The 64530-nt window shown below is 40.1% G+C and overlaps 1 protein-coding gene across 5 annotated transcripts; it reads right to left on the reverse strand.

The window, feature by feature from the left end:
* Nucleotides 1-13159: 13159 nt before the first annotated feature.
* Nucleotides 13160-60338, reverse strand: CYLD (CYLD lysine 63 deubiquitinase). Of its 5 annotated transcripts, none has more exons than XM_077830676.1 (17): nucleotides 60186-60338; nucleotides 51343-51995; nucleotides 50713-50880; nucleotides 49174-49279; nucleotides 45388-45486; nucleotides 44150-44266; nucleotides 40378-40757; nucleotides 38183-38348; nucleotides 36760-36901; nucleotides 36117-36239; nucleotides 34432-34523; nucleotides 33147-33213; nucleotides 29080-29212; nucleotides 28270-28378; nucleotides 21030-21148; nucleotides 19593-19809; nucleotides 13160-18415 (listed from the first exon to the last, which is right to left on the reverse strand). In XM_077830676.1, the coding sequence occupies exons 2-17, from the start codon at nucleotides 51847-51849 to the stop codon at nucleotides 18231-18233; spliced, it is 2730 nt and encodes a 909-aa protein (XP_077686802.1). In that variant the 5' UTR covers nucleotides 51850-51995; nucleotides 60186-60338; the 3' UTR covers nucleotides 13160-18230. The 5 variants fall into 5 exon arrangements, with proteins under 5 accessions (XP_077686802.1, XP_077686801.1, XP_077686800.1 ...); XM_077830675.1 differs by having other exon boundaries at nucleotides 45406-45486; nucleotides 50578-50880; XM_077830674.1 differs by having other exon boundaries at nucleotides 50578-50880.
* Nucleotides 60339-64530: the final 4192 nt, after the last annotated feature.

Below are 64530 nucleotides of genomic sequence, written 5' to 3' on the forward strand. Positions count from 1 at the left end.
CTGCACATGTCCTGGGAAAATGCAAATTCCTTCCATATAGTTTAACCTCCATAACATCATATTAGCCAAATTAATTTTACACAAGGTATAACTGCCTCCCCCATGCCTACAGAGTTTTCATGCACACCCACCAAAGCAACAATCTAATCCCCCAGAGCCATCCCAAGGCTCAGTGTTCCCATCATTCCTCCCCTTTTCCTTTTCTTTTACCTGTGCACACACACACAAAATTCTGTTTTGCCTAACATCCCTTGCACTGTGATTACTCTTTTTTACACAACTGTACCCTGATTACACTTCCATCTTGTACAACTAGACACAACTAGGGGCAGCCAAGTTAAGTTCCAAAAGAAACCTCTTCCATCCTTTAGTGATTTTGATTACATTACCCAATAGTCAAATAATTTTGCTCAGATTCTCTCTCTGCCTGCTGCCTGCAGCAGTCCCCTATAGACCATTTCTGTGGGAAAAGGGCCCATTTTCCCTCAGAATAGCTATAAAGGCTTCTGGGGACAGAAGCGTAGTGATGGTAGTAGCCACTCTACCTGACCCCCTTGGAAAATTTAATGACCAAGCTTCCATCCAATGTGACTGCACAGAGTTGCACATACAGTTACATTTATATAACTGGGTTTTATCAAGTTCAGCCTACATTTAATTTTATAAAAAATAAATTTAATATCAGACACAGGCATTAAATGAGGGTTATAAACCTCAGTGATTTCTAACAGTGAAAACTACTATACAGGCTTACTTAAAATCTTACATCTGTAGCCATTTAAAACTGAGACAGAGCATAAGTGGTGTGTATTTGTGTGTTTTTGTTAAAGCACAAGATTATTATGAGCACCTTGGATAACTAAACAGTACTTTTAACAGACATCAAAGCAACAAGGCATGCATTCCCCCATTGCTTCAGGACATTGGGACTTCAATCACAGGGGTAGGGGGCCAAAATATGTTCTGGTTTTGACCTCTTCAAATATCATTGTCTGGCTCAACTCCTGATGTTTGGTTGTATTTTCCAAGTCAAACTGTGCCTTCTCTTTGTGGTTATTTTTCCCACCCCCGCTCCCTCTTTTTAAATTCCCCAGCTGGATGTAGTGACCATTTAGAAAGAGCAGTTCCCTTTGCTTTTGAACAGTCTGATTGTTTAAATAGGCTTGTTTTAAAAATGCGTTTGATGTCTTGTGAGTCAGCCTTGAACCCTGAGTCCAGGATCATTCTTCGTGAATATCTTTTTAAACGTTTTGTATTTTTCACTAAGATGTGAAGAATTATAATGTAACATTACTTTCCTGCTTTCAGGAAACTCTAGCATAGATTGTATTAAGCATTCAAAGTGAGAGGTCCTCAAATTAAACAATTTGTTGATGTCTAGGGTTTGGTTTTTCAATAACTAATTTTTGGGAGTACTTTACTTCACATGCAGCCCTTGAAAAGACATCTCTCTACTCATCTCCTGCTGCTCACTTCTTAGGTAATTTCTGTGGCAGGAAGCCATCAAATGAGGACTCCATAATAGAGCTGGTCAGAAAGAAAAACCAAACAAAAACAAAAACCCTTTTTTCCTTGTGGAAAAAATAAATCTTTTGAAAGATGTTTGGTTTTTCAGAGGAAATTTTGAAATAAAATAAATCAATAAATTTCACAGAGAATTAAAAAAGTTTGTTTTGATTAGGTTTTTCAATGAAGCCCCATTTTTCTGAGAGAAAATGTTTTGGCTGAAAAAATGTTGACTAGCTCTACTTCTAGACTTTTTCTAAAGCGAAGAACAGAGCATTTAGAATGGAAACTATTTGTAATCACCTTCCCAGGTTTCTCAAACCAATTCCGTCTGCTTCATCCTTCAAGAAACCACCAAAATTCCCTTTCAACCAGACATTTCTCATCATTAATCTTAGAAAAAAGGAGAATCTCCATTGGAAAGTGTGAAGTTTTGAATGATGGGACTTTAACACATTAGAGGAGCACCTTTACTTTATTAGAGGTCTATAACAAGCACTTTGACTAAGTAACCCTTCTGGGGCTGGATTCAGTATCTGGGGTTCAACTTAACAATACAAAACGGAACCAGGTTGAGCCCCCACCCACTAAACTGAGGAAAATAAACACCACCCCTGGTCACCTCTAAGAGGCAGTACTTCCCCACCTGCTAGCACTGAATCTGTGTATAACAGAAGAAGACTTAAGAAAAGAGACCCCAGCATTAATTTGGGAAAACACCACAACTATGATTGAAAAGCATGTGACCGTAAACCCACACCACAGTATGTGGGCAGTGACTTTTGCCTCAGTTTCCTACTTTGGAGTGTGAAAGGTCAACAAACAAATGTCCCTTTAATTTGCCACACCCCTTTCCTTCAGCTGCACCTCACTCACAGTTAGTTGTCCTTGGTCAGCAAAGACCCAGAGTTCAGAAGCACATTTACATGGGTTCACCACCCACCCTTAATAGGAGTGGGGGGGTGCTTGAGCAGTGCCGTCCCTCCTGCCACTTACCGCTGTGCTCTGTTGCTGGCCACTCATTGCCACTTCTATGATGCCCCCTCCGAGGTTTCACCTTAACCCAGCTGTTGGTGCCTCTTCATTTTCTTTCACTGCAACCCTGTCCTCAGACCAGGTCTAAGGGTTAGTCCCTAGACCTGTCCATCAGTGATTTCAGCTCTAGTAATCAGGGAACAGAAACAAAGACTCTCAATAGAATCCAGCCGGCTGGTCTTTAAACACTGGAGATGGGAAGGATGAAATGGTGTCAGGCAGAGTCTACACCATCAGACCGGTACCCCCGTTTCCACACTCTCCCATTTTCAGTGGGTGTTGGCCTCCCTACCCTCCAAGTGCTCTCCAGTTGAGGACCGCTCCCCACTCCCCCATCAGAGCAGTTACGTATAGTTCTGCTGCCGGTTACTCATGCAATCAGGATAACAGTGAATTTGTGTGGGGGGGTGGAGGGTGAGAAAACCTGGATTTGTGCTGGAAATGGCCTAACCTGACGATTACTTTAGATAAGCTATTACCAGCAGGACAGTGGGGTGGGAGGAGGTATTGTTTCATATTCTCTGTGTATATATAAAGTCTGCTGCAGTTTCCACGGTATGTATCTGATGAAGTGAGCTGTAGCTCACGAAAGCTCATGCTAAAATAAATTGGTTAGTCTCTAAGGTGCCACAAGTACTCCTTTTCTTTTTGCGAATACAGACTAACACGGCTGTTACTCTGAAACCTGTCATTACCACTGCATTCAATTTTAAAATGAATTGTAACCCCAAACCAGGCAAACCTGATCACTTTGACAACACAGCTCTGCCGGCTGAATACGTAGGCAGAGTAAGTGTGTCCACGCAAATATGGCTGCTCCTGAAGTCTTTTCCCACAGTTCATCACTAGATGTCAGACCCTGCTCACATTACAGCCATATAAAAATGCAGTGTCTAAGTGATAATCACTTCTTCTGTTCATAGTCACCAGGCGCTAATTGATATTGGCACCGTAAAATGCAAATATGACAGTCTACACCATTGCCAAGGAGGGGGTTTTATAAACTACCACTGTTTAATTTTTTCTTCCTTTTAAAGCAAGCACAACAGAGAGTCACTACCCTGACCCTCAGACAAAGCTAAATGATGCTTGGTTTGAATTCACAAGAAAGCGTTGCGGTGGGGACTGCCCAGTTAGCTGTGCGCCTCTGTCGGCCAATTTTTAAAGAGGTACAGGTATCTGAAGTAATCAAAAAGTTAGAAACCTATTATAAAGGCCTACAAAGCTGCGCTTTGTTATTTTACATTCTTGACCAACTTGGTTCATCTTAATGGTGGCTTTGTTTTTGTTTTTAAACCCGACCTGTTTTCCTTATTCACGCTTAGATAGCATTTAACTTCATTTAAGCACGCACACAGCAGCTACAGCTCTAGAACGCAAAAATAGTACGTAAATATACAGGCCACATCCACAAAAGATAGGGAAGGAGAAAAGATGTTTTAAAAAAAACAACAAAAAAACAGGGAGAGAGAGATTTTTTGCTCTTCTGTAGAGGGTCAGTTGTGAGACTCTAGTAAATACGGGTTTAAAAAAAGAGAGGGGGAGTGTGTTTATTTTACAATAGCCATCAAACTTTCAGCTCTAGCATCTATTTCCCTGCCCGCCACCTCCCACCCCCGGCTTCCTCCCCACAGTCTCAGCGTTGCAACAACAACAACAAAGTCATGCTTGCATGAGGATTTAGCTGTGTGATGTAAATCTTCCAAACTGCTGGCTGAAATCTTTAGTATAATTTTTTTTTTAAAACTTATGCATACACACAGTAATGCTCCCACCGCTTTGCTTGCTTCTGTCCTCTCAAACTACTACTATTCAAACGTGAAAACTGGGGCTGGCAATTAATTGCAGTTAACTCATGCGATTAACACACAAAAAATCGTGATAAAAAATTAATTGCGATTAATTGCAGTTTTAATCGCACTGTTAAACAATAATAGAATAACAACTGAAATGTATTACTTTTTTGGGGGGATGTTTTTCTGCATTTTCAAATACATTGATTTCGGTTACAACACAGAATACAAAATGCACACTGCTAACAAATATAAAGCGAGCACTGTGCACTTTGTATTCTGTGTTGTAATTGAAATCAATATATTTGAAAATGTGGGAAACATCCAAAAATGTTTAAATGAATGGTATTCTATTAGTATTAATCACATGATTAAGCACAATTAATTTTTTTAATCTCACGATTAATCGCAATTAATTTTTTTGATCGCTTGATAGCCCTAGTGAATACTAAAGCAGCCGCAGAAACTAGCTTCCCCTGCTTAGAATAACAACTATTTTTAAAATCTCAGGAAAAAAAATCATTTCCACATGTATTTCAAAATAAAACAATCCAATGACAAATTTATATATCTGAGGTTAAGGCCCTGCTGCTAAGTGTAAAGTATATGAATAACTGTGCTTTCTACATCAATACCTTGTGCTGAGATTCTGATATTATCAAAATCTATTTGAAGAGGGGGAAAAGATTAGCCAGGCTCTGGTGAATGCAGCAGTGCCCTTTTGCCACAAGATGGCACTTTATGCATTCAGTCACAGGAATGCTAACTTCCTCAAACTAATGATGAGTGACAGTTTGTTTTAATACAGCAAGAGGTGTAATTAAAATACATTTGTGTTTGGCCTTTCAGTGAGACGTGTGGAAGAGAGCAGTTGGGGATTGCTGTCTGCATCACAGGGAAATATTTAATCAAATTTTGCAGAGGTTTCCTTTCAAATTCTGTGAGTAAGACAGGCAAAAAGACACAGGGCCAGAAACTTATACCTGACTTTTATTTATGTAACCCACACATCTCCTGGGTGTGGTGCTCTGTCCCATCTACTGGCACCAAGACCACTTAGGGAGAGATTAATGATTAATGACCCTTCGCTACAGCCTTAGCTAACAGCCATAAAAGGCTAAGGCTAAAAGGCAGTAAAGGAACATTAGCAATTGTAGAGCAGCCAGCTCAGGGAGGGCTCCCTGAAGGAGTGCTGGTTCTCAATGGGGTCATAACCCTACCTGCTGAAGCCCAGGAAAAGGTGAGTATACTGATTGCTAATGAAACAAGCCGTGATGTGGTTATGAAACAAGAACAGAAGATAGAAGACCTCTTTGAGCCTGAAACCATCGTGAGACCCCCCAGTGTGAAGCTGAAGTTCCGGCGATAGATCTTGCAAAGTTTGACTTTGGAGACTCACCGCTGTCTGAGGAGTGGAAGGATCCCCTGAGGAAGAAGCTTTGCAAAAGATCCAAGGCATTCTCACTGCATGAGTGGGACATGGAATGTGCAAAAGGAGTGGAACACCACATCCAGATACAAGACTCCTGACCTTTCAGGGAGAGATCTAGGAAGATGGCTCTCTCTGAGATGGAAGACGTGTGGCATTGTCTTCAAGAGCTGATCGCAAATGGCATCATTACAGGATCCCACAGCCCATATGCCTCTCCCATCGTGGTGGTCTGTAAGAAGAGCGGGAAAATCCAGATGCACCCTAAACAGCTGCACTGTGGTTGACCAATACACCATGCCTCAGGTACAAGATGCCTTGGACTGCTTGTTGAAGAGCCAGTGGTTCTCAGTGTTGGATCTTCGAAGTGGATACTACCAGATCCCTCTGGGAGAAAAAGATAAAGAGAAGACAGCCTTGATTTGTCCGTTAGAGTTTTATCAATTTGAGCACATGCTGCAAGGGATTTCTGGAGCACCTGCTACATTTCAGAGTCTTATGGAGAAAGTTGTGGGAGACATGAATTTACCGCAAGCGTTAGTTTATTCGGATGACCAGATTGTGTTTGGAAGAAGCTTGGAGGGGCACGAAGAAAGACTTAAAGTTCGAGATCAGTTGGAAGCCTATGGGTTGAAGTTTTCAGTTGACAAATGCGAGTTCTGCAGAACCTCTGTGAAGTATGTGGATCACATTGTGTCTCAAGAGGGTGTGAGTACTGATCCTGATGAAATAGGTGCCCTCACTACATGGCCACGGCCAAGTAATTGCAGAGCACTCAAGACCTTTAGTGGCTACTACCGCAGATTTGTAAAGAGCTATGCTACCATTGTAAAACCCCTGAAAGATCTTACCCGGGGCTACCAGTCCAGCAAGAACAAATCTAAGACCAAGAATAAGGGGAAGTCCCCAAACATCCCAAGCAGAGACACTATGGCCCCTTAGAACCATTTGGACCACGGTGGGATGAGAGATGTGAAAGGGCTTTTTTGGGAAATCATTAATTGCCTATCTCATGCTCCAGTCCTAGTCTTTGCTGACCCAAGCAAGCCGTTTATCCTGCATACTGATGCCAGTTTGGGAGCAGTCCTGTACCAGAAAGTAGAAGGCAACTGTAAACCTGTAGCCCTTGCCAACCACGGGCTGTCTGATAGCGAAACTCACTATCCCAAACACAAGCTGGAGTTCTTGGCCTTGAAATTGGCCATCACTGAGAAATTTAGAGACTACTTGTATAGTGCTCAGTTTCAAGTGTGGACAGACAACAATCCACTGATTTTTGTGTTAACAAGTGCTAGGCTGGATGCTACAGGGCAGAGATGAGTGGCTGCCTTGACGAGCTATGAGTTCAGCATTCAGTACTGATCAGGGAGAAGCAATGTAGATGCGGATACATTGTCCCGGCATCTGTTGCTGTGATACCTATGGACAGAGTAAGAGTTATTTGCAGTGTGAGTTGTTGAGAGTCAGAGGCCCATGAGAGCCTTCATGGGTGTGTTGCAGAAGCTCTGGGTCTGCCCCCTGAAAGCATGCCATCTGCCTCAGTGAATTATATTGTGTAGGACTAATCTCCGTGCCCATGCTCAATGCGTCTGTTTGGCAAGAAGCCCAGCTGCAAGATATTGAAATTTGTGATACACTACTTGCCAAAAGGGACGGGAAAAGCCCCAGTGCGATTATCCCACCTAACCCACCTAATAGTAAACTATTGAGAGAATGGAACAAACTAAAACTGATTCAGAGAGTGCTGCACCGAATTACCACTGACCCTTCATAGAAGCAACGAATGCAACTAGTGGTACCAAAGGAGTACAGAACCCTGGCCATGAGGGCCCTGCATAATGACTTTGGACATTTAGGAATGGAGGACCCTGGAACTTATTCATAGTAGGTTCTTTTGGCTCCACCTGGCAGAAGGGTTACATTTACTATCAGTCTAGTTCCCTTAAGGGCAGTAGTCTTTCATCATTTTACATGAGTGAGAATCTTGACTATTACAAAGCAGCTGTTTAGAGACCTAGACATATATTCAGATGGTCATGCAAATAAGCGGTGGCTGGCCTTTTCCAGAATCGGTGAAACAGGCACACTGAACAGCTCCTTGTGTAAACACTGGACAACATTACCGCAGTGGAATAGTACATTACAAAGCAAAGGTTGTACTGGGTGAGCCACTTCAACCAGTGCAATCTAAGCAGGTTAGAGTTGTGTGTGTGAACAAGAGCCAAATTCATTTGAAAATCGTTTTATTTATTTTCTTTTCAGAGGGGAAGGAGGATGACTCTGGATGGTGGTGTTCGTGCTGGGATCCCTTGCACATATCAACTCAGGAAAAGAAGTTTACAAACGCAACCATGGAAAGAGCAAAAGCCTGGGACTGAGGAATACTAATGAGTTATTCAGGGTGAATTAACAATTTTTAGATACATTTGAAAGAATTCAAGGAGAAATCTGACCTCCACCTCTGCAACCAAATGGGAGGGGAGGAGAGAAATAGGTAGAAGTGCAGAATCCAAATCTACTTCTGAATTTCACAGGTGGTCCATCTCCCATTTAGATGCGCACACCTCTTAAGACTGAGAGAATTCAAAACCCAGATACTAAGGTAGACACTCAAATATTAGTCGAGTTTTGGCTTGTAGGTAAGAGGACAGGCAGGTGCAGTTAAGGCTCTGGACTAAGACTTGCATTCAATTCCTGGTAGGCCTCTCGATTAATCGCAGTTAACTCATGCGATTAACTCAAAAAAATTAATCATGATTAATCACAGTTTTAATCGCATTGTTAAACAATAGAATACCAATTGAAATGTATTAAATAATTGGGATGTTTTTCTACATTTTCAAATATATTGATTTCAGTTACAACACAGAATGCAAAGTGTACAGTACTCACTTTATATTACTTTTGATTACAAATATTTGCACTGTAAAAATTATAAAGAAATAGTATTTTTCAATTTACCTTGTACAAGTACTGTAGTGCAGTCACTTTATCGTGACAGTGCAACTTACAAATGTAGTTTTTTTGTTATATAACTGCACTCAATAACAAAACAAACTTTAGAGCCTACAAGTCCACTCAGTCCTAATTCTTGTTCAGCCAATTGCTGAGACAAACAAGTTTGTTTACATATACGGGAGATAATGTTTCCCGCTTCCTATTTGCAGTATCACCAGAGAGTGAGAACAGGAAGTTACATGGCACTTTTGTAGCCGGCATTGCAAGGTATTTACATGCCAGATATGCTAAACATTCATATGCCTCTTCATGCTTCGACCACCATTCCAGAGGGCATGCTTCCATGCTGATGATGCTTGTTTAAAAAAAAAAAAGTGTTAATTAAATTTACGACTGAACTCCTTAGTGGAGAATTGTATGTTTCCTGCTCCATGCTTTTACCTGCATTCTGTCATATATTAGGTGTTATGGTAGTCTAGGATGACAACCCAGCATACGTTGTTTGATTTAGGAACATTTTCACTGCAGATTTGACAAAACACTAAGAAGATTCCAATATCAGATTTCTCAAGATAGCTACAGCATTCTCCCAAGGTTTAAGAATCTGAAGTGCCTTCCAAAATCTGAGAGGGACGAAGCATGGAGCATGCTTTCAGAAGTCTTAAAAGAGCAACACACTGATGCAAACTACAGAACCAGAACCACCGAAAAAGAAAGTCAACCTTTCTGCTGGTGGCATCTGACTCAGGTGATGAAAATGAACATGCGCCTGTCCACTCTGCTTTAGATCGTTATCGAGCAGAATCCGTCATCAGCATAGACGCACGTCCTCTGGAATGCTGAAGCATGAAGGGACATACGAATCTTTAGCCCACTGGCACATAAATATCTTCCAATGCTGGCTACAACAGTGTCATCCAAATGCCTGTTCTCACTTTCAGGTGATATTGTAAACAAGAAGCGGGCAGCATTATCTCCTGCAAATGTAAACAATCTTGTTTGTCCGAGCGATTGGCTGAACAAGAAGTCGGACTGAGTGGACTTGTAGGCTCTAAAGTTTTACATTGTTTTATTTTTGAATGCAGTTTTTTTTTTTACATAATGTACATTTGTAAGTTCAACTTTCATGATAAAAAGATTGCACAACAGTACTTGAATTGAAAAATACTATTTTTTTTGTTTTTTATAGTGTAAATATGTGTAATCAAAAATATAAAGGAAGCTCTGTACACTTTGTATTCTGTGTTGTTAGTGAAATCAATATATTTGAAAATGTAGAAAACATCCAAAAATATTTAAATAAATTGTATTCTATTATTAACAGCATAATTAATCATGATTAATTTTTATAATTGCTTGACAGCCCTAGTTCCTAGTTATGCCAGCAGACTTCCTGTATGACTTTGAGCAAATTACCCAATTGCTTTGTGCCTCTCCTCCCACCCCCACCAGTGTGGTGGGAGGTAAACACCTACAGAATCAATCCACTTAAAGACAGTGCTGATTTCTATAAAGGGATGAATTGGGGAGGGACACTTAGGCTTCACCTACACTGGCAAGTTTTACAGCATAACTGTCAGCTAGGAGCGTGGGAGGAGAAGGGATCACACCTCTTGGCTGACATATCTATGCCTGCAAAACTATACTACCACCAGAGTGTTTTTTGGCAACCTAGCTAATGTTGTTCAGGGAGTTGGTTTCGCTATGCCAGCACAATTCCTTCCGTCAGCTTATGCTCTGCCAGCAGCTCGGTTGTGTAGACAAGCCATTAGAAAACCATTGTTCCAAACGCCATAGAGTTAGCGCTAGATAGATATAGAATAAGGAATTACCTTCTTTTTCTTGTTTACAAGTAGTTTACTGTAATTTTTATGCAGTAAGTTCTACCACTCATTTTTAGACAGTAACTTGCAATTAGTTTGTTATAACTCAAAGTATGTTTATTGTTCTACTGAATGTATTCATCCTATTTATATGCATGTATCATTTTTATATCTGAAGTTATAAATGTTGGCTCTGTGCTTGTATTTAAAGCGTTTGCAGTAGAAAGCACCCAGAGCAGATTCAATCAACATAGGGGTTAGTCAAGTAAATGGGAGTACTTGGCTAACAATAGACCTTGATAGATGCCAATCCACATCTGAGCATTCCTGGGAACATTCCTGTAGAGAATTGAGTCATGCATGGACATGTGACTCCAAAACCCCATCTTGTAGCTGTGATTCTACACAGGGGGAGAGAGGGGTTTCCAGCCACAAGACAGAAACTATATACGCCCATGGGATACCCCTTCATTTTGTCTTCTGCTGGCTCAAGAGACAGCCTCTCCACCCCAAACAGATGCCTGAAAGAAACTAGAACAAAGGACAGTAAGTACAGGGGTGTGAGTGATTGCTGGACCCAGACTAGGAGGAAGTCCAGTCTGTAAAAGAAGCTTATTGGAACATCTCTGAGGGTGAACTGGATAGCTGGGTGTTGGAGACAGGAACACATCTTAAGTGGTTTTCAGTTAAGCCTGCAGCTTTTGGGGGTTGTGGTTCAGTTAGGTCTGTGGTTGTAGCAGGCCTGGCACAACCAGGCAAGGCCCTGAAGTCCCAAGCTGCCAGGAAAAACAGGCTCAGAGGTAGACCCAACACATCAGGTGGCAGTTCCCAAGGGGGATTTCTGTGATCTAACCCATTACAATTCTCATCAGCAAGCCAGCCCTTTGTGCTTCTGGCATGGATGACTAGGGCACAGATGATGGAGAGGATGACAGGTTTCACGGGTTACTATCGGACAATTGGGGTTTTCTGGGGCAAGTCTTGATTTCAGGTCTACAGCTAGAGATTAAACCGATACTATGAACAAGAGGTTAAGTGCTTAAACCAGGACACTGCTGTGAAGGTGACAGCAGCTCTAGCTTGTCTATTAAGAGTCATAGGGGAATTTAAATCTTTCCTCCTCTCTGACAAGTGTGAATTTACTACTGCAAATTAAGCAAATTCAGTGTTTTCCTGCAGCAAATACTTGCAGACAGAACTCCCTAGAGTACAAATTTTCGAGACTAAGAAAAATAAGGAAAGGCTTCTTAAATACAAGCGTTTTGTAAATGAGTTAAAACTAGTAACCCTGCTCTCCTGCTGGTAATAGTTCACCTTTCCTGATCACTCTTGTTACAGTCTGTATGGTAACACCCATTGTTTCATGTTCTCTGTGTATATAAAATCTCCCCCCTGTATGTTCCACTGAATGCATCCGATGAAGCAAGCTGTAGCTCACAAAAGCTTATGCTCAAATAAATTTGTTAGTCTCTAAGGTACCACAAGTACTCCTTTTCTTTTAAGTTAAAACTAGTAATCTTTCAGTAAACTGAAAATTATAAAACCAAGTGCAGTTTTAAACACCCAAAAGCACTTCAGAGTTAATCTCCTTTTGCCAAACACCACCGAGGACAATACTTCCAAATCAGGTTTTTCAGCTGTTACAAGTCAGTGTCCTCCTATGATGAGATATTGGAAATATGCAGCCCAGTTTCCAGTAGTCAGTCATTTTTTATGTCTCAACTTTTGGCAAACTACTTGGTTCAATGTAGGCAGAGGCTTCCTGGTACTAGGGGTGGGGATTGTTTTGAATACATTTTCAGTGATGATTGCGAAGTCCTAGACTATAAATTTATTTTAAAGAAAAGTTACGTTACGCAAATGAGAGTGGCTCTCTCAGCTAACAGGCATTAAACAAAATTGACATTATAGCAATATTACACTTATATGGAAAGGTTACTCACCTTGTATTAACTATTTTTTTTTTTTGAGATGTGTTATCCCTAATGTGTCCCAATGTCAAGTTTCACATACATTCACCCACCTACTGCCAGATAATTTCTGCCTAGTCGCATCCTTGTGCTCTGCCACCCCCTGTCCCCCGCCAGACATAAGGGGTAGTTTCGGAAGGGATATTAAACCTCATGCTTAAGGACAAGCCAATCTGTAACTAATAGAAGTTAAGAAGTTTTCTCGAGGGGAACCTAATTCCACAATTGTCTACTGTAGGATTTCTTGCACTTTCTATTGTCACATCAGGTACTAGGTACTGCCCAAGACAGAACGTAGTCCTAGATAGGACCCCTGATGTGATCAGATATAGCAATTCCTCTGTATCCTGTACAGGAAGACTGTAGAAAGTTCATAAAAAAAAAAAAAAAAAACTAGTTCACAGGGTGAAGTCAATATTTCTATTTCCAATACATGCAGATGACCTCTAAGCCCCTGAAGAAATGAGAGCCAGAAGAATGTTAAGTTTAATAACATATCAATACAGAAATAGTACAGGCCTTTCCAGTAGCAATTCATTCTTCTCTGAAGTTACCGAAAACTATAAAGGCTAAATAAGGGCAACCTCATTTTTTCCTCTCTAACCACCCTTGGAAAGGGTCTTTTTAAATTTAAAGAACTACGTATGCACAAAAACTTGGTATGTTTATTTAACAAAATACCAAAAATAGAGCAGACAAATGCAAAACATGCTTCATTACAATGGCAGAACAATTAACTCAGACCTTAAAACAGGCAGCCTTAATAAAGGTAAAGCTTAATTTAACCTTCATGCCAACTCAATCTGAACTGTAGGAGTCAAACAGAAAACATTTTGTGGTTTAATACTACAAAGCAGACTATCAAGGACTGAGGTGACAAGCTCATCCATTCCAAAGGAGTGTAAAGTGCACAATAAAAAATTTGTTTTTTAAAAATGTACTGAACTGAAGTAACTGACTGCTTATGACCATGAGTAATAATTGTTACAGCTACAGTTCCTTAAAAGGAAAATTCTCACCCCATATAATAAAAACACAATTACATTTCTAAGAGCAGAATATCAGAACAAACATCAAATACATTAGAAATTCATTGCACAGAAAACGACAAGACAGTCACTGAAAAGACCTCAACTGAACATAGGTCTTCATACGTTTTTCTTCCATCACCTCCAAACCGAAAAACCAGAAGCAGCTGTGTGTAATGCACGAATCTATGATGCTTGTGCATTGATGTATCTGCAAGGAATTGCTTTAGTGACCTTTCTCTGACCTCATAACCCCAGCCTAAGTATATGACCATTGGTGTGACTTGCTCATGTTTCCATTGACTCCAAGTTTGTTCACTGAACTAAAACTTAATACATAGGTGTGTTATGTGCTGTTCCTGGGGCCATCTATCCAATTTAAAAGGTATTTAGAAATAAAAATTCATGATGGTGAACCATGTTATTTTCACATCAATTTTAGTGGTTTAAAGTTTTCCTCAGGCACACTTGCAGAAGGGAAATCTTAGTTTAAATAATAAAATCCTATCCTCTGAACATCATTACTTCAGGAGAAGATAGGCACTTTATTACGATAGTGTAAGAACTGAAAAGGGAGATTTTCAAAATAATAGAAAGTATGCTAAACGTCCAATTCCCACTGAACGTCAGGGAGTTGGCAACTAATTGCCTTTGGTGACCTGGAAAAAAAAAAGTCTCCCCCAAATGCATGTTGGCATTGTATAAAACAGTGGTAACTGCTTAAAAAATGCTGACTTTCTGTGAGCTCCCTTTCCAGGAAATAATGGACTGTAAAGAAAGCATCTTTTCTTCCCTACAGAATCTCAAATTCCTTTTCATTTTTTTGTTGCCTCATAAATAAGATGAGGTAACTGCCTTGGATTTACATCACTCTGGTAAATTTGTACATTATTTACAAGTTATTCTTCATAGTTTAAACTTCTCTTCTTATTTAAGTCAGTTTTATATATTTGCATAATGCTTTCAGTAAAGAGAACCAGAATGGTCAACTTCCATACTCTTTAAAACATACTATACTGTGTCAGAGTATGTATCTGTTTCTCTAATCTGATGCAAAACTATGCCATAGAGTAATACGAAGATTGGGATTAGAAAAATAGTTCCTTTTTTCCTCAAAAGTGTTTCCAAACTACTACAAGCATCTCTCCCACCTATTTTAACTCAAGACTAGACTACAAGCTATATAGCAAACCACCGTATTAACATACGATCCCCAAAGTGGTGAGTGGTTCATAATTAAACAAATGCATACTGCACAACCCGATTATTAAAACGATATTAGACAATCACCAAAAATGTATAAAGCAACATACAGACATTCCCTCAATTCTTTATACAAATTTTCCAAGTATAACAGTGAAAAAAGTATTTATGTAAGAAATCACTCTCTTTGGAAAGAAGTCCAATGATTTGAGAGGGAGAAGCCAAGAGGCCATTTATATTGGCCCTTATTCACATTGGTCAGTAGTCATTTCTATTCTCTCTGAAACATTAGGGTCAGTGGAACTACTCAGCTCTGATTGATTTTTCTAAGTTCTCTCTCAGTTTATTTGAATACTTTCAGCTAAAATGACTGCACAAGCCTGCCACTGTTTTTTTCAGTTTGCTCCCCCCCCCAAACAAAAATATTTCCTTTGAGTTAAATTTTGTTTTGAAAAAAAGTACTTTTCTTAAAAAGTCAATTTGAATAGAAAAAAAACCAAGTTTTGTTTTGAAAATCTTGAAACCGATTTTTTTCTGACTGACAATTCCACACATTCAACACATTTGCAAAATATTTTGGTCAACGCCAATCTGCATTTTTCCATTAAAAATTTTCCCCCAGCTCTTCCCGCCACTGATGGTCATTTGAAGAGCTAGAGATAGCCTTTTCAGTGTCTTGCCTGTGGACATGGTAGGAACAGAAGTTTTTCCTACAATTTTTCATGGCAGCACATGGTATTCTATCGGTATATTTAAAAAAAACAAACCCACAAATAGATATTGGGACCGGAAGAGTGAGAGGTGTCCAGTGAAAAGGAGATGCTGAAGGTTTCATTCTTCTCACCAAAATTGTGTGTGGAAACTATAGAAACTAACTCTGGCTGGATATGTACCACACACCCAACTGCCTCTTCCTTACAGAAGTAAAGTAACCTCAAAGCAGGATCATCATCCACCTCTTCACCCAAACCTTCTTTTCATAGAAACTGATAAAGCCACCTAAAATCCCTAAGGCTGTTTCTTGTTGGAAAGGAAAAACAAATGTGTGCATCACCATAATCTTAAAATTTGTGAGATGCACTCAGATACGAGGCTGATGAGGACCACAGAAATCAAGGACAATATTTAAAAAAAAAAAAAAACAAAAAGAACCCCACACAACACCTTTACAGTTAGTGGACTTGGCTATTTCTAAGCAGAAGCTTCTTCCCTTTTTGTTCTTCAAATGTTCCTGCCTTTCCCCTATATGCACTTCAAATAAGTCTGAGATTCTCAGGTGTTAGGAGGCAGTATGCTGCTCATGTTTTCCCTGGAGCTGGCTAAATATAAGACTTATTAACAGAACAAATGAAAGAAATGCATATGAGTCGAGCACATGCCTTGAAAAATCCACTTATCACTGCTGAGCCAAAAGCCATTGCTAGCCTGAGGGCCTAAACAATTTGTTAAATTTAATTTTTTGTTTAAAGTAAATTGTCACTAGCCTTTGTGCTTAAGATAACGTAGTAATGGAACTGAATGTGTCGACTTTTAGTCTAGAAAGACAACTTGTGTGCACGCTTTCTCCAGTAGTTGTGCGGCCCCCACAAATGAACAGTTTCATAGTTGTTACTCAGTTTCACTGCCACCCAGAGTTCTGGACCAGGAGGCAGGCCCTGGAGTTGCACAAAGAACCAACCACCTACCTGAGGAAGCAAAGACTATGAAACACAGACCTGTTTCCTCCTCACATCTCACAGAAGCCAGGAGGCTCTTTGTTGAGGAGGGGAAGAGACTGACACTCAATCAGGCAGCTCCAGAGAATGAGGAGATTAAGTTCTCTCCCTATGTTCCCATTAGCTATGATCTGGACTTAATACCAATTTTTCCCTGCATCTCACTAACTCCAACCATTTCCTTACCCAACCCCTAACTTTGGTACCAACCTTCAGCTGGCAGCTTTTAGTCCGCCAGCTACTCCAATGCAATTCTCAAGTCTTGCCCTAGCATGTATCTAATAATCAGCAAACAGCCAGAGAGAAATATTCTACATTTTCTGGCACAAAAGTGCAAAACTAACCAAGTTTTTACAATATTCTGAAGGCAAAATCTTTTGGTATTTGGTTTATTTGTTTTGTTTTAAATGATAGTGTATTTATCTGTTCTTCATTCTTTCTACAGAGTAGATCCCAGAGAGGCTCTTGTAAAACATGTAAAACAGCTCTTACAAATCTGAAAATATGTGCTACAACCCACAATAATGCAGTTTATGACCTATAATTATTTCTACAACATCCAAATTTTTCTGCATACACATGACATTTCCAAACATTTTTTAAAATAGTTTAGACAGAAGTAGCTGAAAGGCAATTAATATAATAGAATTCCATCGCAAATAAGAATCAACTTCCAAGTCACAAAATATCAATAATAATACTTTATACAGTGATTTTTTTAAACTAGTGTAATTCATTTTGTTCGTACGCATCAAGTACCAAGTAGAATGTTTAAAATGCTATTTTTTAAATTTGTAATTTTATCTTTCCTGATGTTCATATTTTTAACATTGATGATCCCAAACAATGAAAAATTTAGACCTATTACACATAGCAGCTCAGTACGTTGTAGAACAAAAAGTGTCAAATTCATTTTACTAAGGACTACAGATTCTACTTTATTAACACTCCCTGAGGCAATAAGCCACATTGTTTAGCTTGCCATCCAAACATTTGTATATATTTAATTTTATGTTTCGCAAAAAAAAAAAAATATGAAAGACATTTCCATTTGTTAGTTCATGTATCTACGGTTACGCTTGGACAATATTGCCCCGTCCCTGAAGAAAAAAGTATCACATACGAAAGGAAAGTTTGTTTGACTCGCACAAATAAAGCAGGAAGAAAACCCTCAGGAATAGAGCAGTTTTGAGATCATGGGTGTTGTGAAGATCTAGAATTCTATAGAAGTAGACATGCATGATATCAGTAGACAGCTAAGGGTTAACAAGACCACAGAAGTAAATTGTAATGATCTTATTAAAACCAAAATTATTCCTTCCTGACGGCAACTGTTTGCTACAGACCAAAAAAATAAAAAAAGTCATCCTTGGTCCACAGAAACACACTGAGCAAGTACACAGTGTGTGTTTACATTTTCAATGGACTAAGGAGGATTTTCCTGTTACATTTCAGCTTCTCATTTCAAAACCCAACATATTATCAATGCACTTAACTTAAAGCTTTAGTTTTTAGAAACTTCATTTAGACTTTGTTTATAAAACAAACACACGCGCACACATCCTAGAGTGCAAAATGCTTATTAAATATTTCAACAGAACTCTACGTGTAGTTTTTAAAACATTCATCTTTTTGTTCTAGCAGTCAGCTTTCCCCCTATAATAGCATCCATTGCCGGCAACGGTTGCATCAAAACTGACTACGGTGTATAGTGAATGCAACAGTAGAAATCTGCGTACAGTTTTTTCTCTCCTTTCCAGAGTATAATGTTCATTTGTACAAGCTCATGGTTGGGCTTTGATACATGCACATGTAAGCATCACAAAGCAGTCTTCGTGCACATCCTTGAATTTTTCTGGAGTCCAGTGAATGTAGTTCTTCTAGAGACATTTTTAGGTACTCTCCAACTTCTGGGCATGGTGTAACTTGTGGAATGTTAAAACCATTCTGGCCTCCTTTTGTGGGGGAAGCAAGGAGAGAAACAAGATTAGGCTAGCATCTTAAACATCCATACTTCCTCTTTAATGCGTACATCTTTGAAACACATCTTGGAGATGTCTCAAATCCAAAGCTGTCACTGTGGGCCACTACATGGTGAACTTCTGTATTAAGTATTAACACTTCCAATGATTGCAACTGCCACAGTAGGCTTTTCTAACCTCATGGGAACCATTTGTCAGCTTATGGGAACTTTGTGAACAAATATAAATTATTTTGGTCTTATCTGTTTAAATGAAACAAGATTAGTGAATTAATTCCCCTAGCTAGCATGAGGACTTGACAACGTGTCTGTCAAATAGCATTGCTGTACCACACAAAACCATCATCACCCCAATCTTAACTACTTGCCTAACTAATGGGGTGCTATCAGGTGTGCTGATGCATTCAATAGGAAAGTGCAGTAACAGTCAGAAAAATTACAACTTAATCATCAGATCTGCTGTGTGCATCCAGTCAGATTTGTGTATTTTACTGGACTTTTACTTTTGCAACTTTTTATTCCTGTTAGCAATACCGCTGTAGGAGAGAGAGAGCTGGAGTCTACTGTGGCTTGCCTATCATCACTGGAGCTACTTATAAACATTCTGCAGTTGGCATTGTATTAAACTATTAATGTGCGAACACAAAAATATACAATGGTTCTTAGTCGAACTCCTGTTGTATCTATTACTATCTGCTTTTTTAAGGCACTAGCCACAAGTACTGAATGTACTGTCCTCCTCAATTCAACAGTGTTAATTCAGAGAATGTCAGTTAAAGAAAATGTTATCATAGGATAATGGTCTCCCACTGCTACCAAATCAGAGGACACTGATTTTGCAATAGAGAGAGATTTTATTTCTATTATGCCAAAGACAGCTACTGTTTGAATTGTTTAAGCCTGAGATTTTGGAGAAGTGAGAATGACAGTTACACACTGTAGAGTTATTAAATAGCTACATTCCAGTGGACTTGAACTAAACAAAAACAGATTTCTGTGTCTTGACATTTAAAACAAAAATTACTTTTCAAGCCTCATGACATATAAAAAGGTATGTGTTCTGGTACTGGAAAACTTTTAAAGTCACAGTATTTAAGAGCTAACATTGTTTAATGTGACAGTCTAACAGAAAAAATTAAGCAAAGATATACCATCCCGATCTGCCATGCTGTCAAAGAAGAGCCAGGCGGAGTCATCCCTCCCATATTTAACAAAAGCTACATAATGGCTTGTTTCTATGCAGAGAACAGCAAATAACTCCATCTTCTGGCAAGGGATACATCCATGTCTCCAATCCCAGTCTGGTAGATCTTTAGGAAGTGACACTGGATTGAATTTATGACTCTGTCTCTTGGGATGTAGGTGAACCTAGAATTAGGTCAATATTTCAGAAAGAGAAAAAAAACAAAAAACAAACAAACAAAACCTACCCACCCAAAAAACTCCCAACCAAACCCACTTGAGGGCCAGACTCATGAAGACAATGTAGAAATTGGTCTTGTTTTTGGCTTAATTGGCTTGAGAGTTACTTGTTAGCTAGTTTTTGGCTTGTAGCTTTTTTTTTTTTTTTTGATCAGCTCCGGGCAAGCCCGGGCTGATCAAAGTCAGGGGTGCACAGAGGGCCCACCACAGTCCAGACTGCCTGCGGGGGGGGGGGTTTTCTGGTCACAGTGTTGGGGTTCTTAGAGATTGGCTTGTTTTGAAATGGGATTAGCTTGATTTTTGGCTTATTGTGAGTGTTGGAGTGCTTATTTACCACGTGAAAGTTGGCAACTGTATTGGGGGGGGGGGGGCGGCACTCTTTTTAAAAGGCTGTGTGGATTTTAGTATTTATGAAAGGGCAGACTGACAGCACTAGAGAATGAAGTCTGTCTTAACCAAAGAACAGGTCTACATGGACAACAGCAGTGCAAGTTCCCCTATGCTGTCTCACCAAACGTAGCTCCAGCCCGCCATGGAGAAGCCCACTCTAGAGATGAGAGGAGTTCAGTCTCCAAACCTATTCAAAGTCTTCGTGCCGCTCCCCCCGCAGACTTACAAAAATAATCATCACTATTGACACCTTTAGTGGAAACAGACATCTGTCCGTCCACTGGAAACCATATCAAGACCAGAATAATTTAACACGTCAAACAGTATGCCAAACCAGACAGCCAAACAGTAACAGTAACCAGACAGTACTCTATCACTACTACCCGGAACTGAATTTGAACGAGCAACACAGGAAATGAGTAAAATGCTTTTACTATTAGGTGCACTCCTGTTGACCAAAGTTAAAGGAAACCAAGCTCCTGTAACCTGGAATTACTGCATTCTCCTCACTGGTTCACAAGGTTGGACTGTGTAGTTACCAAAGGCTACAGTAAATGCTCAATTGATGTAATCAAGGGTGTGTTAATGAATTAAAATCAAGAGACTGATCTTGTTAATGAGGACTGCACCCTTCATGTTGTGCCCAATTGCTAATATCCCTGCTTCCACGTGTCAGTCTGTGCCTTCTGATACTACTATACTACACCAAGCTGCGAGTACACATTAGTTTAAAGGACCACAGAATTTAAAAGAAAAAAAAAAAAAAGTACACTTACTTGTGTGTTGCAGGTTTTACAAAACTGCTTGATTTTTCCAGCAGAAATGTCAGTATCTTCATAACATTCTCTGCATTCATACATTGCAAGTCCTCCACATATACGGCACTGCCTAGGAGCTACATTGTGGTTTAAAAAAAAAAAAATGCTTTGTCTCAGATTTTTGTACAAAAGATCTATTTTGACCTAAAAATATAACCTACATTAAGCCATTTAACATCACTGCTGGCAATTAAAGAAAGACAAAAATAAAAAAATTCCATCGTTATTTTCTGTGGGCTTACTTTTGCTCTTCTACTAGTCTACAGCAGAGGGGCTGTGGGGAAAAGAGTGACACACACACACACACTTATTAGTCTTAAGCTCAAATACTGATGTAGAAAGTGTTTCCGTACGAGTTTACTGGATGTAACCGCACACGTGCTTTTTTTTTTTTTAAGCCTACTTCACAAGTTATTCCTGCTCTCTGTTAAAAACATATTTTCTTAATCTAGTGAGTGTTACACTAGTTAAAATAGCTTAGCATTTAAGCAGAACTTAAATAAAGAACCACAAACAAACCCTTGACTCAACTAATTGAAAATCCATGGTGGGTCATCTAAAAACCACATTCCAGAAGATTAGGACTTAATAAAAAGTTGCTATTGTTAGATATTTGAAGTAATTTCAACCAATTTTAAACAAGAGATTTACCTACAGGTACAGTACTGAAACACAGATAAGTAGGTATTATATGTGTTTTTGTTCAAAAGTTGACTAGCAGTCCCAGAAATTAAGGTCATCCCAGCCTTTCCAATATAAACACTACATCACAAATTACAGCTAAAAATACTAAAATTCCCAGTTTTTTCCCTTTCCTCTTTTCAATTAAAAAAAAAAAAAAAAAAAGGTAAAATTGAACTGATTTTTGGCCCAGTTTGGTGAACCGACACTGACAAGGCAAGCTACAGAAAGAGAAGACTGAGGGCTAGCCTACGCTAGAAGCACTACATCAGTGCAGTTGCATGGATGCTGCTGTAGCGCATCTTGTGAAGACACTCCACGCTGATGGGAGAGCTCTGACTGGTAGAATTACTCCACCTTCACGAGAGGCAGAAGTGTGCCTGTTGCCAACAAAGCAACGGTGTGGACAGCACTTAGATCACTGTTACCTTGCGTTGCTTAGGGGTGTGTGTCTTTTTCTGAGCGATGTAAGTTAAATAGACTTAAGCGATAGCATAGACTGCCCTAAGTGTGAAATGAACTTTAGGTGTTTTAGGCACTAATCTGGTGGAGCTGGAGCACCGGCAGGTGAAACTTGACTGTCACTGGCTGTTCAAAGTCTTTAACTTAGCTGATCTCAGAGCTACTGCTTGCCTCTAGATGACCACTATTCACCCACAATTCTGATACATATCATACTTGTGCTGTAACACCTCTTACAGCTGCTAACATCTAATTATTCCTTAGAACTAGAAAAACAAAAGAATTCTAAAGAAACACTATTCACACAAGACCTGACAACGACTTGAATTAAGATTTAATTCTATCCCCGAAGTATAAAAAGAGAGAGGAAAGGAGTATATCCAGACACAAATCTACATTCTACAACATCTTCAAGATGGAGCTTTGAATTATTGTGAAGAGGAGGAGCAATTACTCACCTTGTGCAGTAACTGGAGTTCTTTGAGATGTGTCCCCCGTCGGTGGTCCACTTCAGGTACGCCCGCATCCTGCACCCTTGAGCTGACATTTTTGGTAGTAGTGCCCCTTTTCCCATGCTCGTGACCCACACATGCTTGTGCCCCACACCAAGGCTATATGGAGCTGTGCAGGCAAACTGCCCTCAGTTCCTTCTCCACTGGAAAGTCCCACTGAGGGCCACATCTGGGTATGTAAATTGTATGGCGGGCCATGAACGTTCATGAAATTGGGGGTTGGGGTGCGGGAGGGGGTGAGAGCTCTGGCTGGGGGTGCAAGCTCCAGGGTGGGGCCAGAGATGAGGGGTTTGGGGTGCAGGAGGGTGACTCCAGGCTGGGACCAAGAGGTTTGGAGGATGGGAGGGGGACTCAGGGTTGGGGAAGGGCGTTGGGGTATGGAAGGAGGTCGGGGTGCAGGCTCCAGGTAGCACTAACCTCAAGCAGCTCCTGGAAGCAGCAGTATGCGCCCCCTCCAGCTCCATACGTGCAGGTGCAGCAGAGGGCCGGCAGCAATGTGTGCTGCCCCGTCTGCAGGCACTGCTCCCTGTGGTTCCCGGCCAATGGGAGCTGCAGAGCTGGCACTTGGGGCGGGGACAGCATGCAGAGCCCTTTGGCTGCCCCTACAAATAGGAGCATGCTGCTGCTTCTGGGAGCCCCGCTCAACAGAGGGAGCTTGGGGGCCGGATTAAAAGGTCTGATGGGCTGGAGGCAGCCCATAGTTTGCCCACCCCTGCACGATACTAAATCTCCTCTTATTAACACGAGCATAGATTTCTCAAGGACTCAAGAGCCATTCTACAATCCTTGAACTATGGAAAAATGCATCTGCCGAGTCTGCAAAGAGTGTGCAATCATCAAAGGGAAAGTCTTCAATGGTCATCTAGACCTCTCTCTTGGGAAGCCCAACAGCTGTAGCCAAGATGCTGTTCCATAACCACTGCAGTGGATATAAACCATGCTAATGTATCAGCACTATCAAAAGGAGGCCTGGAGCGATGTTTTTGCCAGCAGTTGACCCTCTTGTACAATGGCCTTAAATTGTTCATGATGTTCCTTTGGCAAGCGCTCAATAAACTAATTAAATCTGTTATAATTCAAATAGTTGTATTTGGCCGGGAGTGCCTGATGGTTTGCTATTCTGAAATTTCGCTGAAGAATAAAAATTTGTGACAAAAGCTCTGGTTTCTTGTAGTTCTTATTGTACAGGGTGGACTCTGAGCTATGCTGTCTGCCCTGTTCATTAACAGCCTCCACTAGTAGGGAATTAGGAGCTGAGTGAGAAAACAGAAATGCTGATTTCTTTGCAGGAACCTAATATTTTTTATCTGGCCTTTTACAGGCGCGGAAGCTAGGATTTGCCAACAGTCTTAGTTGGCTCCATAACAGTTTAATTGACCAGAATGGTGATCCTTATAGATGTCAGAGTACTCAAAATATCTAGGAGTTTATGATGGAGCTCCTGCACCTCTAAGTGAATCTGAAGCGTGTCTGTGATTCATTTCAGTGATTCTTGGAACTGTCTGAAGTCATATGCCATAGAAGGTGGTGGAAACATCACAGCTGCATCCGGTGATGAGGCAGAAATTTTGGTGAGAGGAGTCAGCGCCTTATTCACCCTAGCTTCCTGCTCCTTAAAGGTCTCTTCCTGATATAGGTGGTTTTGGAAAATGGGCCCTTTTCTGCCCCTTCCTGTGGTGTGACAATTCATTGTAAATTTTGACAATAGAATGCACACAAGTCCCAGAAAGGCGACTGAGGGGGGGCCAAATGGCATGGGTGGAGGCATACATCTGTGTTCCAGTCACGTGGGTGTCACTTGAGGTCTATCCTTCTGTATTATATCAGTGTAGGAGGGAGAGCAATATGTCCCACGATAGACAGGGGAACCCTGCACGGATAGTTGAGAATCTGAAGAATCCTCTTTCATACACTTCAATGGTGAAGAGGGGGGCGGGGAAGAGAGATCGTTGTTCAGCTTGTTCACGTATAGGAAGGGGAGTATGAAACTGTAAACAGAGGGGTCAGTGACCAAGTCTTGATGCTGACACCCCTTCAACCACCAACCTGTTAACAGAGGAGACTCTGGCTCCATAGATATTAGCAAGTCCTTAGGGTACCTAAATTCTTGCAATATCAATGTTATTAAAGAAGGGATCAAGCAAGAACTTGTAGAAGACGGCTTCAGTACCAATGCAGCTGGTACCAAACATTTGGCATAGGAGTGAGCTGACTTCAATTCCATTAGTACCATAGGTAGTCAACAGTATTTGGTACTGTTGACTTTCATGCTACCAGTAGCCAGGGACAGGCTTAGAACTTTTACCAGTGTCTCTGCCATTCTGGGCATGAGTACCCGAACCCAGTATTGAGTCTGCCTTAGAAGGCTGACTCCTCTTCATCTTTTCAGTACCAGCATCACTCAGCCTGCATGGAGCTCCCCTTGGGACTTGAGGTCTCTGTCAACTTCTGTGTCAGTGTCTAAGGGCAGGTCTACACTACGGCAGGGATCGACGCTCTGAGATCGATCCACCAGTGGTCAATTTAGCGGGTCTACTAAAGACCAACCAAATCAACCGCAGTTTGCTCTCCAGTCGATCCCTGTACTCTACCCCTGACGAGAAGAGTAAGGTAAGTCGATGGGAGATTTTCTCCCATCACTCCACCGCAGTGTAGACCCCGTGGTAATTTGACCTAAGGTATGTCAACTCCAGCTACGTGAATACTGTAGCTGGAGTTGCATAACGTAGGTTGACTTACCACGATAGTGTAGACATAGCCTGAGATTTTCTTGGAGATTTACTCCCACTTCCTTTTGCTTACAGGCAGATGTTGAGGCTACCTCTATAGAGGACGTTGGTACCCTAGTTGTACTTGGTACCAAGATACAGTTGACCTCTCTACTGGTCTCCTGTGACCAATATCTTGATGTGGACAGCGCACTAGCACTACTGGAAGATCTATGTACAGGGGACTCCTCAGCCCCTTGATCCGAAGCTGGGCATAAAGCTTTATCCATCATCAGACGTTTGAACTGGATTTCCCTATTTTTTCAGAATCTGCCCTTGAAGGATCTGTATCTCCCAAACAGCAGAGGTTCTGGGAATGTCAACCACAGAAGGGAAATTGTCTCACAGAGGAGGCACCTTTTGAATCCTGGAGAGTCTGGCACTTTTAACTGCCATCTGACTACATACAGTAATACATTTTTAAAACATTTTTACAAAGAGAAAAATGGGAACTGTTCCAACAACTATGCACATTATACGAGCCAGAAGAGTACCCAGAAGTTACCTACTATGGGACAGGCCCAACAAAGAAAACAGATCACCTTCAGCCCCCAACTAAAACCTCTCCAATGCATCATCAAGGATCTACAACCTATCCTGAAGGACAACCCATCACTCTCACAGATCTTGGGAGACAGGCCAGTCCTTGCTTACAGACAGCCCCCCAACCTGAAGCAAATACTCACCAGCAACCACACACACACCACACAACAGAACCACTAACCCAGGAACCTATCCTTGCAACAAAGCCCGTTGCAAACTGTGTATCCACATATCTATTCAGGGGACACCATCATAGAGCCTAATAACATCAGCCACACTATCAGAGGCTCGTTCACCTGCACATCTACCAATGTGATATATGCCATCATGTGCCAGCAATGCCCCTCTGTCATGTACATTGGCCAAACTGGACAGTCTCTACATAAAAGAATAAATGGACACAAATCAGATGTCAAAAATTATAACATTCAAAAACCAATCAGAGAACACTTCAATCTCTTTGGTCACTTGATTACAGACCTAAAAGTGGCAATTCTTCAATAAAAAAAACTTCAAAAACAGACTCCAACGAGAGACTGCTGAATTGGAATTAATTTGCAAACTGGATACAATTAACTTAGGCTTGAATAAAGACTGGGAGTGGATGTGTCATTTCCCCATGTTTATTCCCCTCCCCCCCCACCTCCACTGTTCCTCAGAAATTCTTGTCAACTGCTGGAAATGGCCCACCTTGATTATCACTACAAAAGGTTCCCCCCCCCCCCCCCACGCTTTCCTGCTGGTAATAGCTCACCTTAAGTGATCACTCTTGTTACAGTGTGTATGGTAACACCCATTGTTTCATGTTCTCTATGTATATAAATTTCCCCACTGTATTTTCCACTGAATGCATCCGATGAAGTGAGCTGTAGCTCACGAAAGCTTATGCTCAAATAAATTTGTTAGTCTCTAAGGTGCCACAAGTCCTCCTTTTCTTTTTGTGGATACAGACTAACACAGCTGCTACTCTGAAACCGCACATTATAAGGTAACTAACTATATGCTAACTAAAGAATACTATAGCAAATAGGCACACAGTAGACTCCATCTCTGGCCAAAGATGGTGGAGAAGAAACTGAGGACATTTTCACCCACTCGGCTCTCTATAACTCCAGTGCAGGGCACGATAATTCATAGGGCACATGTGTGTCAAATGGGCACTGCTACCAAAAATCTCCACTCAAAAAGGCACAGACACACCCCAAGTGGAGCACCCACAGGGATTGTCCAGCCATACCAAAAGGAGGACAGGAAAAACCGGATATGGTTTTAATCAGGCCGCAACTTTCTCATCAGATGTCTGGGAGTACCCGGCAAATAAAAGCATACAGTGCAGGTAACAATGTTCATTCAATAACTACCCCGGGGGTTTCCGCTAGCCCTCCCCGTTCTTTTCCTAGCCAGGTCCCCCAGCCAACCCACTGCGGGGTCCTTACCATCCAACCCCCCTTCGTAAGGTGGGCTATAAGAAAGGACGGGTTGGCTCCCAGCTGAGCCATTCATAGAAGCCCCAAACCCATCCCTCTGTCCTGTTCCATTAATTAATACTTCCTTTTTAAATCCTTTACCAGGCCATTTATCCAGTCACTGTACACCTTCCCTATGGACTACCTGCACTGGACATCTGAGCCACACTTACATAAGTTGCAACATATAGCTTAACTCCTTTCAGTCCACACCATAACAAAGCCCTCCTTGAAACTGCAGTGGGGAAAGCGAACCCCTTTCCCCCCCAGCCCAGCCAATTTGGTGGTGAGGGAAAAATCCCTCGCCCCAAAATCCCCTAAAGGAGTGGCTAGCGTGTCACCCACAGCAGGTCCTGACCAAACCTGATATTTTGCCACCTCAAGGGGAGAGAGTGTGGGTGCGGTCTTGCCTCCTCTGCGGAAAAAGGGCTTACTCTCTTTCACCCCTCTCCACCTTTCTGGTCCCAGGGGTGGAGTCATCACCACAACACTGATCCACACCTCCTTTTGCAGCAGCTTCTGACCTCTCCTCCCGCACACTACCCGTAAATCACTGTTCCCTTTCCCTCAGCAAGCCAGACAACAGTTCCCCCACTTAAAGGTGGGGTGTGGTCACACTGATCAAAAGGAAAAAAAAAGATTATTGGTTATGATCAAAAGTTCATTCCAAGCTCAGTCTATTTTGCAGACTTCTACATTTTTAATATAATCTTGCATATGGCTACCAGGCTACTTACTTTTACAATACCTAGTAATTTATACTTACTGTCTTCAAGTAAGTCTGTTATATTTAATTCCAGAGATGGAAATATTTTGTTGAACATTTTGAAGTCTTTTCCAAATCGAGGCATCTGAATAATCAGACATGAGGGTGCCTACCGAAAATCCCAAAATAGAATGCAATTTAGATCTTCCAAATATACGTTTTATAAAATTTTCACCTAGTATTATATTGGTTTATAGTTGCTAAATCATAATGTTTTTAAAGCTACATGTCTATATATTTACCAAAACAACAAATGAAAAAATAATTTAATGTTTACAACTATATCACTGTAATCTCATGAAAATCCTAAAAAAAATTAAGAAGAAAGGACTCCAACCTAATTCTTCATGTGCAGTAGGTACCAGCCATGTTTAAATGGTATATTAAAACATATACTAATTCCCCTCCCCTGAACAGACAGTATCTGCACAATTTTAACATAGGAAGAGATCACAAGTCTTACTCCTCTGTAAAATTAAATGGATTAACAAAAGAAAATTAACCTATTTAAATGTCAAAAACTGTGTTTTTAAATATACCAAAACATTAACCTTATTTCCAATCAGTTTGGTCAAAAGACAGAGACACACTAAACCATCTCAATGAGATTTTATAAAAGGTAATGTCTAGCATCATGTCATGCACTTTTTCCTACCAGTATTAGTAGACCACTCTTCTCATAAATATTGAATGTTCACCCAGTGATTAAGATATCTCAAAATATACATTTCTCCTTTTTTAGGAAACAGAATATTTTCCACTGTGTATAAAGGTCACATCTGTATAAACAAACTAACAACTGTGACCAACCTCTGCAAACTTCAAGCTGCTGTTGATAAAAGACCATTCTAGTAACTGCTGAATTGTCGGGACTCCAACTTTCTCATTTTTCTCCATAAAAATTTGATAGAAGTAACAGTCTTGTACCTTTTGACCTGCTGACCTAAGAATACAGATAAAAAATATCTTGAAAATAAATGGAATATTTTAACAATGGTTAACATATACTTACATACAGCCAGTAGGCTAAAGGAAACACAAATAACTATTAAAAAAAAGCTACAGTGAACACAAAGTAAGATTTAAGATTAAGCAAGGAAGATTAAGATTAAGCAAGGAATATGGAGGTTGTTCTGACTGCCCCTTGGCAGAGAGTCAGAAGGAACCGCGTGGCAGTTGGGGTTGCATGGGCTTTTATGCCCTTGGGAGAGGTAGTGCATGAGGCATGCAAGACTCACAAATGACTCCTAATAGATACTGCTAGAAAAAAACATTCTGAACTCCTACGCATACAGTGCACGTGGACCATGAGGGGGATCCACATGTACAAATACTTGAATAAGAAAACCATTTCACACCATTCCCTTTACTTTTAAGTGTATTTTCATTTTTTATAACAACTTCATAATGCTATGCACTTTTCAGGTTGCCACAAATAAAAGCTTAAAGGGACATGGTCAAGTAGTGGATAAGCAAGGTAGAGTTAAGGAAAAGGGTGTTTTATAAAAAAAACATTTAAAGGAATAGAAATATTTTGATTAATGTTTTAAAAATGCAGGACAATGCATTGCTAGAAACACCAACAGAAACACTTTCAAATGCATGAGTATCAGAAAACGAGACACACCAAGGCAATTTTCACTCTGAAAGCTGAGTGAAGGTGCAAGTAGTAAGATAGCAGAAAGACTGAAAATTACATCGTAAGTCATATCATACTCTCCTGCAGTAAGTCTTCAAAAGGAGCTTAGTAAATTAAATGTTCATGTTGGACAGATTGACTGACTAACGCTCCCATCAGGGAAAAGGGGTATGAGAGAGTCCATCATTGGTCTCTAACGCCATAGATCACAAGGAAAGGACATTATTGAAGAGCTACTTCATCACACTGCTGGACTTTCTGCCTAGCCAGCATGGATTCCTGAGGACACACAGTCATTAAACTTCTTTGTCTGTGCAATAACTGCTACCTTAGAGCACAGATCAGTGCTGTAATAAGCAGCATTAACTTCTTCCTGGATATAAGAAGGATTCTCAGAGCACAAAACTCAAAGTTGCTGCTATCTTGCCTTGCCCTACCCCTTTCACAAACTGCCTCAGTGTTCCATCTTTATGAAACAGGGACAAAAGGCATCTGTGAGGTGCTGCAGAAAAGATAAGTAAAAGGCAGGCATACAGCAGAGGCACTCTTCCTCACTTTCATTTAATTCTCCAGCCCATCCATCTGCTTGTGTGTGGAATACGGCGCTCCAGATTAGCATGTATTGCATTTTAATAAAGTCTGTCACTAGGAACTCTGATAAAGATTACCTCTGTCATAAATATAAAGGGGAGGTTAACCACCTTTAAATCTCTCCTGGCCAGAGGAAAAACGAGGGGGGGGGGGGGGGGGGGAGAGGGACCAAAGGCTTCTGTCTCTGTTTTTTCTTTGCCCGGACCAGAGCAGGAATGCAAGTCAGAACTCCTGTAAAGGGCTAATAAGCAATCTAGTTAGATAGGCGTTAGATTCGGTTTTGTTAAAATGGCTGAGAAAATAAGTTGTGCTGAATGGAATGTATATTCCTGATTGTGTCTTTTTGTAACTTAAGGTTTTGCCTAGAGGTATTCTTTATGTTTTGAATCTGATTATCCTGTAAGGTATTTACCATCCTGATTTTACAGAGGTGATTCTTTTACTTTTTCTTCAATTAAAATTCTTCTTTTAAGAACCTGATTGCTTTTTCACTGTTCTTAAGATCCAAGGGTTTGGGTCTGTGTTCACCTATGCAAATTGGTGAGGATTTTTATCAAGCCTTCCCCAGGAAAGGGGGGGTAGGGTTTGGGAGGATTTTGGGGGGAAAGACGTTTCCAAGCGGGCTCTTTCCCTGTTATATATTTGTTAGACGCTTTGTGGTGGCAGCAATAAAGTCCAGGGGCAAAAGGTAAAATAGTTTGTACCTTGGGGAAGTTTTAACCTAAGCTGGTAAAAATAAGCTTAGGGGGTTTTTCATGCAGGTCCCCACATCTGTACCCTAGAGTTCAGAGTAGGGAAGGAACCTTGACAACCTCCTTTGCAAGTATGATTTTTGTCTTTTCAGTGTTCCTTTAAGAAAGCACAGCACTGGGTATCCTTGGGCTTAAAGCATTCTTAAAATTTTGTTCAACTATAAAAACTATACTACATCTATTTTAATGTGAATATCCGAAATTCCCAAACTGTTAAATCTGGAACATCCACAATTTCTACAGATTGATTAGGCAAATCATCATAGTTTAACAGTGCAGAAATACTGCAGTATAGTGGGCCAGGATCTTGCATGTTACATTCTGAAAACATTCTCTATATGGACTCAGTTTTTCCTTATTTTTTGAGAGAGGAGGGGAGACAAAAGCCCATGAATCTGGGCCAGGGTAGAAATAGGAAGAAAGTAGAGAGTGTGCCAGCTCCGCAGCATGCTTCCTCTATCTTTTCCCACAACTTACAGAAGCTTCTCTGAAGAAGCTCCAAAAGAGAGGGCTAGGAGCTGACCACAATAGGTTTAATAATATCAACTCAAATCTGAAGGGCAACTCAGGAAATTTTATTGCAGAGCTTATGGGGAGCAAGGGATTCCCAGTGAAAGAAGCCCTTGAGAAATTCCTGGCAACAAGGCTGCTGCAAGAGATGTATTGTCAAGGGGCCACAGAAAGGCAAGGGCTAGGCAACAGCATGGAAGCAATAGGCCCTCCATTGCATGCCCAAAGACATGCAGATTTAGGGGGCAAAATCTCTGCCAATTCTATGTGGGGGTGGGGGTGAATAAACCCCCAACATCCTATTCCCGAAGAATGAATATAAAACTCCATGAGTTAGATTAGTTCTCTCGTCCTGCCTTAGAAAGAATAACTTGCATAGGGGAGAATGAGGCCCTACAATTTTATAAAGAATTATTTTTAATAAGGACTGCATGTGTTTAACTTTGAAAGAAATAAGGAATCAAAATCTTCATGCCTCCTCCACAGCAAACTATTACATTTTTCCTGAAAAGCCATAATATTTTATGTCAGATTCTACTGCTTAAGATTGCTTCAAAAAGTTGTTCCAAAAGTAACTGGCTACACAGTAAGGGCTAGATTCAGAATTGCTCTATGGGCCCTGTGGGTTAGCTATGCTGGTACAAAGGGGCCATAAAAGGTCAGGCACATAAGGCCAACATGTATAACAAACAGGGGCAGGAGACCTTTACACCATCCCCAGGGAACCAAAAACCTTGACACAAAGGGCTTTTAGGAGCAAGCCAGAGGCAGCAGTAGGCAAAGCCAAAGCAGCAATATGCTTTGCTGATACCCCCCTGTCGTGATACGTAAGCTGGGCCCCTCTGGTTTCTGCCCCTGCTTCCCTCGCAAACCAGTCAGGAATGCCTCAGGTTGATGCAAACACCAGTGCTCTTTATTTACAGCTGTTTCCCACGACCGCCTTACTACTTACGTACAGGTTTTTCACAGCCAAACTTTGCCAGCAGCAGGCCTGGGCCCTGCCCTGCCCCACCCAGTCCCAGCCCCCACCCTTCCCTGTGCCTGCCTCTCTCCTCCCCTAGCTTTTATAGCCCCTAACTAATAAGGCTGGCAGCTGTTTCTCGTTGCCAGGCAGGCACAGGGCTCTTCAACTAGCCCCAATCCAACCCCCTTGATTGAGGCTGGAGTGGCAGGGGGATGATTAAGCTCTCCTTACTCAGCACCCTGTCACATCCCCAAATGAGGCTGAAGGCAGTGTTAGCAAGGAGCATAATTTAAGGACCAGCTTTAAGGGTGGAAGCCCTTTTTTCAGCTCCTGCACTGGCATTAGCATCACTGGCAGAATAAATCTGGCTGTGAGAGTTCAACATGTACATTTTTATTGCTTAGTCAAAAGAGCATTTTACCTTATTTTTAACAGTGGCTCTACTCTTAAAATATGATGAAATAAAATATTCAAGAATTCTTCTGGATCTGGACAAAAATAAAAGTAATAGTAGCATGTTAAAGCACATACAATCTCCAAGACTGTTTTCTGTAATAAAATTAAGCAGCTTTATTCTAATTGGAACAAAAAAACCCAACAAAACATTCAATTTTAGTAGCATCGTAATTATGTCAACTTATCAACTGCCACATTTGGGAGCTCACAATCCTCAACTTCATCATCTACTAAGCACCAAACAGAATCAAACAGATGAAGGCTAAATTCTGGATAACAAGACTTACAGATGAACAAAGATATCCTACTCCAAAGGGAATTATTTGACCCTGTGAAATTTTATCCTGAGAAGACGGAAAAAAGCTACCACCAGCAGAGGAAATAGAAAAGTAATTACAGTATCTGCTAATCGATGCAAGAAATATCTACAGTGGTAATCATTTTTACTTTGTTGGTGTGTCACAGCCTCCAATTTAATATTGATCAGACAGACAGAGACAGACATCTGCTATCCAGATCTCAATATCAAAAAGAGTGGGCGTGTCTTCTTATCACTCCTAATTGAAGGGATTATTAATTTGCTTCCAGCAGGACCTGCAAAGTGCATGCTACTTTCCCAACAGAAAAGAAGGAAATTAGCTGAATAGTTGAGCAGTGACTGGTCACATCTTGGTAATAAAATATTGTGATTGTTGGTTTTTTAATATATTTTACAGCTAATTAGTCTCAAACCTGTAAGTAAAAGTCAGCTAGTTTCCCTCACAACATAGGTGAGTCTTCAGGAAAGACCTGAAAGCAGAAAGGGGAAGGGCTTTATGGAGGAGCTCAAGATCATTCCATGAGGAAGGTGCTGGCCTTCCTAAAGAAAGTTCTTTTTCCAACCTCTCTCATGGTCTCTGGTTTTTTTTTTTTCATATCAGCCTTGGACCTCCTCTGGCTGGTGGAAGAAGTTTCCCCTTTGTAATACAGGGAAGGGGGGGGGGGGGGGGAGAGAGAACCAAAAGCTTAGATTCTGCAGAAATTGCTAGTTTAGGCCTCCTCATTCAGCAGTAGCTAGCAGGAGAGTAAATTCTTCAATCTCCATCCCTAAATCAAAGTTTTGATACTATAGTGATGGGTGCTACAGAAAAAAAAAAATCTCTGTATATCTTAACATAGAATATGTAATTAATATATTTTTTCGGTCCCTTCTTATAGCAACTACTAGATATCTAGAAGCAAAAAAAAAAACCAAACACCTCTACAATTACCTTTTTCCTCAGAAGTGAATCCTGATGCAGCTTCAACTTTTTCAAGTATTTTCCTCAATTTCATTATTTTCGTGGCACACACATATCCGTAACTACATTAAGAAATTGGTTTAATAAACTATTAGCTAACCCTTTTCATCATCAAGTCAGTAGAGAAGAGAGACTTAATAACCAGAAGCTAGAATACAGACTATTTGCTCAAAAAGCTTTATTTCCCTTACTGACTTTTATAGTATCTGGCATTCCCCTCATAAATCTAAATGCCAGACCTCTTGTATTCTGCAGCACAATGGACCAAGTTCTTTATCATTGCCACAGTTTTCTGTGACAGAGTGCTGCTGAATTCTGAGGTGCATGGACATTTCTGTGATAGCTTCATGTAAATTCAGAGTTTTATAAAACATGAAACAAATTAGTTTCTTGTGTTATTTATCGGAATACTAAAATGTTACACACATTTCAGTTTTGGAATAGTTGTCAATTTCACTTGCACTACGCCACCATATTCAGTATTCACCAAATTTTATAATGACAGTACACAACAGCATTGCAGAAATTGTTCCAGTTAAGAGTATTTCACTTTTTCCTGAATGCAAAAAGCTGTGTTTGAAACATGGAGGTGGTTGAAGTTTTGTGAATTAGAGAGGAGACGTGTCTCCTCTTTCTATATTGTGGGAAGGTGTAGCGAAAAGCCTTGAAACACTGGGGGCAAGGGGAGACAAAAAACAAAAACAAACAAAAAGCTTTTAATTTTCTGTCCTAGCAATCATCTGAGATTTCTTTGGCTGGAGATAGATTGTGCAATCCATTCTCTGGCCATGGAATCACAAAATACACCAGTGGTGTGCACATCTTCACTTCTAAGAGTTCAAAATCCAGCATTTTTCTTCAAAGGAAGAAAGCTAAAACTTTTACAAAGAAGCTATTAATGGTAATACCAAAGTATAGCTTCAGAACTATAACCATTACTAATTAATTATGTTTTCATAGACCCCAGTGATCTTTTTTTGAACTAAAGATGAATTTATAATCCCCACTGCATATTGCTATGTATGTCCTACTGTAACATTTCCTTTGTTCTATGAGCCTCAAACTTCTCATCTCTACTCATTACCTTTGAATTTCTCTTTTAATATAATTTGCTAAATGATTTATTTCAGTGTATGATATACCCACAAAGCAGAATTTTCTGAAACTTTTTAAAACCAGTTGTGATTGTTACTAATGACTAACGAGGAAGAGAAGAGTCCGTCTGAATCACACAATCCTAAACAGAAGAGAAACTGAGGCACAACTGTTTTTCATGCCATAGTTATCAAGATGTTGGGTAGTTAGAACAATCTGTCTATCCAAGTCACCATTGGTGACTACTACCACTTATTTTGTGCCAACACATATGGTTTATCTAAAGCTAGAGACAAGTTTGTTTCCAGTTCCAGAAAATGGAAATGCCGATATAACTATGCAGTCTTACATTTTTTGTAAGATCATCTGCAGTTACACCAATTAGATTAAAAATCACCAGAGCAGTTTATCCTCGCTGCCTCACAACAGCAGTCCTCAGGAAGGAACTTTTCATTCCCTTGACATACTATTGCACAGTTGGCTAGGTATTTATGAAATTTATACTAGACTGGAGACTCATTGGCTACTTCTGATACAATGTTTTCTATGCAACTACTTACATCCGCAGAGGGTTTACAATCTCTGTCCTTAGCAGCTCTTGAGTTTCACTGTAATATTCTACATCATTCTTTTCTTTTGGTCTAAGTAAAACAGTGTCCAAAACAGAGCTAAAAGAAAAAAGGCTGAAAGAGAAAAAAAAATTATTTTCATTCTGTAAAATGCTGAGGAACATAACTAAGTCTCAAGACAAACCAATGAAGGCCAGAGGAGGAAGTAAAGAACAAAATCAAGCAAAAATAAATTACCCCACACCAAAGAAAATAAAGGTAGAAGACAAGAATAAGGACTGGAAACCAGTCAAGAATTCAAATTAAACATTTCATGTTAGGAAGTTATTTAACCCACTCAGTGAATATCACAATGTATAGTCAGGAGCCAATCCGGCCCTGGTGGGTTCCATTCAACTGAAATGAATGTAATCCCTACACTGGCATAACATGTACAATAGTTATTCCACTATGTTCATCTCCAGTATGTAATCATATATATGTATTGTTCATTGTACAGCAATAATGCAAAACATTCAATACAAATTAGTACTCTGCTACTCTATTATGTTTGTAACATTTCTCCTCACCCACATCTTTGAATTCAGTTGCACAAATTAAAAGAAATTAAAAAAAAAAATTAAAAAAACCTTACCAGAATAAGGTGGAGTCTAAGTAACAGGAATTGTAATGACCCTGGATACCTTTCTTCTTTCCAATCATGGTCTCTAAACCTTCTTTTTCTGTTTTTGGAGGAGTGTTTTCTTCTACTACTTCACTTAAGTATCCTCCAAAGGCTGAAAATATTTTTTTAAAGTTACTTGAAAGCTTCAAAATTTCACCTCCATCAAGATTTTTCTATAAGTGTTTTGTAGACAACATATTGCTTACTTTAAAACCATTCTTTCCCTATACTAGAAAGGGAGACAAAGTTAGTGATGTAACATTCTATTGGACCAATTTGTCTTGAAGGAATGTACAAACTTTCAAGCAACAGAGAGCTGCTCTTCAGGTCCTGGAAGGAAGCAGTGTGGCATTTATTGTACTATTTATTCTCAGTGAGTGAAACACATTCTGCAGCGATGGTGCACAAGTCCTTAAAGCCCCACTGATGTCCCACATTACCACACTTGGATTGAGCCCACTACACTGGAATAGAGTTTCATCTAGTGTGCACAAATGAATTTCATCCTAATTTTTACACGTTTTGTTTAAACCATCTTAAAACGTACGAATGTTTAGAAACTCTATTTCTCTTTGCCAAAACACATCTAGCACAAGATCATCAAGACAGTCTGAATATTTTGCATCCAGAGAATATGCCTCCACCACGTACACAAGCACTCTTTTCCATTTAATAAGTTGTTAGTATTTACATGCTGATTTTTTCCCCTCTCAAAATAAGCTGTATTGAAGGAGAATGGAAGCGGACTTACAGGATCTGAACCAGATCATATATTGCTGGAGTTGCAAATGTAATTGGCTCAACCTGCATCAAGGGAGATTTAGGAAAAAGGTTCTAGCTATAGAGATAGTTAAGCATTGAAACAGGCTTCCAATGAAAGTTATGGAATCCCCATAATTGAAGGTTTTAAGAACAGGTTAGAAAAACACTTGTCAGGGTGTCCTGCCTCAGCACAGAGGACTGGACTAGATAACCTCTCGACGTCTCTTCCAACTCTACATTTCTATAAAACTCGCAGCAAGATTGCTGCTGCCATCAGTAAAGTGAGAAATGCCAAGTGTAATTAAAAACTTCAATTTCCAATACATTTCACAATTTACACACTGATCTTTGTCATATGATATATAAGACTGCAATAGGAAAAAGCTTCAACTTTCTTAAAAGTAGTGGTAGAACATTTTTTTGCTTTAAAGTCATTGACGGAATAATTCACAGAAAAATGTTAAATTGTGTTCTGTGCATAGTACTCTCACCAACTACTAATCAGATTAAGTAGTGTTTGTACAGCCTTTTAAACGGTATGTATTTCTAGCTGACTACTGCATGAAGAACCAAAATCAGAAACAATGTTACTTCCACATTAGTAAATAATTGAGAAGGACATGTTCAATACCTAGAGAGTTGCAGCGTTCAATCTGGTTGGGAACAGGCTGCAGTGACGCAAACCTAGAATCTGGCCTGCAGCTCTTGAGTTTAACAAAGAGAGCCTTTTTGGGGGCACAGGTGAAGTATCTAGTTCCTTTAAATGTTCCATCTGTACAGCTGGCGCATTCATCTTCCTGAAAACGAAACAGAGGGGGTTTACCACTTTTTTTTAAAAAAAATGGAAAAAAATGCATGCAGAACTACTGTCCTAGAAGTCCAATTCCTAGGATTCTGGTGATTTAGGTGTTTGACAAGATATCTATGATAAAGACACCTCTATTCAAGTTTTCTACTCTGCGATGCAAGATTGATTTAGAGCTGCAAGTTGGTATATATGGCTTCAGTTCAGGAGTGATTTATTTTTAGTTTAATGATAAGACCAGCAAAGCCACATTTCTCTGCCCTTCAACCCCTCTGCAATCAGGTAAGTTTACGGTATTCTCTATGCAGTATTTTTCACCACCATAAATAATTATCGTTTGAATTTTTTCATTGCAGGCTGGGGGGAAATATACCAGTGCAGCTTCTGTAACCGTGTGAGCATGAAGGAAGTCTGAATGTTTGAAGTATAATTCTAACAGGGAACAGAATGATTAAGACTGGAAGATAGCTATTTCAAGGATGCTGTCAAAGGTATTAATGACTATTAAACAGATGTTAGACCTATTGCAGAAGTGTACTATGTGCAAGTCCAAAGGCCAAGTTTAGCCCATGGAGTCACAAAACACAGCCTGCAGATCATTTGTGACTGCAAATATAGGATGAAGGACAGAGTTAATCAGCTACAGTGGTTTTTTTGGTGACAAATCAAAATGCACCCATGTCCTCATCTGCCTCATGTGTTTTTACCATACGTATACTGCTAGGATTTTAATACATACTTGTGTAAAATTCAACAGAAAATTATTCTTAAGAGGCATCATATTACGTGCACAGAAAATAATTTAGTTGCTGCACAGTCACAACCAGGTCTACAACTACCATAAAAATATCAAAATCATAACACAAATCTGCATAATTCTGCTGCAACTGTGGCTTTATTTGAAATTTGTGTAATTGGCCTTGTAAGTAGAACTGGTTGGGAATTTTCGGCAAAATGGTTTGTCAATGACAATGCTAATTCATCAAAACTGAAAGGGGAGGAGAAAAAACAAAAACACTTTTTCCAGTAACTTTTGTCAGGAAAGATTTCTTGGGACACTCAAATGGGACATGAAAGACTCATGGACTGGAAACTGGGCTCACACATCCCAATGAATACTCTAATCACTTGGCTATAGAGTCTCTCTCTAGCCCAATAAATATTACTCATATGAAGTGAAGACACTCCAACAGGAGAGACCGAGAGAAATCCACCCCAAAATAACCAGTTGCCTTGTGGTTAGAGCACTCTTCATCTGGCAGTGCAAGGATTTGATCCCAGGTCTCCCATATCCCAGGTGAATGCTAGTATATAGTGGTTAGGGCTATTCTGGGGTGGGTGTGTGTCTCTCTTTTCTCTCCCTTCCTCCCTCCAAAGAAAAATTTGAAAAGTCCCAGTTTTGTTCCAAAGCAGAGCAGGACTTGGAAAACCATTTTCTGCTCTGCTCTACCTATTAAGTATGACTTAAATCCACTGTTAAATTCAAGGCTCTGAATATAACTATTAGTTACCATGGAACTATGGTGGCAATCATTGTGCTAATATTCTACCATCTGGTAACAGCCTTCACATTCTGAAGACTATTACAGACAATATTTTATGTAGGTTGTATTCCCTGTCTTTTTAAAGAGAAAATGATGGATGTCCAGTAATTCACAAATTCTGATGGAGCAGCCTATATAAACTAAGAAACAAATAAAAGGAATTTAAGGCTCTTCTACACTACAAAAATGTCTAACTACAACAGTTTTATCTATAGTACAGAAAGATCCCAACCATCTCATAACTTGGTGATGAAACAGGGCTTTAATGGAGTTATAAAATGATTAAGTCCTATTCAAAAATTTAAACTATGCTGCACTCAGATCATGTGACAACTATATTTCAGCCAAGCCAAATTACTGGTATTTTGTAGAGTACATGGGCTCTGGTCCTCAGTTACAAAACTATTACTTAAATTGCAAGACAGACAGAAAATAGAACTCTGTAAACAATACGACTGTGCAGTTTGTATTATTTACCAGTTCCAATCCAGCCAATACTTCATTTACTCCTGGGGGCTGACCAATCCAGCGGATTACTCCATAGAAAGGAGGATTCTCTTTAACTTCAGCCAGTGAACCTGCCTCAAGACCATGCAAGTTATTGACAGGCACTACTGTTGATGGACTTTCCTGGGTGGCAGCAGTGTTCAAATCCCCAATAACTGATTGAACAGACAGAGAGAGGGGGCTATGTCCAATAGTACCATTAGTATGAGACGTTTTTGTCAGGCTAAAAGGTAGAGAGTGAAATCTATTTTCGTTAGATAAACAGTTTGTTGGAGGCGGCTGTAGTGGTGGTGAAGAATGACCGAATCCAGAAGATGGGTCGGCAAGTGATTTTGCAGGGTCTTCAGCAACTGTTAACAAAGAAACAAGGGACAAATTAAGTAGCTCACTCGCTTCCCAAAGAAAGGCTCTGTAGGTCAAAAACAGTATCTTACTGTAGCTGTGGATAGAAAATGCTGTTATGATTGGTCCCTGTGCGGGTGCACCAGAAGGTCTTCCCTACCATTGCAAGCGGAAACTAGTCACAAATTGTAGAGATACCAGGAATTGCTGTGTAGTGAGGCGGTGTGGTTCCCTGCCACCCTGGAGAGGGACGAGCCCCTCCAGACACCACAGTGAGCGGAGCCAGGGAGCTCTGAGCCCGCCCCCAAGAGTCAGGCGTTGCCCTGGAAGTATAAAGGCCCAACCTCAGGGCTCACTAGGGAAGCAGACGCTGGGAAGGCCAGACGCCTCCGGCCTAGCTCACAACTGGGAAAGCCCAGCGGCCTGCGGAAAACCCGAGGACTGGCCCGACCTGCCCCGCGCCAGCTACCCAGAGGAGTTGCCCCGTGCCAGCTATCCCAAGGAATCCATGGTGCTGGACCCCCATGAGGACACCACCCTGACCCAGGTACCTCAAGAGGGGGAGTCTGGGAATAGCCTGGGGGCAGCCAACTCTAGTCGGGTTCTCGCAGTGCTGCAGCCAATGTCAGTGTGTTGCGGCCAGGATCCCCACTGAGTCAGTAGTGGGTCTTCTGCTGCTGCTAGGGCCCCGGGCTGGGATGCAGTGGAGTGGGAGGGTCTGCATCCCCCTGCCACCCAACTTGTGGGTGGCAGTCTCCCCCTCTCCCAGGCCCATTGGAACCTAGGGCTTGGGCCTGTTATTATATACTGTTACTGCTCAGCCCCTGCCTGAGGGCCTGACTCACCATTGCCCCAGCCTGACCTAGGCTCACTGTGTTTATCTGTACCTTCACTAAGGCCATAGAGGAAGACTCCCGCAGCCAGACTAATTCTCCGCAAGAGCCCAAAGGTAGTGAGGCAGTGTGGTTCCTGGCCGCCCAGAGAGAGACGAGCCCCAGCTAGCCTCTCTACATGCTGCCTCCAAACACTACTGGAAGTATGAGACACCCGGGTGAGTAGGTAGGGCTAGACCTGTGCTCACTTCCACAGCAGCCAACAGAACTGCTAGGCACAGAGAAGGGAATTATGCCATGTTGTGCTACTGTATATGGTGCTGTAAGCACATTTTCCCAGTATGCCAAAAAGCTCCAAGAATTGTGTGTCCCAGATGCATGTCTTCTGCTGGGGGAGAGAGAGTGTCTATCCCTCTTCCTCCTGCACAAGCTAGTATTCAAAATTACGTAACTCTGCTGAAGGCCTAAATTATTTCATTTCATTTAAAATGAAAAGGGCAGCTAATATGCTATTATGCTTGTGGAGCAACATTTCCTGACATCACAAAACACTGTTCCTTTTGCTTCTAGATTTTTCCTGTATTTAGTCAAGTTTGCCAAACTAAGTAAATAGTTTATAACCTCACATCTCTTCCTAATGGACAATAATCCATTTCACAAAGTTATCACCCTAAATCAGGCATAATATTTGCAGTGTTTGGTGAGGAGACTCCACAGCATAATGCAGCAAAGAGCACAGATTTTCTAAGTCAAGGTAGGGTACATTAGCAGGCAACTATAGGAAGACTTAGTCTAAAGATAAATATAGAATAGAATTTTCTTACACTGCCAATCTTTATAGCTGTGTCCAGGTGTCACAAATTTTAAGAAATATGCTATGTGGAATGGCCAAAAAAAACCAGTTGTCTTAATATACATGTCAACAGGAATCATGGAATGACTTGACAGCTGGCAGTTAGTAACTAGTGTAGTATGTTTCACATTTGCTTGTTATTAACTATAGGTTATAAATATCTGATTTAGGACATCATTTATCCCCTGGGCATATCGTAAGAGTATATTTTGGTTCACGCAGAGATAGGATCTGTCATCTAGTGCTTATGCAGGATAAAGTAACTGACTTGCTACCTGAAGAAACGTAAATAAATCATGAGTAATTCAGTGCTAGATAAATGAGGTCACAAGCAGATGTACTAGTTTGATACTATTTATAAGCGTCTTACGTCTTGTCTCAACTCCCTAGCTGGTCTACGATGCACAACTGGCATTCACAGAGCAAGTAGCAACTTATTCTTTTCTTGTCAGCCTTGTCATGTGACAGTATTTAAAAATTCCAAAAACACAAAATTAACTCCTTCATGCTTGTTACTTTCCAGGAAATGATAAGTTCTTACTCACTTTAAATCAGGGAAATTCTCTCTCAAACTGATTTTACACTGAAATAATACATTTATTATTTGCTAGGCAGCCAGGAATGATCTTAACTCAGTTTCATTTTTAAGTTTATTGACTTCAGTGCCTGTTACTGCTGTATGTGCTTTCATTGTAAACCCATGTTTTTAGCAGTCTCCCTCCCCAGTTTCAGCCATAAGAACTCCTTGCCAGATGACACACACCTGTTATGACCCTAGAAGCAATTTCTGGGGATAGTATAAACCTCTCTGTCTTTTGTTAGACAAGAGCAGAAACTATCAAGAAATTTACTGATCCTACATGCTTTAGGTATTTCCTTAAAATCAAGTGTGCAGTTTCAAGAAACTTTAGAGATACAAAAATGCAAGTACCATTTTGTTTTATCAAACATAGCTAGCTGATTTTGTTATAACTCTGAACAACTGGTGTACTGAATATGGCAATATTATGATCCACTTAAAACTGGAGAGTTAAATAAACTACAGAAGGATGAGTCAGATAAAACTCCTTTATGTACCAGGAGGAGGTTTGAAGGTATCATCCACATTCAGTGATGTGCCTCAACAATGTCATGTGTAACACGTATAACTCGCCCCCATTTACATACAATGAGTTTGTTACATACCTACCTACCAGAGAGTTGAAAAGCTACAATCTTCAAGTTAAGATTAAAGTGTATATAATACCTCTCAGGCAGTGGTGGGCAACCTGCAGCCTATCAGTGTAATCTGCTGGAGGGCCACCAGACAGTTTGTCTACATTTGCACGGCTGCCTGCAGCTCCCAGCGGCCCCGGTTAGCCGTTCCCGGCAAATGGGAACTGCAGGAAGGGACACGGACCACAGGGATGTGCTGGCCACCGCTTCCCAAGGTCCCATTTGCCGGGACGGTCAATGTTAAACTGTTTCGCAGCCCACCAGTGGATTACCCTGACAGGCTGCATGTGGCCTGCGGGCCGCAGGTTGTCCACCACTGGTTAAAGGGGTATTCTTCAATGTTTGGCATGATCAAACACAGAACACCTATTTCAAACAGTTTGATTCCCCCCTCCCTGCCCAGGTAACACTCACTTTCCACAGTGCTAATGAACATTTCAGTATAGCCTTATGTAAAACAGCATGCATTTGTATAAAAGGGTAACTTATCCCTCATTACCTTCGTCAATATACCATGTGTTTTTTGATTTAGTTTGTGGTTGAGAATCAACTGGAGAGCCATTTAATGTGTAAAAAAATTCAGATCTGTTTCTATTTCCAGGCTCGGAGGTAGATCCTAGAAGAAACAGCATTAATAAAAATCCTGCTTTGTGCTCATTTCATTACATATCTTGTACACAAGCAATCCTGCCTCCCACTTTCCAGGGGCAGCGAGTACTCCTGCAGCAAAGACAACAAAGTTCAAAGCCTGCACTGAGGTAACATTGCTCCTCAAACTATTTTAATTGTCCAAGCTGAAGTTTCATATATATTTATTTAACTGGTTACCCTTTAAATAAAAATTAATTATTCAGAGTAGAAGAGCAAACTAAGGTCCAATTCCACACTGAATTCCATGCAGGTAGATCCCTGTGCCCACAGAGTTACACAAACCTCAATGGACATCCACTTAATGCAGGACTGGAGCCGGGGAGTGGGGATATTTTTTGCAAAATGTTCACTTTGCAGATGGTAATTTTACAACTAGGCTTGGCAAAAAACTGATTTTATTTAAAAAGTTACTGCAATTTTGATATGTTTATTTTTAATCATTTTAATTTTAATTGTTTTTTACAGTTGTGCAAAATTATGGAGGGGGTTCAGAATTATTTAATGAAGGTAGACATTGAGATTCAAAATGTTAGAGCTTTAACATTGTTAAAAGAAACTATAATATAATGTGTCAAAATATACACAGTAAATATTCTTAACCAAAATAACAAGTTCTCGAGTGGCATTTTTCTTACTTTTGCCTATCTGCAATCTCCAATCATCAACAGAAGGTTTGCTCTTTTTTTTTTTTGGGGGGCGGGGGGAAGAGAAGCCAGAGAGAAATTGACATTTACCGAAAAGTCTAATCTTTCCAAACCTATTTACAACCAACTAAGTGAACCTCCAGGAAAACTGAAAAAAAAAAAAACTACACCCACATTCAGCTTTGTATTCTGCTTCTATGCAATGTATTTTTTTGTATTTCCCTGCCAGTGTTTTTTCTTACGGCCATTTTCATGGAAACAGTTGCTGCTATTCCTCACCTGAAGTCTTTATTATGATTTCACAAAGGACTGACTTCAAATGCCAAGGAAGAGCAGATGAACAAATAAATAAATAAATTAAAAATGCTCCCTTTTCCTACAAACATCCCTAAAAATAAAGTAAGAAGGACTGTTTTTAAGAAGTAAAATTACTCTCAAGTACCTGTGACCTTTTGCTTACTATGATTGAATAAGCTTTTGTCACCACCACCTCTTGAGGCAAAGGCAAGTTTGGGAAGTCTCCTGTCCTGTGATACAGTCTCTAGAATAGGCATAGAGGTAGAATTTTAGTTTTTTCACATAGCTGCAAGCATAACAGAGGTTATAAAACTATGCTTATAAGGCAAAAAGTATGTATAAAACCTTTAAAACCATAGTACAATAAAGCACAGTAAATGTCCCTCTACTACCACAACCAAGAATCAGTAAAATAAAATGATCATTAACATTTCTCTTATTAAAAACTTACGGCCAAAGATTTCAAGCCTGGGTATACAAGGTCAGAGTCTTAACACGTGGCCCGATTTTCGAGACTACTGGGCACATGCAGCTCCTGTTAATTTAAATGGTCTCTGTGGGTGACCATCACCTTATAGAAAGTGGGGGTTGGATGAGGGGAAAATCAGACTGATTTCATGATGAGTTACCTAAGTATGGCTTTTGTAGCCTAAGTTTAGGCCAAAATTTTCAAATCTGGGTGCCTATCAGTTCTCACAATAATTGGATGGGATTTTGAGGTAGGTACCTGAAAGTATTCCCCACTTAGTTTTCGAAGTGGACCAGATTTCAAGTCAATGGTACCTTTTTAAAAAGCGCACTTACAAATGTTCCACATAAATATATTCTTGAGGAAGCAGACCTACAATATATTTTTTTAATATCAGGCCTTTTATGACTACATCTTGGAATAGGTCTGATGTCATGATGAAGGTGTAAGAAACACTTTAATTTCATTGTAAGGTTCCCCTCCCCAATTTCATTAACTATATTTTATGTACTGTTCCACAAGACATCCTTTAACATTTCAGACAAGCAAAAAGATAAAAACTTGCATTTTGTAACATGTCAATTTTATGTTTACTGCAAGAAGTTGAAGCATGAAGAACCAAAATGTATTTCAGAACTATTCATGGGATTTTTCACGAGATTATGGATGAAATTTTAAGAAACAGTTCCCTGCTACTGGAAAATCTACAATGTACACTGCAAAATGAAACTAAATAATAGAACCTTGCAAGATGACAATATAGAAGACAAGACCCCCAAAACAAGCATAACTTTAAATGAACTTATGCCACAATCTAGCTGCCTCAGTTTTCCAAAAGTATATCAATTATACGTTTGTTAGGCTGTGGTTTGTCTTTGTATGTTGTAATGTCTCATATTCTGCATGTGGTCAAAAACCCACTTATTAATTGCAAGCCAATGAAGAACTCTTCCTCCCCTCACCCCAAGTATAAGATGTTCTCCCCCCCCTTTACAGAAAGAATTGACAAAAAATTAAGAGAATTTAAAAAAAAAAAAAAAAAAAAAAACACAAGTCATGCAACAATTTAAATATAATGTTGATTGCATTTCCGCCTATTTTATGCACAATGCGCTAAATGTAGTTCATTGAAAACAGCAAGTTATCATGCAAGCAGAAAATCATTTCTTCTGCATAACATCAGAAGATTTGGAACATGCAACATATCTTTTAGAGTTCAAATAAAAAAAACCCTCATGTTTCTGAACAGCAGTTCATTTACATTTTAGCAGCATAACCCCTTAGGAGTAGTACATTTAAACACACTTCAGTGACTTCTGCTGGAGTACATTAGCTTATCTCTGCCCAGCCATCCAAAACAACATCCCCTGAAGATACTTGGGATTTTTTTGGAAGGATTTACCATTTTACCATGATAAAGTGTATAGTTCCTCTTAAGTTCCAGCAACTTACCATGACACAGTTGACAATAAAACTGTATTTAAAATATAAAAAAAGACTATAGTCATTCTTTTTGAACTGTTAGGCCCCAAGTAAGCAAGGCATTTAAACATATGCTTAACTTTAACCATGCAAGTAACTCCATTAAAATAAACTAAACTAGACTACACACCTGCTTAAAGATAGGCACGGATATGCTTAAATACTTTGCTATATTTGGGCATTACACAGCAACTTAGCAAAACTGAGCGGAACAAAACCTAATTTTTGGATGACTAAAAGGTATACTCAGTTGTATTTATTAAGTAAAAGACCACAAATTATTTCTGTACTTTGAAGTCTACATTTTAAAAGCAAAAACAAAAGGAGTACTTGTGGCACCTTAGAGACTAACCAATTTATTTGAGCATGAGCTTTCGTGAGCTACAGCTCACTTCATCAGATGCATACCGTGGAAACTGCAGCAGACTTTATATATACACAGAGAATATGAAACAATACCTCCTCCCACCCCACTGTCCTGCTGGTAATAGCTTATCTAAAGTAATCTTCAGATTAGGCCATTTCCAGCACAAATCCAAGTTTTCTCACCCTCCACCAGAGTGAATTTGTGTGTGGGGGGGGTGGAGGGTGAGAAAACCTGGATTTGTGCTGGAAATGGCCTAACCTGAAGATTACTTTAGATAAGCTATTACCAGCAGGACAGTGGGGTGGGAGGAGGTATTGTTTCATATTCTCTGTGTATATATAAAGTCTGCTGCAGTTTCCACGGTATGCATCTGATGAAGTGAGCTGTAGCTCACGAAAGCTCATGCTCAAAATAAATTGGTTAGTCTCTAAGGTGCCACAAGTACTCCTTTTGTTTTTGCGAATACAGACTAACACGGCTGTTACTCTGAAACCTGTCATTTTAAAAGCAGAAAAACTAGATTCACTGAGTTCAGGTTTTGTGATATTAAAATTCCTATTCAAAAGCATAAAATATGAATGTCGCTAGTAGAAACAACTAAGACAGACCCACAATTTTGAATACTTATGACTTATCATAAGTTATGACTTATGACTGTTGCAACAAACGTTCTTTATGGATAATATGTGGGAGTCCCTAAGAAACCTATTTTCTGGAGGAAAAACAAAACAGAATCCAGTGCACCCCAAGTACTGCAAACTAAACAAATGAGTAGGAGATGTACATAATGCTTCCATGAGTGGCATTATGTGCCTGTGCTATTTCACACCACTCTTCAGCATGAATGTACTCTTGAAGAACGGTTAGAGTGGGGAGAAGGTTGTAGTTACAGACCCCAGCTGTGTAATACCACAACTATGCTAGGCCCCACCCCCCAAAATACTTTTTTTTATAAATATATATAAATAATACTAAAAGTAACAAATTTTAGTTAGGTGTTTACATATTCTAGATCAGAATTTTGATTACCACAGAGCACAGCATTTTGACCAGAGCTAGAAAAACCGAATTTTAGTACACCATTTGTGAAGTATCCACACAAAAAAAGGTTGTAGTTATTGCAGGTTAGTTTGTTGAACCGATGTGAACAACAAACTGCATGCATTCCAGTTTTAACTTGGATGTTTCAGAAATTAATACTATGGGTATTTGCTATTCGCATTTTGTGATACTGGTAAATCCCATGGTATTATTTGCATTGTACTGGATGACCTAAGCTTCGTACTACACAAAAAATTACTTTCTTGTTCCAGATATTCACAATTGCTCAACACAATCTGATGGATGATTAATAAGAATCTTTTCAAGAATGGATGCATTGCCACCACCAGTACTCAAATATTTATCCACAAGTATTCATTAGACAATCTGCTTCCCATCAAAAATCCTCTCCACTTGAATGGTTATTGCATAAACAGAAGGGGTTGCAGATACCAGAAAAGCTAATCAGTGGGGTATATTTAAAAATGTTAATGCACTTATTTTGCAATTATATACTTTGCACTGATTTACATATTAACTAGCCAGTTGTTTTTCAAATCCACAAAGCATACCTGGGATAACATCATTGATATGCAAGAGAAGTGTACTTTCTACACTTGCAAAACTGCAAAGTTGTCTTCCATTGTATCTTCCATCCCAGTTCCCAATAGGATTATCCTAAAAATAAAAAATTAAGATCTCAAAGTATTATCCAAAAGAAGTATTTACAGAATTTAAAAAAAAAACACCACACACATTTAAGAGTTTAGATACAGGTTTGGCCATATGTGGCACAAAGTGGAAAAATACAAAGTTTGACAAATAAATTTTTGCTTAGCAACAAAATTTCAAGTACAGAATTTAAAAAAAAAGAAAATCCATAGTACACCATTCTCAGAATCCATAAATGTTGGCAACAGATAATGTTCTGCTACAATATTTTAACATGCAATAGACATGTGATCATTAATTAACAGAAGTGCCTTAAAGATAATAAAAATGTGAAAATTGTTCTTGATTAATACTGGTCATTAATATAGAAATGCCAAAACTGATGCAATTCTTCATGCAATGGCACAATAGGTTTTTGCACCATGGAAGACTCTTATTCTTCTTTTAATAAGAGTTAAAATATTCCACTTATTTATAACATGTATGGGCTTAAAAAAAAAAATCTTACAAGCAATATAAAAAAAGAAAAAAAGATTACCTCTTCCAGTCCACCTCACAAATATTTCCTGTTTGCATGAATGTGCCATCTACTAAGTTCTCTTTCTGTACTAATAATTAGGTTAGCTAACAAGCACTGGAGCTGTTCAAACTGCTGCTGCCGCTGCAATCAGGAAAGGAAGCACAGGCCAAAACATTTTGCAGGTTCTATCAAAAGCATGGGTATTGTTTATTTTAAAGTAAATTTTTCAGAAATTGCTAAGTTAAACAAAATGAACATGACAACTAAATTTAGAGAAAAGATTTAGTATTTTATAGATAGGTAAAATATCGTTCTTCAAAACCTCAGTGTTCTTGCAAATACAGACCAAAAAAAAAAAAAAAAAAAGATATGCAGTTATGCAAACAAACTGGTTATACCAAAATAAAATCCAAAACAAAAGAGGAAAAAGTAATTCAGTGTATTTCCTCTAAAGGCAAAATAAATGTAAAAATCATACTCACAAGCCAAACCATTACTTCAATAATACCAAGCCTCATGTGATACCTAGCAAAGCAAGTAACGCAGTGGAGGCAACTTAATCATAGTATCAGACTATTCTGCCTAAAAACTTTTGAGTCAAATACTATATTGTTACCTCATGCCAAAAATAGCTGCTGAATGCCATCTATACATGTCAGTGTTGATTTTCCACTTTCCTGTCATTAGCCTCCATCGAAGTAACTTGTAGATACCTGTTTATCTTCTAATTGCATGTACTTTCACTAACACACACGCAAAAGTTATTAAAATCAGATTTTCTTACCATGTCCACTCCAACAACGTATCCTAAACTTTCGTTTCCTGGTAAGACATCACAGAATATAACTGTCCCATACTCTATACCTTCTCCTATCTTCAGAGAAACCCTGGAGTTGATCTCCAAAGGTGGAAGTTCTACCTGCATCGTGTCAACTGGAGCTGCATAATCACTCTCTAGTTCACTGTCATCATCTTCCACCAACTCTAGTTTGTCCAAGGCAACAAAAACTCCACAATCCTCATCGCATCTGAAAAACTGTTTTCCTTGGTACAGTCCATCAGTAAAGCCTTGACCACGACCTTCTTCCTGGATTTTGGAAAGAGAAACCAAAACATTAAAAATACTAATATTTTTGTAGGAATTATAATTCATCATTTTGGAGAAATTCCAGTAAACAATTAGGACCTGATTCAGCAAGGTATTTTAGGAGGTGAGTAACTAAAAGCACCTGAGCAATCATACTGGCTTAAGTTCCAGGGCTATTCATATGCTTAAAAAAGTTAGCTATGTGCTTAAATACTTTGCTGAATTGGAGCCTCATTTAATAAAAATAATAAAAACCACCCATAAGTTGTCCTTGTTGCTAGCTGACTTTAATGTGCTGGAAGTAACAAGGCTGAAAATAGATGCTTTGTATAATTCTGTATTCAATTTTAAGTAATTGCAGGGCATCCAGACCTTCTGGATGGATGTCATTTTTTACAAATTGAACTATGTGACAAATTTTGTTTGAGCTAATGTATCAAGCATGCAAAAAAAACAACTTACCAGTAGTTCTACTCCAAAAAATATCCCTGGTAATAATCTGTCTTGTGACAAGGGTCCCCGGAAGCGAACAACCCCAGGAAATTTATCATCTCCCGACCTCAGCTGTACTCTCACAGGTGAGCCAACATCTATGTGCAGGCCTTTACTTAATCGGCTTTTGCTTTTAAATAGGCTGTATCTTTCCTCACAGCTGGTAATAGCCAAAAGCAACTCAGCTAGTTTCTCATTTATTTCAACAACATCTTTCTCATCCACAAACAGGACTGGATACGGTTGTTCCAGAACCTTTAAACCAATCTGCATTTTCTTGCCTTTAGATGGGATATTTCTGCCGTGTCCCACAGAAGAACGATCTTGAATAAACTGGCTTATACTACCCTTGGGTACTTTCAAAAGCTTTTGATTTTGTTTGTCTAAAACACTGCATTCCTGGAGAAGCAAATAAAAGATACGCTCTTCCCAATAGGATGAACTGGCTTTTTCTTGACTCCATAAGCCTGAATTCATTGTGATTAAAACTTTATAACCAAGCAGTTATATTCAAGAAAGATGATCTGGTGACATAGTTGTACAGGAGTTACAAAGGAAAATTCCTAGAGGATCCAATGTTTAACGATTCTGTGTCGTTAAGGGCTAAATCCAGAACAGAAAGCCTAGGATAAACAAAAAAACAAACATAACATTAAGTTTGAGAATCACAGTTAAAATTAAGCACAATAAGAATTCATTTTAAAATGCAATCATTTTTCACATACAGTAAAACAAAAGTAGCTGGGTGACATTGAAGATAGCTGAAAACAGACATTTTTGCAGAATATGTTGTGATTACATTCTAGTTACCTTTCTCTAATGTTTTGAATAAAGGAACTATAAAATTTAAATTCAATGAAATGCAACAACCACATATAAGTTAAAAGGAAAAGAGTCTTTAAATTTTAAGTGACCAGAAAAAGGCCAAACCAAACATACAGTGACCTTTTGAGAAGAGACTCTCCACAACAAACGATCCTTCATGCATTTTAGTGACTGTCCATTTCTGATACAGCAAAAGTATTTCTGTGTTATATTAGGTAAACTACTGAACATGTATGAAACTTCTTCTGAACCTACCACGTTTAGAAATTATAAAGTGTATTTATTACTATGAAATGCTATGTCAAAGACACAGAGCTAAGTAGTATTTTCACGAAATGAACAAAACTAGAACTTGAAAAGTACAATTTGTGAAGGATACTATGTCTAATACACGATTTTTTTAAATCAAAGCTAATGTTTATAAGCTAGGTCAATTTAGTATTCAACAGTGTATCACTTTTCTTAAAAAAAATTAAAATATATCAGCCTCAACACCCTATGGGATGGAATGAAACTGACTACAGAGAAAGGTTACACAAACACACCTTACTTTTTATTGTACAGCCATGTTTTTGGGTTCTCAAGATCAACACCTGAGCAACAACTCTGAGGATCATGAGGACTAATCAACAAGTGGATCATACTTTTCAGTAACAAATATCTAGAAAAGGCCATCCTGGTGCCTAAAAGTGCACTGTACTGCTGTTTAGTAATCCAGAATGAAATATTGACCTTGGTAGTATCTCATTTCCAATGCCAGCAGAACAGAGGCAACTCTCTCAGCTACAGGGGTTGGAAGGGCAATAAGGGAGTAATTCATCCATTTATAGTGGCTGATTTAGACAGAAAGCAACCCTCTGAAAGAGGCCTATTCCTTGCTTATATTTAGGGAAGCCTACTACAGTACAGCCCCCATATAGGAAGGGGTACACTTGCTAGAAGAACTGTTTCTCTGCCACCTTATGCACACACAAAAATTTGCTGGGAAGAAGGAAATAAATTTAACTGGTCTTGAAGACACAAGGTTTAAGACTCAATTTCCTGTGATGTGCAAAAGAAGTAAGAGTAATGAAGACTTACAGCGGAAGGAAGGTCAGGTCTTCTCCAAGAAGCAAGAGAAAGCTTAGTTAAAAAGTTTAGTTATTTGAGCTAGCTCGCTAATGAATAGTTCGTGAAATGTGAGAAACATTGAAAGATGTTTTATAATGGGATCTGCCATAAGACACCACATCAGACAGAACTCATTGCAATACTTATTTTTAAACAGACTATATCTGATTCTATCCATTCCATTTAAAACCTATCCTTAACATTTAACTTTGTTGCTTATATTTTAACAAGTGCCAGAGAGAACAAGATTGAAAGAAGAGGTCATCTCATTTAAATGCTCTGGTAAACTGGAAGCCACAGGATGTATAAATTAAACTTTAATAAGTAATGTTCCAAAACACTTAAACTGCAGATTATCTATCAGGAGATAAAGAAAAAGAGCTTTCTACAAATTGTACTATACCACTTGATGATTTTTCCTTTAAATAATCACTGGAAATAGATCACAATTTATTTATATTCAGAAAGTAAAAGTTACCATAGGCTAAATATATATTCTCCAGCTGAAATTTTTGATGTCTATAACTTTGCTGAATTTTGGTTAGTGGATGACTATTTCACTGATGATTTAGTCATCTACCCTCTAATTCTGGTGATTTTTTTTTTGGTTCACATCTTTTCTCCTATTGCATTCAGCCAGCCCCATTCCCCAATCTATTAATATTCCTGACACTTAGTTTGATCCCACATTTGGAATCTATCCAGAAGCCGCTGAAGTGGCTATAGCTTTTCATTTGTAACGAACACTCATGCTGATTTCACCACCACCCCCGCCAAAAACAAAGGTACATTTTTCTCATGCTTCAGAACAAACCAAAAGTTATGCTATGACACAGCAGCAGAAGGTTAATGGAAACATCTAAAGTAACCAAACATTTTCTAATCACTAGGCTTTCACAGATTTCTGCACTGAAAAACAATACCTTCTTCTGATGCTCTTTTACAATAACACAGCCATTCAGCTCCTGAATACACTACTTGTTTCATCTTTATTAATGGGGCACATGCATATCAACGTCATTAACATTCTGTATCACTGCAGCAACTGGTAGCACCAATGCATTTAAAAGTCTGTTTGCATTTCCAGAATAAGTCACATAGTTGAGGTACAACATCTGGACAGTTTCACATCTCACTGAGCTGAAGTCTGGTAGAGACTGTCAATCTGTTTTCAAATTAAAATAGAAATTCACTATTTATTCAATTTTTGTTTTGGAAATTAGCCAATGAGAAAATAGAATCGATAGTCTGTTTGCTGTTTTTCTTGCCAAACACCAGTAAACTTTATTGAAGCTGATTAAGAACTGACAGGATACACTAATAGCGTTTGCACACGTGACACATTAGATCAAATACAAATCATTACAAGTAACCCCAGATATTAAAATCTGAAATTTGATGCATTCATAGTTACTTCCATAAACTTATTTCTATGCACTGATGCCACACAAACTTTTATTTGCAACTCAGAGAGTCAGAAGCCCCGTTCTCCATCATTCAGTCTTATGTCCTGATCCTGGAAAGACTAATGCACATGCTTAACTTTCCATACTGAGTGGCTTCACTGAAATCAGTGAGCTACCCACATTGTGTAAAGTTAACCACAAACATCAGTTGCTGCAGAATCGGGGATTTAACCATTTCAAATATCATAGGTCTAAAACTTAGACTTCACTTAAATATGAAAACACATGAAAACGAAGATGTGTAAACAGAAATGTTTAAAGCAGTCTGCACAAAAATTTAGAAGGAAAGATGAAGCTCTATTTAATTAGGGCTCCTTTGTAACTATTACATGAACTATAGCTTACTAACTGGGCCAGTTCTGTGATGTTATAATCTGATTTGATCAAGAGCATTTAATTCAACTGGAAACGTGTAACAGTTTTAATTAGATTATATAATGGCATCCTTAATACAATCTATGGTCAGTCACTCAGCATTTACATAAACCTTACGAAGTTCTATTCACTATAGCAAGCAAATTTTTTTAAAATTATTAAATGGCAAAACAAATTAAATTAGCTCAAATACGTTTACCCACTGATTGCTTGTGTCTATCCAGAACAGAGTTCAGCGAATCTCAAACTTCTGAAAACCAGGAAATACATAGTTAAGGTAAACACCCACTCAACCTTAATTCAGTCCCACTGGAGCTGGCAAAAGCCACTGGGATTTGTCTGCATGCACTCCAGTTGCATTCAGCGTTTTAGGTATATCGGTACTGAATGGTGGAGGCAGTAGATGGGACAGGTTGGTAGATGTGTTTGTGATATGAGAAACATCACAGCTTTGGCTGTGATATGAGGAGATGTCAGTCTGAATCTCTCAATGCCTGTGATCAAAGGAAAGGGGTGAATGGGTACTCTGAGGTTCCACTCTGCATCACTTCAATACAGCATTGTGTAGGTTATGTCAATAACAGGGCACTGGTGGTTTCTTGCTATGAGTAAGGCTAAGATTTTCTTACGGTTATTTTTAGTAAAAAGTCACAGACAGGTCACAAGCAGTAAACAAAAATTCATAGAAACCCGTGATCTGTCCCTGACTTTTACTAAAAATAACTGACAAAATGGGGAGGGAGGAGTGTTTAGCACTCACTGCTGCTGGGGCGCCAGGGTCACCCCACACTGCCCGCGGCAACTGAGAGCTGCGGAAGGTGGGGGGAGCCATAGTGGCTGGGGCTGAAGTGGAAAATGTCACCGAGATCTCTGGAAATCACAGATTCTGTGACTTCTGTGACCTCCATGACAAAAATCTTAGCCTTAGCTATGAGTAGGGCCCTACAAAATTCATGATCCATTTTGGTCAATTTCACAGTCCAAGGATTTTAAAAATTGCAAATTTCATGACTTCAGCTATTTAAATCTGAAATTTCATGGTGTAGTAATAGTAGGGGTTCTGACCCAAAAGAGTTGCCGGAGGGGAGGGGGTCGTAAGTTTCTTTGGGGGGCGGGAGGGTGTCGCAGTATTGCCACCCTTACTTCTGCGCTGCCTTTAGAGCTGGGTGGCCAGAGAGCTGGGTTGGCTGGGTGCCAAGCTCTGAAGATAGCCCCGCACCAGTGCCGAAGTAAGGATGGCATGGTATGGTATTGCCACCCTTACTTCTATGCTGCTGCTGGTGGGGGGCTGTCTTCAGAGCTGGGCACCTGGCCAACAACCGCTGCTCTCTGGCCACCCAGCTCTAAAGGCAGCGTGGAAGTAAGCGTGGCAATACAGTGATCCCCCCCCTAAAATAACCTTGCGACACCCCTGCAACTCTCTTTTGGGTCAGAAACCCCAATCTGAGAAACACTAGTCTCCCCCGTGAAGTCTCTATTGTATAAGGTAAAAGCACACAAAAGGCCAGATTTCACCGGGGGCGGAGGGGGGATGACCACCAGATTTCACAGTCCATGATGCATTTTTCATGGCCATGAATTTGGTAAGGCCCTATCTATGAGTATTGTCAGTAGTGAGAGCAGTCTGCAGATTTAATGATAAGTAGGAGAAAACATAAGGTTTAGTTCATCTCCTGTGTGCAACGATGAAGGGTTTATAAAACCGTGAAAAGCGGTTGTTAAATTTTACAAGGGTGGTAATCTATCAGGGGAGAACGCTCACTGTTGTAAGTGTAGGACAGGTGCTGGTAGTGCCTCTGCATTGCAACGAAAAGGCAGATTTCAAGCATGTGTGTTTTGGGGCATCACTTGAGGAGGGCAGAGTTAAGGTTGAACAGACATTTACCTTAACTTTCTATTTCCTGTATTTCTGTTTCCAAGAGCTTGAATTTTGCTGAACCTGACATTCTGAAAGGTCATGAGCTATCACTGGGCAACCTTAACTCTGAGTTAAAGTTTTTGCCATTTAATTTCCTTCTGTTTTTTTTTTCTCTGTTTTGTTATTTTAAGAAAGAGAGACATGTTTTCTGGTAGGAGACTGTGGTCATTTAGACAGTTGTTGTTCTCACCCAGCTTTACAGCGGATGTACTACTGAAGTACCTAGCTTTTATATAGTGCTTTTCATCAGTAGAGCTTAAAGAACTTTACATTGTTATCCCCATTTTGCAGCTCACATGAAATAACAAGGAGAGGGGCTCAGCAGACCAAGAGAAGCAAGGTTTCCCTGATCCCAGACCACACAGCAGAGGTAGGACTCGCCCGGATCCCAGCACATACCTGGTAGGGTAAAATTTTGGGCTCTCTCTCACTCCACCAATCCCTATTTCCTCCCTCTACTTGAGCCCCAACCCTCTCTTCCTTTCCCTACCACCCATTGCCATTTATCCCTCTCTCCATAACACCCCATCCTCCAATGTAGATTTAAACCTCTCCACCCCACTCCCCATCTACTCTTCCACCCCATTCACCATCCCCTCAAAGCAAGCATTCACATGTATAATTTATTTTCTCTTCAAACAGTTGAAGTGTTCTCTGAATTATCTTCCATACTCAGATTCTCTCTCTCAAACCCAATGTACACCTTGAAGAGGTGGATTCACCCCTATGTTTACACAGCTCATTCTCAGATTTCTGACAAGGATCAGTGGGTTTCAAACTTACAAGCTGCTAGAATCTGTAAACTTTATGAAATACTGGATTTTTTCCAGGGGATTGGGGCTGTATCTCAGGAATCCCTTACTCAAATTAACCCGTATTAGCATCACAAACCCTATCCTACACTCACAGGGATTGTCTCGAAATTTGCATTGTCTCATGGAAGCATGCTGACGCTCCACTAAAATTATGTGATGTTCTCAGCTGAAAGACCATACCTCCTGCATATGAATACAGCCTGAAACAATAACTCCACTGTGAGCTGCTCCACTGATGTCAGTGGGTGTCTCATCCCCCTTCCCCAGTGCTAGAGAGCCTATGATATTTGCATGTGTAATTTACTACATTACATAGCAATGCGGTGATGAATATTAAGCCCTGCGTATGACAGAGTACTTAACATTACTGTCACAGTCCCGTATGACAAACTGAAGAACTTTTTCTATCCAGCTAGGTTCTTATCACAAAGATGACCATGGTATATCTGAGCCTATCTTACTACCAAAATGGGTTGAGGGGTAAGAGAGACAACATCTCTGGAACAGGAGTAAAGACCTGGATCAAGTGACTGAAACTTTGTAAGTGTGGCTAAGGGGGTGAACCTTTGCACATCTTTAAGCCACTGTAGTTTAGCCCAGTCAGAAGTTCCCTAAATTCCTCCCCCACATCCCCTCACCCTTTGAGTCACTAGCATATACTGTTACATCTCACTGTGTAAAAGGTTTGTTCTGAAATTTGAGACTTTGTTTCTGCCTTGTGATAGCATTACTTGGAGTAAGCAGTGTGGTTTGTATCTCCTATCACGTTTCAGCATGAATATACACAAATCTATTGCCTTGATTCAGATTATAGAACAAGTGGGGAAAACTGGATCAACTTGTTTCAAATTGTCTCTTGTAGAATCTTCAGTTTAAATATCATGTTTTGAATAACCCCATGTACAGAGCAAACAATCAAAATTGTCAAACAGTCTGAAAAATGTTTTTAAGTGGAAGAAGCTACAGTAGTTGAGTGGGCAAATGTAACAGCATCCAAGGGAGGCCAAAGCTGCATGTTTGCTATACTAAGTGAAATAAAAATAAAAATATGCATTGCTAAGTGAAAACATGCATCTTAATACAGAGCAATGAATTATTGGAATTTTTAAATATATTTTTACTATTTGGATTTTACTATTTAACTTTTTTAAGCAATACTGTAAAATATGAAAAATATTTTTCAGTTTTAAAAAGAATGTTTTGGTAATATAATTTGTTTAAAAAGAAAAAAGCACTACATTGTAGCTGTTTGGTATACTATGTACGTAGACTTGATTTGGGGATGACACTTGTGTGTCAGTATGTGCCAGTTGTCTCCAATTCAGAGGGGTTGTGCATTGTGTTCATATTTTGAGATGAAAGATGAAAACACTATTTTCAGTCAGATTTAATGTTCTTGCCTTACGAGTTAATACATACTTCCTTATACTTGTTATGAATTTTTATTTTCTGAACAGCATAAAATATGTTTAAACATTTCCTTGCTTTTAAATGCTTATTTAAAAAAAACAACAGATTTTTATTTTTCATTAACCTAGACTTTTTCTCTTAAACTTTTGGGCACGTGTGTAAGTGAAGATACGGTTTAAACTTTTAAATAAATGGGATGACTGGTGACCAGATCATTACATTAAAGCTGTGAGCTGAACTGGCCAAAAAAAATCAGTGTCCCCTGCACAGCCCTTATCTATTTCAGTGTGTCCCTGACAAAAGCCAGAGATCACTATGTTACTAAATCCTTAATCCTACCTACAGTCACGTCTGACAGCATGAACCTCTCACCCAACTGACTTCAGTGTTCTGCGTGAGTTCCCGGAGCCAGCTGCAGGACCGGGGCCTAACTCAGGTACGCAGCACAGGCTACCTACCTGCCAGCTGCACGCTGGTTGAAAAGGCGAAACCAAACCCCTCACTGTGCGAAGTCCTAGGAGAGGAAAGGTCACACACGCGCAGAACTGGAACCCACGTCTCGCTATGCGGCGCTCCTGCCAACGTCTAACCCCGCAGGCCCGCCGAGGCGACCCAACCTCCCCGGCCGGTACGCGCCCGGGACAGGGGGGCGGGGGGGGGGGCTGACGGCGCTCAGCACTTACCCTGTGCCGGCCCGCTGCCAGCCCGCCGAGCGCGGCCCCGGGGTGGGGCCCGTATTGTCGCCTCACGTACAGAGCGGCACGGTCCGCGGCCAGCAGCCCCCGCCGACTTCGAGGGACCGGGACCGGCATCGGGACCGGGACCAGCCCCACGCCCAGGGCAGCGGGAGGCAGCCCCGGCGCGCAGCGCGACCGCCCCGGACCCCTCACTCACCTCTTCATCCTCGGACCAGCGAGCCGCCTCGTTGCTGCTGCCCAGGCAGCCCCTCCTGACAGGGCCCGGAGCCGCCGGCGCGGGGACTTTCCCCGCCCGCTCACACCCCCGTGGGGCTCATCAGAGCGACGCAGCCCGTAACCCACCCACTCAGCTGCCCGGCCTGTGAAACCTACCCTGCTATTAAAACAGCACCGCCCCCTGCCATCTGCCGGAGCCAACTACAAGGCCCGGAGCCGGCCACTCTCCCTCCTATTGGGCTGACACTCACAGCCTGCCCCTACGCGGGGATTTCCACTCCATCATGCTTGGCAGAGCCGCAGATGAAGGCGGGAACAGACGTGTGGGAGGAGTCAAACCGATGGGATTGATTGGCTAAATCCTTTAATCCCGACCGGCCCGCAGATTGGCTACAGAGAGGGGGTGGAGGGAACATAAGAGGAGCAGAGGTTTGATTGGTTGAGCCATCAGACTCGCTGTCTAGCGATTGATAGAGTTTAACCAGGTGGGCTGTAGGACAAGTTGATTGGCTGAATCTTTCAGCAACTGGCTTGCTATTGGCTGCAGTGGGGGAGCGAAGGCGGGGCTCAGGAGCCCGTAGTAGCCCTGTCCTAAGGGGGTAGTAGAGTGAGCAGTGAGCAGTGAGCAGTGAGCAGTGGGGGGGGGAGGGGCCCACACCCATCAGTACTCCTCATGCAGTGAGCCCAGGCCTGGGGTCTGCCCTGACACCCGCCCAGCAGCACTACCCTGCCCTGGGCCCTTGAGCTGCCCCTGTCCCTGGTGCATTCAGTTAGGCAAAATATATGGGCCCTAAGACTCCAAGGATTTAATGTGACCCTGTAACTGGCCCAGTTTTGAACATGGTTTGGCATACAGAGGACTCAGGCAGCTTAGTGCCATGGCAAACCTTTACATTTTGTATTAAAGATGGTGGGGTAGGGGAAGAGCAGTTAAAACATTTGAAATATAAAGTATCAAATAAGGCTTTCATTTTAACAGCCCTTGTTCCCTTTCCTTTTAGCTAGAGAGGTTTCTTTTTGTTTGTTTGAAGAAAGAACCTCCCATTCCCTTGTTGGACAGTCTCTGAGATGGTATTAAAAATGGTAAAACCATGGGCAGCACGTGAACGACTGGCTGGGGGAGGCTAGGCCCCAGCTCCGCCTCTTCCACCCAAGGCCCCACACCTTCTGCACCACCACGCCCTGGAGCCCAGAGCCACGGCTACTGGCCCCCCACCCTAGCCCTGGAAGGACGAGTGGCACGGCTCCTGAAACAGGGCCACTGCACAGGGTGACTGGAGCTGCACGCAGAGCGGGAAGCAGGGGTCGGGGAGCGGAGCATGGTTGGGGCTACACTTGGCTGTTTGGGGAAGCATAGCTTCCCCCAGTCTATAGTACCTGCCGCCCATAGGTAAAACCCATCCTTACAGGGGAAAGATTAGAAGTTAGTTGAGATCAGCTGAAGCTGCAGTTGTTGCTGTTGTTAAAGGCCAATTCCATTTCCTAAAAGACAAAAACACATGAAACAGGAATGAAAAGTAAAGCAAGGATAGAAAATGCTGGATTTCCTTCAACAGTCTCTTCTTTTACAGACCCCAAAAGGGAGTGATGGGAAAAATAACCAATCCTCTTATTTCAGAGTAGGAGCTGTGTTAGTCTGTATCCACAAAAAGAACTGGAGTACTTGTGGCACCTTAGAGACTAACAAATTTATTAGAGCATAAACTTTTGTGGGCTATAGCCCACTTCATCAGGTGCATAGAATGGAACATATAGTAAGAAGACATATATCTACACATACAGAGAAGGTGGAAGTTGCCATACAAACTGTAAGAGGCTAATTAATTAAGATGAGCTATTATCAGCAGGAGAAAAAAATCTTTGTAGTGATATCCACCACTTAGACCTAATTTCCAATACACCAATTTTGGTCCCACATTTTTCCTGTTTATCAGGCACAATCTTTGAATTTTATCAGTAGGGCTTTTTGTTTGAACTAATCAATCTATTGCCCTTTTGCATCTTTTACCATCATTATTTATTGTTATAGGTTATTGTGGCACTTTATGAACTGTCATTCATTTTTCACAGTTGATCTTACAATTTAGGTAAATTTGTAGGCCCAATTATCACAACACCCCCTAGATGTGCACTGAGCCCATGTATCCTTGGCAACAGCAACCTCTGCCCTGGGCCCCTAAGACATGCAGTAACCCCATGTAAACCCACAAACCACTACACAGAGCCGTTTAGCTCTACAAGGACCCCACATGCATCTGTACAAACTGCTAATAATCTGAGATGCCCCCATCAGATATCCAACAACCTGATGTACCATTGCATTCATGCCTAAATGAACAAGACACTTGCAAACTCACTCTCCCCTTAGACATGCATGACATAATGTGCCCCCAAGCACACCAGCCCCAGGCTTCTTAACATGATACCACCAGCACTGGCAAAACTATGTGTTAAAAAATCATGAGATTGGCTTAACAATAATGAGCTGTTTTGTTCTGGATTTTTTTTAAACACAACATAGTTTGGAGATTTTTTTATATTTCTGATTTCAGCACTTTTTTTAATGAAAACAGAGATTCTCACTAAATTACAGGAACCTGAGGATTGAAGAAAAACACCAAATATTGCAAGATCTGTGATAAAATTGCTACATCTTCACCTTAGACATGCAGTGAGCTGTAGCTGTGCAGGTAACCTGCAGTGACTTGTCTTGTACAAGTACATACTCACCCTTTAGATGTATAATGACCTGACATGTCTGTCCAAAACATGGTCCATTAGATATGGAATAGCCCCATCATGCCTACATATTCACCCTCCCTCAGATGTGCATTCACTCAACATGCCCAGGTCCTCACAACCCACACCTTAGATATGTAATGAACTTATGTGCAGTGCACATATGGCCCAATCAGTGATGCAGATACAATCACTAACTGTTAGATGTGCAAATACCCAGTTTGATGACCACGCTTCTTTAAATGTGAAAGTGTCCAATTCCACATAAAAGAAACAGTAAGTGCAAATTTAACATATTTCAGTATGGTTACCTGATATCCATGCATGATGCTGTATCAGACATTCACTTACCTCATTTGCACATTCAAAGACAAGTTAGACTGCATTTATCCAAACTGGAGGCGGTGCACAATGTTCATTTACACTTTGATAGAAGAAGAAGGAAGTTTATTTTTATTAATTAACTAGACAATATGCTGCAATGCACAAAATATCAGTTGCTACATCAGTTTTATGTAGTAGGAAAAAGCGAAGGGTGTATTGTTAAATCATTCATTATCCTTGTGAAGAATCCAATTAATATTGTATGCTAGATTACCTACAGTCAGCATAACTGGGGATTTAAGAGCCTGAATCGAAGATCATTGGAAAGACTCCTGTTGAATGAGTGAGTTTTGAATTGGACCCTGACAAAATATTTTGGCAGGATAACACTTTAATTATACAGCATATGTGTGGTCAATACATTATTTGGCACCTGTACATTAGTTAAATAAATCCACTTGATATCTTGTAATTTTTTCTTCTGGTAAGTAAATTCACGGTCACTCTTGCATCAGTTAGCACATTTGCTACTTCAAAGACATACAGCACTTTTAAAAAGAAGTCTTGAGCAGAATTTTCAATGCTTTATAACAAAAAGGTTTTCCAGTCAAAATTTTTCCATGTTAACAGTTAACTGCATGCTTTCAATTAACCACTAATGTTCCCTTTAGAAGTCAATGCCAGTCAGTCATTATAATAATACTATTATAAACCTATTTAAATTAATACAAATATGAAATAAAACTTTTCCGCAATCTATAGCATTGTCAGTCAGAACTCACAGGATAATTATTTTAAATAGTGCTTCATGGGATATTCAGTAGCGAAGACTTTGTGGCACAGTTACTTACACACATCTTTGTGTGAACATTAAACTTCCTCTAATCTTAATATCCAGTTTAAAAATGCTTCAGACTCTTAGGAAAGTGAAAAGTAGTAGTACAAAATAAGATTACCATATACATGAATGTATTAAAATCCAAACTTAGCAGCTGTTTAACTGACCCTCTTTTTATTTATGTGTGTGTGTGTATATCTATATATAAGCAAATATTTTCTCTCATTCATTATTTATTTTGGGTTTCTGGACCATGGCATTTATTTTTAGGCAGATTTATGGTTCATCCTTTTAGGCATATAAGACTGTTTTTAACCAGTGACTTAAATAATTGTTTTCCTTTAAATCATATAAAACATTTGCCCTTTCTGAAGCTTGTGCTTCCAGCAGTGAGCTCCCAATAAGCATAGAAAGCTGTAATTAA

The sequence above is a fragment of the Eretmochelys imbricata genome, chromosome 12 (assembly GCF_965152235.1).
Source record: "Eretmochelys imbricata isolate rEreImb1 chromosome 12, rEreImb1.hap1, whole genome shotgun sequence".
Taxonomy (NCBI): domain Eukaryota; kingdom Metazoa; phylum Chordata; order Testudines; family Cheloniidae; genus Eretmochelys; species Eretmochelys imbricata.

Coding starts and splice junctions, on each gene's coding strand:
- CYLD (XM_077830674.1), bottom strand. CDS start 51,849: ATGAATTCAGGCTTATGGAGTCAAGAAAAAGCCAGTTCATCCTATTGG. Junction 29,213..33,146: donor GAGCCACTGTTAAAAATAAG/GTAAAATGCTCT, acceptor CTGTATTCTTAG/GTCAGCAGGTCAAAAGGTAC. Junction 18,416..19,592: donor CAGCATGGCAGATCGGGATG/GTATATCTTTGC, acceptor CCCCCACAAAAG/GAGGCCAGAATGGTTTTAAC.